The sequence below is a fragment of the Canis lupus genome, chromosome 3 (genome assembly GCF_011100685.1).
Source record: "Canis lupus familiaris isolate Mischka breed German Shepherd chromosome 3, alternate assembly UU_Cfam_GSD_1.0, whole genome shotgun sequence".
Lineage (NCBI taxonomy): Eukaryota > Metazoa > Chordata > Mammalia > Carnivora > Canidae > Canis > Canis lupus.
This window is the reverse complement of record NC_049224.1, coordinates 9,972,979-10,045,067: the sequence shown is the minus strand read 5'-3', so window position 1 is coordinate 10,045,067 and position 72,089 is coordinate 9,972,979. Positions and strand designations below refer to the sequence as shown.

Here is a 72,089-nt window from a genome sequence, read left to right as displayed (position 1 = left end):
CGTGGCATCCACAAAATAGTTTTTAGCTCTTTGAGGACTTATGAATTCCTCTTTGATGTTTGCCTGAAAAGTTTTCTATATGCTTCAAGACGGAACACTGAATTAAGTTAGCCTCAAGGTGAACCTACACTCTAGGCTGAGAATTCACAGTCTGTTCTTTATTCAGTCTTAATTAGGCTAGTAGGAGTGATGTAGTCTAGAATGACAATAAGGTGTATGGCTTACCATTGTATAGAGAGGGTTTTATAAATGTAACCTTGCTTAAGTTTGCCTCTTTAAACAGAATTTTTAATAAGACATACATTTTTCAACGTAATATCAGGTATGCCAATGTATGCAATTTTAGATTCACAATCAAGAAGAATTAGGAAGGCAACAAGTATTTTTGGGCTAAGCTTCATTGCTCAGAGTGACTACTTCCATGGAACAAATGTAGTTCAAACATCAGCCTGTCTCTTCTTCATTCATTTTAAGAGAGAGGCTCTTTTTTCCCCTTATTGATTTTTCTCTGCTCATTACGGATCATTTCATCTCCCTTTGATTTGTTTCTCTTACCGATTTGGTACTTCTGTAGGTGCTTCACTTCTCACTAATGGCAATTGCTGCCAATTGACCAAATATGACAGGACTACTGAATCGAAACTTTTTACATCATTATAGCTCAATACTGGTAAATGCAGTTTTATATGCTCCAAATTAGCAATTACAATACTATTAAAAAATGTAGAGGTCACCAAGGACAAAATCATAATAAAAATGTCCAACAATGAAATCAGTTTAGATTTATCCTGATACTGTAAGATAAAATAAGTTTGCCTATCTAGAATCAGGTAAAGAAGATTCCACAAACTCCCCTGTACTTACTGAATATCTATGTTCATTCACTGGGATTTTTATTCCATATGGTAACAGAACAGCAAAAATTAAATTATTCCTATATGGTAATTATTTGGCTGTTGAATGAATGAATGAATGAATAAATCACTGATTTTTTTTTCTTTTTTAGATGCTGCATTTGACAAATCCAACTTTCTCAAAGTCCATAATTGCTAACTTAGCCATCTTGTCAGTATGGAGTGATAGAAAACAGATGATTACACCCACTGTTTTCTAACCTGTTTCTATGGCTTATCAGAATTACTGACTCTTCACTTTTTCCCAAAGTTGCATTTGTAATGTAACATTCTACAGAATATGTGCCTGTAGCAGAAAATGGAAATACATTCCTTTGAGATACGTGCATGTTTTGGAAACACAGAGAGTCAGATATAGGAAGGATGAAGCATAAGAAATGGTAAGAGGGAAGAAACTAAAAAACTAAAAAATGAAATGGTATCGTGTGTTTTTTGCCATACTTATGAGGGCCCTAGAAATGACACATACATCTTTTAATAGGACACACTAATAGAAACTGAAGAAAATATAAGATGCAGAGCTGTGTGAGATTTTATTTGAACTCTTTTTTGAACACTGACCTTTTTCTTTTTCTACTTGAGCGTAAAAGTACATGATCATTTATATGAATGAGGTAAGTCAACACCTTCTTATTGACTTCTTTTCCCATTCTTCTCACTTATTTTGCTGTACTTTTCTACTCTCCTTGAATCCTTAGCCTGCTTCTTAATTGACACTCTCATGCTGGCTGCAATATGTTCAGTCCTTTCCATTCCTTCCAAAAAAATGGACAAAATTATCAATGTATTTCAGCTTCCACTTCTTTCTCTTTTTCTGACATAGGCTCTCAAGAGGGATCTACATCCACTTTTTTTTTTTTTTTTCATTCTTCTGCCTCTCAGTGAGGCTTGAATTCATTGCACTGTTTTTTTTTGTTTGTTTGTTTGTTTTTTGTTTGTTTGTTTGTTTGTTTGTTTTCCCTACCACTCCACTGAAACACCTGAAATTGACTCCTGGATTGTGAAATAGACTTCACTTTTCACCTGCTTTGTTTTCCTTTGTGATATCTATCTTCCTAGATATTCTCTCCTCTTTTAGCTTGACGGGCAGTACTATTTGATTTTCCTTTTTAACACTTAAAATTATTTATCTGGCTGGCTTAGCATTAGTTTTTCATCTGCTCTCTTGCTCATAGATGACCATTTTTGTTCCTGTTATGGTTTTATACAGTCCCTTCCATGATGTACACTATATAAAATTTTTTCTCCAGTATTAAACTTTCTCCTGAATACAAGGCTCATTTTAGTTGACCTACTAAACTCTGAACATCTATACAGTTCTCCAATAAAAATCTCAAGTATATTATGTACAAAAATAGTAATATTAGTATATTGTTATGATAGAAATAGTAATACATTTCATATACAATATCTGTTTTAATTTATATAATAATCCATTCAAAGTAATTACTCTACATCTTTTATCATGAACAAAACTAAGAATGATTAAGTAATGTACACAATGTCAAAAACCAGTAAAAGCAAGTGCAGTGATTTGAAATTCGCTATTTCATTAGAATTTGATCGCTAAATTCTACTGCATACCAAAATAATTTTATGTACATTGAAACCTGCTTGACCATCTTGTTTAAAGCTCAGTTAATAGCTGTATCATCCAACAATCATTCATATGTGAAATTTAATTTTTATTTATTTATGATAGTCACACAGAGAGAGAGAGAGAGAGAGAGAGAGAGAGGCAGAGACACAGGCAGAGGGAGAAGCAGGCTCCATGCACTGGGAGCCCAACGTGGGATTCGATCCCGGGTCTCCAAGATCGCACCCTGGGCCAAAGGCAGGCGCCAAACCGCTGCGCCACCCAGGGATCCCCCATATGTGAAATTTAAGAGATAATTCTGACCACTGTATCTCCAATAATACCCACATGCAATTTATATATGAATTTTGATAAACTGGTGCCAAAAATGTCTTTACATTAAGTTATCTTTTTCTTCCCTAACCTTGTTCACAGACTTTCTATCTCAGTTCTAAGTCATTTTCCACTCATTACCTGAATTATTCTTAAACTTAAGGCTTTTCATATCATTTCCTTGAACAAAAGCTTTCAATTATTCTAATTGCATACAGTTTAAAGTTCATACTCCCAACCCTCATATTCGTATATCCATTATCATTTTTAGTTAGATCCCATGCCACTCAGTCCCATGCCTTTTTGCATTTAGATTCACTCTATCATTGTTTAGTGGGTGAACATGCCAATCATTTCACAACTTCTTATTCTTTTGCTAAGTTCTTCCTTCTGTCCTTATTTTCTTCCCTGACACAAGTTCATCTCTATTCATTACTTATATATTTGGATTTGAATAAGTTGGTCATATATGTATCTTCCAAAATAAACTGACAAGTTTTCAGGGCAAGAGTCAGCTATTCATTTTCATAGATCCGTTCTTTTTCCTCTAGAGACTCCATTGTCTAGAATTTCTTGGACATAAAAGCTCAGACTGAAATCACTGTTTCACAGCTACAGTGGGATAATAAGAAAAAGTTTCAACATTCATATATGAAGTTTTGAGACCCTAGGAAGAATATAAAAGTGAGAATAATCATAACTTTTCAATAAATTACAATGTGACAATGATATATGCAAAAATCTCACCATTACATGGGAACATTTCAGAACAGTTATAACATGGAATTAATCTTTGAACATTTTTTAAATAGAAAAACAGATTATACATAATGGAGATAAGGGAAGCATCACAATTCTTGAAATCTATCTATCATCTATCTATCTATCTATCTATCTATCTATCTATCTATCTATCTATCTAATTTTTTTTTTGAGAGAGAGAGAGAGAGAAAAAAAAAAGCATGAGCAGGGGAAAGGTTAAAGGGAGAGGGAGAGAGAGAATATTAAGCAGGTTCCATGCTCAGTGCAGAACCATTGCAGGGCTCAATCTCAAGAGTCTGATGCCTAACTGACTGAGCTACCCAGGTGTTGCACTATAATTTTTTTTTTAAATTAAGGATACCCCCTACAAAAGTATAAATTTGACACAAAAACAGTCCAATCATGCAAGGAAAAAATGGAATGAATAAAAAAGTCTTAATTTTAGCAAAATTCATAAAAAAAACCCGTAAGAAACATAATAACAGAATATAAAATCAACTAAGATAAATAAGAGCTTAGTATAGTAGTTGTAAATTAAGATTAAAAACCTTTTACATATTATTAAAGAAAAAAGGAAAGTAAAATGCAAATATAGGTAGTTATACCCTAGAAAAACTAAAACGAAGCCAATAAATTATACATAGGTAAAATATAAAATAAAGGCAGATAAAAATATTTTAAGGTGGCCATTTTATATTAAATGACACAGTATTCAAGAAAAATGTCTTAAATTGTATTAATGGGACAAATGTCAATCTTGTACAATGAGAAAAGTTATAAAATTCTGAGCATTTATTTATTTAATATTTTAATTATTTATTTATGAGGGACAGAGAGAGAGAGAGAGAAAGAGAGAGAGAGAGGCAGAGACACAGGAAGAGGGAGAAACAGGCTCCATGCAGGGAGCCCAATGTAGTACTTGATCCTGGGACTCCAAGGTCACGCCCTGGGCCAAAGACAGGCGCTAAACCGCTGAGCCACCCAGGGATCCAATTCTGAGCATTTATAAACACACATTCCTTTAATGTAGAAACAAAATATATAAAGCAAGAGTAGTAGAAACAAAAATTGTCACCTCTCTCCCTTCTATAACAGATTAATGTTAGGAGACAATAACTTATTTACCTCAGAGTTCTATAGCTTTAGGAGTCAAAGAAATGATAGAAGAGTTATCAATCTTCTATCAACCAATATCAACCTAGATTTCCCTAGACTTTTATACCATAACCTGTATATTGTTTTTAATTTACAAATATTGCTTATAGAATCAGCTCTATCTTTTCCACAAAGAAAACGTCAGTAAATTTCCAAATAGTGACTATAAAGGCAACATTCTTTAACTTTAATGCAATCAAAACTATTTTTAAAGTTAATATAAAACAGGAAATTTAAAAAAAATCAATCTTTGAGTAATTTTTCCTAAAAGGAGAAACTATATTTAAAAATGTGCCTTAAATTAATACTGATGAAAAAAACATTACATTCATGGAATACCTGCAGGATTCAAAGCCATACACAGTAAAATGAAAATATGCATCTTAACATCTTTTATAAGAAAGAGACTATATGGAAAATAAATTATGTATTTAGTGTAGATAAAAAGTAGTAAAATATATCAAATGAATTTAGATAGATATTAAAGTGGATTTTTTTAAACTAACATCATTTGTTTTTGGTTTTATGCAAATTCAAGTTAGTTAACATGAAGCGCATTATTAATTTGGGGGTAGAATTTAATGTTTCATCAGTTGCAATATAACACTGAGTTCTTATTATATCAAGTGCCTTCCTTCTTCCCCATCCTCCATTAGGTCATCCCTTCACCAACCTCCCCTACAGCAACCCTCAGTGTGTTCTCTATAGTTAAGTGTCTCTTAGTGGTTTGTCTCCATCTCGTTTTTATCCTATTTTATTTTTCCTTCCCTTCTTAAAAGTAAAACCCTCAAAAAGTTATGTGGTCCCACTTGTTTATCTTCATTTTTGTTGCCTGTTCTTTTGATGCCATATCCACAAAACCACTGCCAAGATCAATGTCATGAAGGTTTCCCTTCTGTTTTCTTCTAGGAGTTTTACAATTTCATGTTTTATGTTCAAATATTTGACCTATTTTGAGTTGATTTTTGTGTATTGTCTACAATAAGGGTCCAATTTCATTGTTTTATATATGGATATTCAGTTTTCCCAGCACATTTGTTAAAGTGACTATCCTTTTTTCCTTGTGTATTTTTGGTGCCCCTGTCAAAGATCAAGTGATCTTATATGTGTGCATTTACTTCTAGGTCCCCTATTCTTTTGTATTAGTCTGTATGTCTGTCTTTATGTCAGTACTATACTGTTTTGATTAATGTAACTTGATAATATATTTTGAAATCAGGAAATATGATGCTTCTAGCTTTGTTCAAGATCAATTTAACTCTTTGAAATATTTTGTGGTTCCATATGAGTTGCAGAACTGTTTTTTTTTTAATTCTGTAAAAAAATTACTTTCAGATTTTAATTACATTGAACTTAAAAAACTTCTGCAAAGTAAATAATCAAGATTTGAAAGGTAACTATTGATTGGGAAAAATATTTTGAAATTACGTATCTGATAAGGGGTTAATATCCTAAATATATAAACTCCTACAATATACTAACCCAAAAGTAGTAACCTGAATAAAAAATGGGCTAAAGATTTGAATAGACATTTTTCTAAAGAAGATACACGAATGACTAAAAGGTTTATGAAAAACCGTTCATTGTCACTAATCAAAGAAATCCAAATCAAAACCCCATTGAGATATCACCTTACACCTGTCAAAATAGCTATTATAAAAAACAAACAAACAACAAAACAAAACAAAACAAAACAAAACAAAAAATAAAAGACAAAAGTTGGGCGAGGATGTGGAAACCTTGCACACTGTTGGTGGGAGTGCAAAAAGGTGCACCTACTATGGAAAAGAGTAGGAGGCTCCTTAAAAATTAAAAAAAAATAGAACTATCATATTATCTAGCAATATCATGTCTGGATACGTATCCAAAAGAAACTGAGGTCAAGAACTCAGAGAGGTATTAGCACGTCTATGTTCATTGCCGTACTACTCACAATAATAGCTAAGATGTGGAGATCTTAAATGTTCATGGATAGATGAATAACTAAAAAAATGTGGTAACTGCACAAGGGAATATTATTTGGCCTTAAAAAAAGACATTACTGTAATACATGACAATACACAAAAACCTAGAGGACATAAAGTTAATTGAAATGTCAGACCCAGAAAGATAAATGCTGTGTGATTCTACTTATGTGAGATATCTAAAACAGTAAGATGCATAAAATCAAAGACTAGAATGGTGGTTATCAGGACCTCAGGGGTATTAGGAAATGTGGAGCAATTAATCAAAAGGTATAGTTTCAGTTAAGATGAATAAACTCTAGAGATTTGCTGTAAAACAATGTATGATAATTTATATATACTTAAAATTTGTTAAGATTTATCATCTTAATATATATATCAGGTTAAGTATTTCTATCACATTAAGAAAAGTTAGCATGATTAATAAGACTAAGAGCTGGGATTTTATAATGACCAACAGAACAAACTTCTAGGAAGCCTGATTAAAAAAAAAATCAAAGAGAAATAAAAAATAAACATCAGAATACAAATATAATGACAAATAAAAGTTAGATTAAAAATGTAACAGAGCAAAAAGATAGTGTTAAATTTAAGGATACTTTTAGTCATTCATTTATTGTAGACATTTTTACAAGAAATATATGGTATCAGAAACTATCAGAGCTGATTCAAAATGTAAGAAACCCAAATAAACCAAATTCTATAAAATAAATGGAAAAGCAAGTCAATGATCTACTTTCTTATTGTTATTTAAAATATTTAAGAACATAGATTTTTAAAAACAAATTGCTTTCCAATTTATTTAGAAATCTAACTATACCCTGACACTTAACACTGACGAACAGCACAAAAACAGAAAATCATACTCATTTCATTTATAAATATGCAATAGATTTGTATTTTATGAGATAATTGGGTTCTGAAACCTAAGGTGAAACTTTAATATTTGAAAGTACTCCCTAAAAGTCCTTAAAATACTCATAACAACATAATATGTTGTTTTGTGTTTGCAAAACAAGGCAATACTACTCTGTATATACACCAGATTACAACAGATTAAATATTCACTGCATTTAAGAGCCCCATTGGTTTAAAAATACATACTTTTAAACACTAAACTAAAAAGTCATCTTACAAGTCTTCCACAATGAGAGGCAAACAGGAACTGTGTTTATCTGAATAGAGATTTCTGTCTTCCTACATCACCCTATTTCAGAGGATGTATGCATTGGGTAGAAGGGCAGAAAGAAAGTGCCCTTACTAGTTAAGATTTACTATCTAGCAATTTTGAATCTGAAGGAAGCATACTTAGCATGATAAAACTATACTCAGAAAACAAATGTACACTCTGTGTATTTACAAGTAAAACACTACAACCAATTCCATTTAAGAGAGAGGAGGAGGATAAGGATGTCCACTAACATCACTAGAATTCCAGAATTTGACATTGTATTAGAGGTCACAATTGGAGCAATGTATCAACTGAAATAAATGTTTAAAATTTCAAAATAATGAGGCAACTTTCCATTATTTCCAAGAATATAATACTTAATTAGAAAAGTAATATTAGGGACATCTGGGTGGCTCAGCAGTTGAGCACCTGCCTTTGGCCCAGGGCGTGATCCTGGAGTCCTGGGATAGAGTCCCACACTGGGCTCCCTATCAGGAGCCTCTCTCTCTCTCTCTCTCTCACTGGGCTCCCTACCAGGAGCCTCTCTCTCTCTCTCTCTCTCTCTCTCTCTCTCTCTCTCTCTGTGTCTCTGATGAATAAATAAATAAAATCTTTTTTTTTAAAGTAATATTGTATTAAGAAAAAAATACTATTAGATATTCTAGGAGAGTTTAGTGAAGTGCCAGGTGAATACTGATATACTGAAATTAATATCTTTCATATACTAAATCTTTTTGAAAGTGAAAAAATAATTCAAATTTACAATAATAGCAAAAACTATAAAATACATAAGCATAAACCAAACAAGAAATATGTAAACCTATAAAAAAACTGCAAATCTTTGCTTAAATAAATAAAAGATAGGGGAAATATATACTATACTTTTAGATGAAAAGATTCCATATCATAAAAACAAAATGATTCAGCAGTAAATGCCAAACTCAATAAAATTCTCAGAGGGTTCTTTGGGGGAGACGACAACAAATTTATTCTACAGTTTTTTTCTGCATGAGTAAATGTTAAAGAATATCCAGGAGAATTTTGAAAAGGAAGAAAATTAGAATAAGGCTGAAATATTTTTAAAATATGGTATTGATGCAATAATGGACAAAGAGGTCAAAAGAATCAAGTTGAGGAGTTAAGGAAAAAACACGAATATTTAAGGGAAAGTTGTATATGAAAACAAGAAAATTTCACTTTATTTTTTTTTAATATTTTACTTATTTATTCATGAGAGACATAGAGAGAGAGGCAGAGACACAAGCAGAGAGAGAAGCAGGCTCCATGCAGGGAGCCTGATGTGGGACTTGATCCCAGGACTTCGGGATCATGCCCTGGGCTGAAGGCAGCACTAAAAATACTGAGCCACCTGGGCTGCCCAGAAAATTTCACTTTAACAGGGAATAAATAAGACAGGGATAATCCCAGTCTTCTGCCATAATAAAAACAATAAACTCTAAATAACTAGGCAATTTAAATTTTTATATAAAACATATAGTATAAGAAAAAAAATGTTTTTTAATGTGCCTAAGACTTTTCTAATCATGATATGAACAAGATGCCACAGAAGACAGATTTTACATTAAAACTATAAACTTCTGTGTATTACCAGGCCTATTCACAAAACAAAAAGAAGTGACACAAGACAAAAATATTTTCAACATATGTAAGAGTTAATATCCATAATACATAAAAAGTTCCCACAAGTCATAGTAGAACAGGTTGTTTTAGAATCTAAAACCAACTTTCACACAGGGTGCAAAGATGAAAGTACAAGAATGCTTATTACTGCAGTGTTTCTAATGATAAAATATTAGAAACCCACCAAATGTTCATGAGTCAGAGAATTTAAATATATTTATCATAGTAAGAGTGTTTTATAGTTTAAATTTTATGAAAGATCAGTTTGTTTCATATCCTTTCCAAAACTTTTTAAAAGTCAGTCTCTTTAATTTTAGCTATTTGGGGGATATATAGGGTTACCTCATTATTGTTTCAACATGCATACCTTTTATAACTATGAGGGTGAGCACTTTTTCATATGCTTATTGGTCATATTGTATACTCTCTTTTGTCAAGAAGCTATTTAAATTCTGCTCATTTTCCCAGGTTATCTCTTCCTTACAGATTCTTAATTATTTTATTTATTTATTCATGAGAGATAGAGAGGCAGAGACATAGGCAGAGGGAGAAGCAGGCTCCTTGAGGGGAGCCTGATGTGGGACTCAATCCAGGGACCCCGGGATCACGACCTGAGCTGAAGGAAGACCCTCAACCACTGAACCACCCAGGCGTCCCTCTTCCTTACAGATTTATAGAAGCTGCCTCTATATATTTAGATACAAATTCCTTGATGAATGTATGCATTGAAATATTTTCTTTCATAGTATACCTTGCTTTTTCACTCTCTCAGTGGTGTCTTTTCCTAATAGAAGTTCTTAGATATAATGAATACCAACATCAACAAATATTAACACTAACATCAACAGAAATTAGTACATGTCCAGAATGATATGTACAAAAACAGTCATATTAGCTTTATTCATAATTGTCAAATTTAGAAACCATTCAAATGTCCATCAATATAACAATAAATTAAATTGTAAACAATAAAATGGTACATTGGGGCACCTGAGTGGCTCAGTGGTTGAGCATCTGCCTGTGGCTCAGTTCATGGTCCTGGGGTCATGGGATCGAGTCCTGGAACAGGCTCCCCACCAGGAGCCTGCTTCTCCCTCTGCCTATGTCTCGGCCTCTCTTTCTCTCTCATGAATAAAATAAAGTATTTAAAAAGATAAATAAAATGGTGCATCAATAAAAAAGGAAATATAGCTGCCTGCAATGACACAGCTCAATCTCACAACCATAGTCAAAACAGCATCTACTATAACAGCATAGATATGTAGGTCTATACTCAAGGAAGTGATGGATTGAACAAAGACAGGGAAAAAATGCATATCATCTAATTCCATGTATGTGAAATTCAACAATAGGCAAAATTAATCAGTGGTAAAAGAAGCCAGAATAGTGTTTACCAGTGGTTGTCAACTAAGAGTGTTTACATCCTCCCAGGGACATACGACAATGTCCCTACTGCCATCTAGGATTAATGGGCAAGGATGCTGTCTATTTAGATATTGTCTTTCATTTTCTTACTTTGTCTGCCTTGGATGGATACCTAAGAAGCAAGAGTGAATTATTAGTTTAATTTAATCCATTAATGTCTCCAAAACAAGCATCAAAATTGGGAATGGAAAGAAGAAAAAAAAAAACTCTAAAACAAGGCAGAACTAAAACTTTCATATTATTACGAGGGAATACAGGCATTGATAGGGAGACTAGAAGGAGGCCAGAGCCACTTAATTTTTTTAGACTTAGTACTTCTGCTTCATTTTTCATGATAATTTTTGTCCTAACCTTTAGGATACCAATCTTGTCTGTTTTCTGAGGATATTTATTACACTTAAATTATTGAAACATTTTATTAATTCTGTTTTGTGTAAGCTGTGATGTTTTCTTGCAGAGCTGTATTCTTCAGATTTCTGGTTATTTCTTTCTTTCCCTGTAAACTGTAGTAGTTGGAGAAAAAAAATTAGGGATGTATTAACTTTGGCCATTCAAGACCCCTTGAATGATATGGAAAACCCAAGACAGAGGGTGTTTATGGTATCTCTGTGTTCAGGCACCTCCATTTGCTATCCCATCAAAAAGTGGCCGTAATGGTTAGCAAATATCTTTATAGTTCTTACAGGGTGCTATCCTTCCAAGAGATCACTATGTAAATACAGTGGTTCTTAAAATGGACTGAACACTGTAATACCGGGGATGCTTTACTAAATATGCCTAAGTCCCAGAGAATCTCACTTACTTGGTATTTTTGTCCGTCACATCAGAATTTTTTAAAGTTCCCTACATGATTCTAACGATAGTCAAGATTGAAACTAATTTTACAATCAGAAGATTCAATTTACAAAGAAGAACTCATCATATCAATCTGTTTTAATCTTTTCCTAGTAGCCTATTGTAGCGGTTCTTAAACTATAGCATGTTTCCAGATTATGTAGTGGCTTGTAAAATTACAGATTGCTGGGCTCGGCCCAAAGTTCCTGATTCAATAGCTTAAACTGGCACCTGAGAACTTTCATTTCTAACAAGTCTCATAGCTGATGCTATGGTCTCCACTCTCTAAGAGAACAATTGTCCTACTGTTGATTATTTATACTTATCCCTAACTTATAAAAAAAAAGTACATTAATATGTTGCTAGCAATTACCTTATCACTTTCTAAACAAAATTATTCATGTAAGTACAACATGAACATTAAGTAAAAATAATTTTAAGTTTATTGAATTAAATTTTTTGTTTAAGAAAATGATTTGAAACTTTAGGGCACTCACGGAATTAAGTAGAAAAATCTCGGAATGTTGAAGAAGTCACATTGGAAGTTACTGTTCTGACCTGAAAATTTGGAAACTATAAATAAAATTATTAACCTTTGTAATGATCTAAAAGTTTTTCTATTTTTTTGTAACTTTAAACATGCTATAGTAATAGTAACAGACTAAACTATTAGATTTTGATCTACTGTCTTATTGAATAAATCAAACAAAATAATCACTTTGGAGAATGTTTTGTGAGGAGTCCATCTGAAACAACATACACTGAGAGTTTATTACACTATCTTGAAGATGTAGGATAATTATGTGTCCTGTTATAGCATAACTCTCTAATAATGCTAAGCCATAAATTGACTTAAGTACTTGGGAAGTTCAAATCATATAATATAGACACATGTGATGTCCTTTAACACTGTATATTGTTTTTCAGAGCTAAAAGCTAAAAAAAAATGCTAATGGTTATTAAATACTTTTTTAATTTGTTTAAGATTTTTATTTATTCATGAGAGACACGGAGAGAAGCAGAGACCTAAGCAGAGGAAGCAAGCTTCCTGTGGGGAGCCTGATGTGAGGCTTGATCCCAGGACCTCTGGATCAACACCTGAGTTGAAGGTAGATGCTTAATCATGGAGCCACTCAGGTACCTTGAATACTGAATATTTTAGATATGACTACTGTGTCCTCACCTAATGATTTATGTTTTTTTAAGCTTTGTAAGACAGAAGCTACAAAGATACAACCTATAAAATTTTCACTTTCCAAAGGGAATTCTGATGTAAGTCAACCTTACATGGAAGTCTAAGTAACTTCATGGCATTATGCAGCTGCTGATCCTGTCTTTCAAGGAGGCCGTCCAAAAATGGTAAGATTGAAGTGCTAACACAACCATTTTACTGAATCTATACTTAGTGGGCTAGCAACATGTGGTGGTTTTATTTTTTCCTGTTCTTTGCCTCCAACTAGCCTCTATCAACTCTCTTTTTCTTTATTTTTCTTCTTAAGAAGATCTTTGAATCCCTAGTAAGAGAAAAGGGATATTGTCCTTTAAACTATAAGGAGTGTCTGGTCGACATGTGTCCCCAGCTTTCCTTAAAACACATCTCTTTGTCCCCAGTTTTGGTTCCTAGTTACCAATTTCCAGGTACAGGAAAGACCAGTTCACCACCCTGTTATACCAGTTTTAGAAAACCAAGCATGTTAACCTCAGAGCATGAAATGTTAATACAATTCTTTTTTTCTTTCTTTCTCTTTCTTTCTTTCTTCTTTCTTTCTTTCTTTCTTTCTTTCTTTCTTTCTTTCTTTCTTTCTTTCTTTCTTTCTTTCTTTCTTTCTTTCTTTCTTTCTTTCTTTCAATGAATATCTATCCTTCAGATTCAATCAAATATTTTTCTGAACTACACCTATTTAAAGTTCAAAGTCAGTTGCTCTTAAATATATGAATTGATCAACCTGCACAATTAAAATATCATTTAGAAAAAAATATTATTTAAATCTACTAGATTGGAGGCATTAAAGAACTGCAGAATTAGGGCATTTAAATCTCCCACACATCCATCACAGTTATCAAGATTCTTTATCCTAAAAATCAATCAGAAAAAAAAAAAAAAGGAAAAATAAGGCAGTTTACCTTAAAATCGGATGCTTTCACCAAATCTTTGCTCTTCTGTAGAGCCATCTTAATGACAGAAACTTAAATAGTATATTTGACTTTAAACACTATATAATGAACTTTCAGAAGAGGTGTGAGGATGACCTAAATACACTAATACAGGACAAGGTAGTGTATGCTTCTATTTACATTCTGAAGAGTTAAAATAATAAAAGTTGAGCAAGTAATGTAAGTTGACTAAAGGCTAATCAGGGAAAATACACTAGAGAAAAAAATGCTTTAAATTAGATTCTGAGGGAGGAAGAGGTCCATGGAAAAAATTAAATATGGTGTGCTCTCTTTGGAGAGTACAAAAAAGGGAAGAGTATATGAGAATTGACACAGTAAATATTGCCTTAAAAGGAAGGTCTAGACATAAAATCTCTTAATTTCTCAGGTTGGCCACTAACAACTCATTTCCCTGGTGTCTCCTCCCAGTTTCAGTGGTATTACTTCTAAAATCAAATTATTTCTTTTCCTGAACATGTTGCGGGATGGAGGTTGGGGAGAATGAGAGTACCTTGAGTATGGAAGACTTATGGATGCAAAGGGGAAATGGGTTTGTTTGGGGCTCACTGGTAGTTCCCAAGCTCTTGAGACCCAAGAAGACTAATGTCCCAATGTCTGCTCTAGATTTTCTCTACACTTTAGTATGAAAAATGATTTTTTTTAGCTTATCAGAGAAATAGGAAACATCCATGCACTATGTATATTTCTTAAACTGCTTGTCCCTTAGTAACTCAGTTTTTAAATTAACATTTAAAAATGGAAATCAGTTAATACACATTTTCACCATTTCCCAAATCCTTTTGTGACAAGCAATTTTCATCATTGGCATTCTGATTTCAAGAGTGGTCCAACATCGAATTCTGAAATTCTCCTCATGTATCTACTAGACATACACCTTCACTTTTAATAAAAGACCACTCTCTAGTGACCAGAGATGAATGTCTAATACTCGCTTTAATTTGAACAAGCTAAGAACCTGCAGTTTGCAGACACTTATCTGCCATTTCAAAATATAAATCTGCAAAATTATATTCCAGAATGAGATTACATTTCCTAGACTTCACTACCACACTTCAATATAGTAGTCCTCAGAATGACTTTTCATCACTAGGGTATACAAATATCTTTCAACCCATTCTGTGCTACGAAAACAAAACAAAGCAACAACAAAAATCTTAGTAGTTTTTTCAGATTCAAGTATTTTGAAACCCAGCTTAACTTGAAGCTGCATTGAATCTCACAGGCATTCTTATATGAATCTTCTTTCAGTAGCTTCTCTTTCAATTTAAGACTCTTAAAAGCAGAGAATCTTAGAAACATTAAAATCTTGCTCATATAACACTGCCCCATTTTGGTAGAGCTGCTTTGTGAGGACAATAGTTTTGTGTAAAATGTCATAAAAAGTCCCTGATTTGTTATTGCATAATACATACAGATGACTCCTGCACAATTAGGCATTCTTGTTTTACTTGTTCGAGGGAATTTTTTTTAATCTCCCCCGAGGGAATTGTTTAAAGGATAAATTTATGTTAGATAGATGGAATCCAGAAAAAATCCAGAAAAAATCCAGAAAAATTAAGATCATGAATTCTTGCAGTAACTTACTATTTTTTATTTTTATAGCATTGGTGATTTTCTACCCTTACCATATGTAAACTCATCCATTGTTCTTACTTTTTTTTTTTTTTTTTTTTTTTTTAAAGCTTAATGGAGAAGTTAGATATCCCAATTTGGGTCCAATAAAAACCAGTGACGTAGTTGAGGTTAACTTGTGCAGATTATAACACACGGAATAGCTTTGTGTTATTTAGTTCTATGGATAAATAGATTAAAAATGCATTTTGCTTAAGGGGTAATCACTAATTTTATATTAATATTTGTAAAATTTTTACCCAATGTTATACAACAGCATCTATATTTCATTTGCCTGAAAATATCTTTATTTTCATATTTAATAGGCAATTCATTAATTAAATTAACAGCTTTTTTATTTCTTTTAGCATCTTGAAGATGCCATTGCATTGTCTTCTGGTCTCCATTGTTTCTATGGAAACGCATGCCTTCATTTCCATCTTTTTTTTTTTTTTTTTTTTTGTATGTAATGCATTTTTTTTTTTCTGTATCTCTTTTCAAGATTTTCTATTTTGGGGCACCTGGGTGGCTCAGTTGGTTAAGCATCTGCCTTCGGCTCAGGCCATGATCCTAGGATCCTGGGATCAAGTCCTGCATCAGGCTCCCTGCTCAGCGAGGAGTTTGCTTCTCCCTCTATGTTTCCCCCTGCTTGTGATCTCTTTCATGCTCTCAAATAAGTAAATAAATAAATAAATAAATAAATAAATAAATAAATAAATAAAATCTTTATTAAACAGATTTTCTATTTTGGACACTGCTATTTGTGACCATGTAACTGTGATACACCTAAATGTGGTTTTCTTTGAATTTACCTTGGTTATTGCTCTGATCTTCCTGGCACTGTAAGTTAAAGTTTTTCATCTTTCAAAAATATTTTACTGCCACACTATATTCTGATTTCACTTTTGGAGCTCCAACACATATACTAAACTGTAATATTGCCCCATGAGGTCATGAAGTTCTGTTTTTTTCTTGAATCTTTCTGCTTCTGAGACTATTTCTGGGTTCCAAGTTCCTCTAGACTGGAGAAGTTTAATCTCCAAACTGTCTCCTCTAAGACTTTTATTAGAGCTTGATTTTAAGCTTTGCTAAAGTGGGTTTAGAGGGGCCTTTCTCTGGGTGTGGCCTTTACCAAACAGCACTGGTTTGGCCTGATTTCCCTTGTTGCTAGGTGTTGAAGTGTTAAAGTCTGTCTATTCAGTATGTCTGGGTTAAAATTCTAAAGTCCCCAGCACTCTTTCATATTTTAACATCCTTGTTCTGCTCTCACCTCTGTAGAAGTTACTCTAAGACTTGAGTGGCCATGCCTATGGTTGTCCAGCCCAGTCATTGGTTAAGGACTTATAGGAAATTCCCATAGGAGTTGCAGGACTTCTATAGACTCCTTTTCTTCATATCCTGCCCCATAGTTTCCAATCACTTCAAATGTCCAGAACTCTCATCTCTGCCTCCTTAGATGAGAGATACTTCCATATTCTGAATGAATTTCAGGTCACTGCACTGGATCTAGGAAAATTTCCTTAAGCAGAGGTCCAGAGCAACTGTGGGCTCACCTCTTTCTTTCCTCTCAGGAACCATAGCCCATTTCTGCGGTCATCTTCTTTTAGATATTTAATTCTAACATTTGTTCATGTTCCTTTTTGGTTACACAGTGCCTACCCCAACAGCATTGTTCTCTTAAACTGTTGTTCTTTAGCTGACATTCCAGTTTTGCCTTCATATTCTAACTTTCACTACATTCTCTTGGCCTCCTGGTTACATAATTGGTTTATATTCCGTTTCTGGATTATTGAACTCTGCTTCCTTTTGGATTTCAGGATATAGGCAATCCCCTGATATGGAAGCTTCTGACCTTTAAAATATAAGATACTTTATCATATATGGCTATGAATTACTATTACAGTTGAACCACCCTCCTTCCTTGTCTCATCTTTAATGGACAAGTAAGAGGATTTTGACACCAGGGAACACTTATTGAGCCCTATTTGCTATTCAACTGAACTAAAAATAAAATGCCTATCAAATTCTCCTCTTTTTCTTTGCTAACAAGTACAATTTAGCTAGACTAGAATATGTCCATTTAAATATTAAAATTCCCAGATTCCTGAAAGCCAGAAGTGGCCAGAGAACACATTTCCCCCCAGTGAAACGCATGTCAAGGGCATCAGGTAGGATTTTGGGACAACCAGTTGTTTCGTTAAGAAAATAAAAAGAAAAGATACACATGAATCCCATTGCCTTTCTACTTACACACTCTGCTTTATGAAGTTCTGGTCTTAGACCTGAGAAGAACATCACCCAGAAAGCCATGAGATCCCAAAGAATGAGAAGCTCCTGTAGTAAAACTGAACCTAATCTGTGGCCTCGAACCCACTCTCTACAAAGCCAGCTTATATCAGTCAACCTCAGCTTTTCCAAAGTTGTGAGATGTAAATGCTTATTTTGCCATATGCCAGTGAGATCTTTTCGCTATTGGTTATGCAGCCCTGATTCTGGCAAAGCTGGCTGAGACAGTAAGTTAGACTCAAATACTGGAAACTCTTAATTAGGAGAAGATAAAAATGTAGGAGGAAGTAGCCCACCTCTCCTGCTAGACTGCCTGTGTTCACTGCCCAACTCTATTTTCAATCAGATTTTCACCCAATTGACTATCCTTGTGTCTCAGGTTCCTTAATTACAAAGCAGGAATAACAATGTTTTTTTGTGAGGATTAAAGAGTTAACGGTTTAACATTAGATAATATGAAATCTATTACACAAAATGATTAATAAGTACTCAGAATTATTAGTTAGTACCAGACTTAAAGGGTGAGATTTTACTCAGCCGGCCAGTGGTTTTTAACTCTATTTTCATGGAAGACTAGTTTGCCAGCTAAAGTGTTCCTTAATAAATCAGAATAATAGTGGCCTTTCCCGTGTGTACATTAAGTAAATTTATATAAATTCCTTGTTATAAGAATTTTTCTCCCCTAATTTTCCTCTTCTTTTGGTTGGCACGATTTGTTTGCAAGCCAAATGAAAACAAGTAAAGGAGTGCAAAGTATTAATAGAAATAATTCAGAAACATTAACCATACCTTAATTTGATAATGGGTTTTTTAAAAAGACATGTGTGGCCCAAATTGTGATTTCATATTATGCAGCAAAATACAGTATTTTCTCCTAGGAAACTTGTTCCAAGTTCCTGTGATGAAATTGGAATTTTTTTTCATTATAATTTGCAAATACAGTGTTCTTCCCAAAACAATAATTTGTAGGTGCTTTGCGTGCATAAGATCTGTTGTTGAGGACTCAAAATCTCTGGGGAAAAATCTACTTGGTGTTGTTTTTCTATTTTAAGAGAGAGCTGTACTTGAAGGTTTACCCTGACAGTAATATATAAAGTTTAATTGAAGGTAGAAAGGGCTGGGACCCAAGCTAAACGATAGCCACAGCAAGATTAAAAAAAAAAAAAAAAAAAAAAAATCCTTGTCAGGAGCATAGAACAGGAAAGAGTTAATTAATGAAAAAGATGCTAGGAAAGTGGATAATCTGACATCATCAGGTGCAGTGGCAAGGGAAAGGAAAGAGATCCTTAAACTTTAGCGCAAATGATAATCCCTCGGAGAGCTGTGTAAAAATGCAGAGATAGCCCTTGTCTCCATTCCCAAGAATTCTAGCTCAGAATTTCTGGAATAGTGACCTAGAACCTACAGTTTAAACACATTCCATTTCTGATTCTGATTCAGGTAGCTGAGCGTCACATTTGGAGAAAAGTCAGAACATGATATACTTAATCATTTGGAAGCATTAGATGGACTCTGCTAATTCAATTATTCAGCACTTTGCACGTCAGTTACCCGCAAGGACTGATGCAGATGGTAGACCAACGGTAAAGGAGGACTCCAAGATTCTATGCTTATGCATCTGACAGAATAATGCCATCAACGAAGATGAAGTACATACTGGTAAAATGATATATTGTAAGGAAGGAAAGATGATTCTTTTTTTTTTTTTTCTTTTTTATGTGTTGTATCCTGGATTTTTTTTTTCAAAAGGTAGAGGGGAGCATTAAATACCCACCCTCTTCCATAGACGGTTCTGAAGAAACTTGTGAGTAAGGGAGATAGAGAATCCACACAGCCATTTTATTACTGATAAAGGCCAGGCTGGAAGCTAGAGTTCGGGTGTGTCACTCACGCTCTTCCTTACACTGCAACCCAGCATGACGATGCCGCCTCCCTTCAATTTTACCAGGCAGAAGCAACACAGCATTACTGTTACTTCCAAGCAGCGAAAAGATATTATCTGAACTACAGTAGCCCTTTATCAAAGCTTTACTGGGGGCCCTGTACTAGTCATTTATGACACACACTTCAGAATCCAGGACGAAGGCAGCCCGGATGGCTCAATGGTTAAGCACCTGCCTTCGGCTCAGGGTGTGATTCTGGAGTCCCAGGATCGAGTCCCACGTCCGGCTCCCTGCATGGAGCCTGCTTCTCCCTCTGCCTGCGTCTCTGCCTCTGTCTCCAATAAGTAAAAATAAATAAATAAAATCTTAAAAAAAAAAAAATCCAGAACGGGTGCAACCCCTCACTGTGTTATCTCTATTCGCACCTAAGTGCCATAAAAGCGAGGACCACATCTTATTTGCCTACCGTCTCATACTCCTCATTTTCGCACACTGCTAAGCAAGGGGTAGAAATTCTAATCAACTTGTTGAATGGATAATTTAAAGGAAAAAAAAAAGAAAAAAAAAAAGAACAAATGTTAACTTCGGCTGCCAACCGGACGTTTTCCGTTACAAGTTCCGTGTTAGTGACGTCAGAGTCAAGGAGGTGAGCAAGGTTTTACTCGAGATTATCTCAATCGAGGAGAGGCCGCAACTCTCTTCCAGCGCCAAGTCCTGGTAAATAGCTGGAGATGATACAAACTGGGGTGGGGGTGGGGAGTAACACCACTGACCACCCATATTTACTGACTGACCTTCCCCAAAGGGAATACTCCATGCACCCCCCCCCCCAACATGTGTGACACAAGGTAGTGGGCCGCCCGGGGGGCCCAGCGGTTTAGCACCACCTTTGGCCCAGGGCGAGACCCCAGAGACCTGGATCCAGTCCCGCGTCGGGCTCTCTGCATGGAGCCTGCTTCTCCCTCTGCCTGTGTCTCTGCCTCTCTCTCTCTGTCTTTCATGAATAAATAAAATCTTTAAAAAAAAAATAATTGATTTGGGGGGCAGCCCGAGTGGCTCAGCGGTTGTGCGCCTGCCTTCGGCCCAGGGCGTGATCCTGGAGACCAGGAATCGAGTCCCACTGCAGGGAGCCTGCTTCTCCCTCTGCCTGTGTCTCTGCCTCTCTCTCTCTCTGTCTCAAATAAATAAATAAATAAATAAATAAATATATATATATATATATATATATATATATATATAAAATCTTAAAAAAAGAATCCAGAACGCGTGCAAACCCTCACTGTGTTATCTCTATTCGCACCAAGTGCCATAAGAGCCAGGACCACATCTTATTTGCCTACCGTCTCATACTCCTCATTTTCGCACCCTGCTAAGCAAGGGGTAGAAATTCTAATCAACCTGTTGAATGTATAATTTAAAGGAAAAAAAAAAAAGAACAAATGTTAACTTCGGCTGCCGATCGGACGTTTTCCAAGTTCCGTGTTAGTGACGTCAGAGTCAAGGAGGTGAGCAAGGTTTTACTCGAGATTATCTCAATCGAGGAGACAGGCCGCGACTCTCTTCAGCGCCAAGTCCTGGGAAACAGCTGGAGATGATACAGGCTGGGGTGGGGGTGGGGGGTAACACCACTGACCACCTGTATTTACTGACTGGCCTTCCCCGAAGGGATACTCCGCGCCCCCCCCCCCCACGTGTGACAGAAGGTAGTGGGCCGCCGGGGGAGCCCAGCGATTTGGCACCACCTTCGGCCCGGGGCGTGACCCCGGGGTCACGGGATCGAGTCCCGCGTCCGGCTCCCTGCGTGGAGCCTGCTTCTCCCTCTGCCTGGGTGTCTGCCTCTCTCTCTCTCTCTGTGTCTCTCTCATGAATAAGTAAATGAAATAAAAAAAAAATGCTTAAAAAAAAAAAAAGGTAGTCTCACAACTTGGCCCAGGGGCCGGCCTGCGTCGGGCTCTCCCCCCTTCCGCAGAGACGGCGGCACGGCCGGGTAGCCGCCTTCTTCGAGGACGTTCCCCCAAAGGCGTTCCTTTCAAGAGGCCGCCCCTGGTTGCAGAACTGCCACGAACTTCTCAGGGGCCTCGCATCTCAGGAACCCACAATCGTCCGGTGCGTGAGGCAGATGCTCCCAGGAGAGAGAGCCCCGGGTCCCGGGGGCGGCCAAGAGCACGCCCGTCAGGTGAGCTGTCCCTGAGCTGAGGGGAAAGTGTAGCTCGTCTGGACCGACGCTTAGCCGTGCCGCCGCAGCTCTGCTCCCAGGGGACTCCACGAGGAGCTTCCAGGCGCTCCCGGCTCGCTTTCTCCCTTCGGGCCGAGACGGGCAGAGAGCATGCGCACTCGGCGGAGCGCGCCTGACGTCATCGAAGGCGCCTGCCGCTCCTCGTTAGCAACCGAAAGCGTCCGTAGTACCGCGGGCGGCGGAGATGTACGGACTTCCGGTTCTCGGGGCAGCTGCCGCGGCCGCCGCCGCTGCCCCTGCCACCTGCCCCCGCCGGGCCGCGGTCCAGGGGTGGGTCGCCGCTTCTGCGTTCGCCGCGGCGCCCATGGTCCCTCGTGGAGCCAGGGCGGCGGGCCCGGCGGCTCCCGCGCGCTGAGAGGGCGCTCCGGGGACGATGAAGGGCTCGCGCTGCGGCCGCGGCGTCAGCCCGCTCTTGGCCGCCGCCCTGCTGCTGCTGCTGCTGCTGCCGCCGCCGCCGCCGGGCCCGGGGGGCGCTTGGGCCTCGCTGCTGCGGGCGGCCGCGCCGGGCCCCGCGGCCCCGGGGACCTCGCCGCCCCTGCGTCCCGGCCCCACCGCCGCCGGGTCGCCGGGCCGGGCGCCCGCAGACGCCGCGGGGCCGCGGGGCGCGGAGGGCGGCAACGGCAGCAGCCCCCGGGCGGGGCTGGCCGCGGACGACTCCGGCGGGAAGGCCCGGGAGGAAGACTCGGCGGGCGGGAGCCTGGCCGTGAGCCCCAACCCCGGCGACAAGCCGATGACCCAGCGGGCCCTGACCGTGCTGATGGTGGTGAGCGGCGCGGTGCTGGTGTACTTCGTCGTCAGGACCGTCAGGTGAGGCGGGGCCTCGGCGAGGTGGGCTGCCGGGTGACCTTGCTTGCAGCCGGGCAGCGACCTGGCGTTGCACCTGCTGGCCCCGGTTACCCACCACCTGCCTGCGCGGGTGGCCATGGCGACGCGCGGGGGCACCGCTGCGAGACCTGAGGCCCCCAAGCACTTACCCTCTTCCGTTCATGAATCATACATTGCTACGTGCTCGAAGGGCGCACTCTCCTTGAAGAGCAAGGAGTCTTTTATCTATTTTGTTTTGTTTTATTTTATTTAAGATTTTATTGACTTATTCATGAGAGGCACAGAGAGAGAGAGAGAGGCAGAGACACAGGCAGAGGGAGGAGCAGGCTCTCTGCACGGAGCCCGACGTGGGACCCCATCCCGGGACCCCGGGGTCACGCCCTGGGCCCAAGGTAGATGCTCAACCGCTGAGCCAGCCGGGGATCCCCGGAAATCTTTTACTGACCGCACTAAGACTCCTCTCTATGTGTTGTCGTGTACTCTCTCGTTTTGCCTATTCGGGTGTAGACTTCTAGCAGGGCCAGGATTCCGGAATAGTAGTAGCACCTGTGAGCTCTGGAGTTCTTTGCACAACGCCGTCCCTTACTAGGAAATTGTTAGTATTATTGGATTCATACTAGTGCAGAAAGACCTTGTGAGTATTTTATTTTATAAAATATATTTCTTTAAAAAAAAAATTTATTTATTTATTTATGATACACTTAGAGAGAGGCAGAGACACAGGCAGAGGGAGAAGCAGGCTCCATGCAGGGAGCCCGACGTGGGACTCGATCCCAGGACCCCAGGATCATGCCCTGGGCTGAAGGCAGGCGCTAAACCGCTGAGCCACCCGGGCTGCCCTATTTTATAAAATTTAAAAGGAAAGTTACTGCTTGCCAGCATGTTCTCATATTGGTGTTTAATCTGCCACTTAATTCATTAGATTATACTATATGAAGTTTCCTACATTCCTCTTGTTTTTGGCCAGGAAAAGCAACAGTTTTGTACGGTCCAGTCTATGCCATGTGCCTCATTAATCAGAAGTGTTTAGCACTCACTTGACATGGCACAAGGTATCTCAGTGCAAAGTGTTACCAATTGGCATGATAGAAAACCTATGCAGCCAAAGGAAAAAGAATGTCCAACATACTCAGGTTTTAATATTAGAGCAAATATTTAATACTTAATAAAACTAAATCTGACTTCGAATTTATTGAATTTTGAATTCGTGAATGGATACATTTGATACTTCACCTTCCAAAACAGCCTTTCTAAAATGAATTCGTCTGTGAATAATCTAAGTCATTCAAAAGTTTAAATTTACAAAATAAATAATCTTGTGTCCATTCTTACTGCAGAATGCTAGATTATGGAATTCTTTAAATTCCAGCTTTGGAACATATATGATGACTTAAATGGCACCTTTCCCCCCCTTAACTGTGATTTATCTGGTGTCTCATGGGGTTTAAGTAATCTATAATTGTAAATTCCACTGTTTGTTTGAATTTTTTCCCCTTAGCGAGATGTCTAGGTGGATTTAGTAGACCAGGTCATTATGTTGTTTAAGTACCAGATTATGAATACAAGTAGATGATTGGGGATCCCTGGGTGGTGCAGTGGTTTAGCCCCTGCCTTTGGCCCAGGGCGCGATCCTGGAGACCCGGGATCGAATCCCACGTCGGGCTCCCGGTGCATGGAGCCTGCTTCTCCCTCTGCCTATGTCTCTGCCTCTCTCTCTCTCTCTCTCTCTCTGTGTGACTATCATTAAAAAAAAAAAAAAAAAAGTAGATGATTGATTGTCACTTATTATTCTACTTAATCCCTTATAAAGTAGAAAAGGAATTATGTAATTAAATTGGTGACATTATTATCAGTCACCTTCGTTTGATACATCTGTTTATTGCTGAAGTTAAATTGTTTAATGGCATCAATTGTGATATTTAAATATACCATATAACAAGATTGACTTGGAAGAAATCTATAATAAGAGTATAAGATGGAAAAATCTAAAGGTTATTATTTCAGTGGCTTAGTTGGCGACTATCTGAAGAGCTGACATATAGAGTTAAGATGTCACTTTCTGAAGGATTCAGCCAAGAAAAGAGCCGAAGGAACACCATCTAACTAGTTTTTACGTCCTGTGGAGTTTTGGTGTAGTATTAAAGAAAAAGAAACACTAGTATTAAAAAAAAGAGAAGTCAGTTACCTTGCTCCTCCCTTTTCCAAGTTCATACATATGTGGGAACCTGGATTTTCTTTCTTTATTTCAACCAAACACACATTGCAAATGATTGAATGCAGGAGAAAATCTCAAAACCTGGCTGTTTTTTTTTTTTTTTTCTATCTAGTTCTATTTGTTTAAGCCAGACATTAAAGGGATTTGAGAAAATCTGTATCAGTGCCGTTTTTCATTAGTTTTCTTCTTGACGATTACATTTTTCATAAAAAAAGATATGTCAACATGTAATGGATTTATTATTTTAAATAATAAAGCTTTATATTTATTTTAAATGATAAATATAAAACTTATTAGGTTTAATATATTAAGTATTGATATGTGTAATCCACATAAACATAAATTCTTTGGAGTACCGAATAATCTTTAAGAATGTAAAGGAATCCCAAGACCAAAACATTTGAGAACCACTGTTGTAAACAGCATTATCTGAGCAAGATATTGCTATTGATAAAGCCAGCAAATCCAGGTCCACTTTTCTGTTGAGGGAAAAGTGAGAACATGTTCATGAGGTGTTAAAGACATAGGACCACCAAACTCGGGGCAGCCCGCGTGGTTCAGCGGTTTAGCACAGCCTTAAGCTCAGGGCGTGATCCTGGAGACTTGGGATCGAGTCCCGCGTTGGGCTCCCTGCATGGAGCTTGCTTGTGTCTCTGCCTGTGTCTCTGCCTCTCTCTCTCCCTCTCTCTCTCTCTCTGTGTGTCTTTCATGAATAAATGAATACAATCTTTAATTTAAAAAAAAAAAAAGATCTTCTCATGTAAAGTGGGGAAAGAAAGCTATTTTATAAGGTGCAGATGAACCTGAAATTTCATGTACCAGCTCATTCAGGGTAGTCAGTATTTATTCAGCTGCTCAGAACTGGGCACTGAGGTTCCAGTGTGAGTGAAATAGGCATTTCTTCCCCCAAGCACTTAGAGACTAGAGGAGCAGAGAGACACTAATCAAACAGTCATACAGATAATAAAGAATATATAGGATGCTCTGGAAAAGTAAAAAAGGCAGGTCTTACTAATACTTAGTGCCTAGTAAATACACAATATTAATTTAATTTTAATGGTTCATATACCTATAAGGTAAGGCACTAAATTAGTTTTCTTTAAAAGTCTTTACTTTGTAACTGAAACCTTATTTTTGAAATTTTATTTATCATCCTGACATCTAACATTTGTTAGTTATTTATGTACCAGATACAATGCCACACACTTCATAGGCATTTTCCATTTTAGTACCTGCAAATACCTTCAAACTAAATAACCACTATTCTTGTACAGGTAAAGAAATTGAGGTTAAATAACTTGCCTAAGGGACACATATATAGACTATAGCAGAACTGCATTGAAACCCAGGCCTGTCTGAACTTTTCCAACATACGTAGCTACCATACTGCTTCCTGTGATTACTTAAAGTAACCAATTTAAAGTGATTTTGCAAATATGAACGGCTGGCTTATCTTAGGACAAATGTTTAAACGAGTATTGTATGCACAGTACTTTTCTATTTAAAAATAATAGCTTTTGTGAATATTAAAAACCCTAAATTTTATTTTTAAAAAGTTGCGTTGACCTTAGCATTTATTGATTATTATATCTGTGCCAACCTGAAATAATTTGGTATTGTACCTCAGCCACCTACTATTCTTTCCTCCGCCAAAGGTTTTTTGATTTGCTAGACACAGGGAGTAGTGATATTTTACAGCAATTTCTATTATTAATCTGATCGTACATAATTCTACCTCAATTCCCTCTGGAGCTATTCATTATTGAATTATAAATGTGGGATTGATAAAGGTATCTTTCCCATCTGGTTACTCAACAGGAATCTGACTTATAGAATTTATTTTCTTATACTCCCAGAGGACATATGGTTTCAGCACTACATATAAAATCATAAGATATCAATAGATATCACTCACTTTAGGCAGAAATAGGGAATACTTCGACTATTTAACATTTATGTGTTTATTCACTGTCATTTATTCAGTAAATACTCTTGAGCACTGACAGTGTGACAGTGGTAGGCCCTGTAGTGAGAATCAGCAGTGCTCAAGATAAGAAAAGCCCCTGTCTTAAATTCCATGTATTGATACATTCTGGGAAAGTGGAGTTTTCTCAACAAGTATAAATTCTCCTGGTTTGTCATCATTTGTTCAACTAGGTAGGATATATTGAATGTTATAGAGACTCAAAGCTTAGAAATATATTTAACAAGTATACGTTCCTAAAGAATTGATATTCTCTGCAGCGATGAAACTTCTTTTCCCAAAACGTTTAGTCATAGTCTTAAAATACTGTAAAATGCTAATGTGGCTTTGTGGTCAAATACCAAAATGTCAAGGTGATTATGTATCAGTTGTACAGCAGTCTGATACGTCCAGAGTCACTGTGAAATGAGAAGACTCAGAAACCGGATGAGAACAGAAGCCATTTATTTCTTCTTCTACTTTTTTTAATCCAGGAGTAAATGCAGTGTTTGCACCCATATATCTAGTAAGTGAAGTAGGTGGCCAGACAGAAAAAAGAAATATTTAGGTAGGGAAAGTAGTTTACTAGATTTTTCAAAAGAAATAAGAACCCCTCTTACATCTCTTGTATACTTTTTATTTCCTGCTTACTTCTAATAGTAAAGGATTACGTTACTGCTTGTATCACTCACTATTTTGGTTAAACACATTAAACAGTCCTGGCTAACTTAAACTAAAGGGGATTTTTTTAAATTTCAGGAAGTCAAAGACTAACCGAAGAATCGTGTTTTGATAACAGGTAGGAATTAAAGCAGTTTAGGAGGTAAGAAACCAAAACAGAAGTTTCTTTCCACTAGATAGATATGAAGTGGTTTTCAGTCTCTTTGTCCCTCAGCTCAGGAATTGACTCTTATGGAAGAGGAAATAAATTTGCCCCACCTCTTGGCAGGGATGGTTACAATCCTAATTATTACCTCATCAGACTATGTTTATTGTGGTAGAGTTACTACCAATAAAGGAATGTCCCTGCAAACAGAAAAAGGATATAGTCACCACAAGCAAGAGATGTTTATCTCCCTACTCCACCTTTGCTCCAGGTTTCAAGGAGGAATATAAATTATTCATACCCATCTTGCCAGATATTTTTTTATAATCCAGCCATTTAAAATACAAGTTCCAGGCAACCCCGGGTGGCTCAGTGGTTTAGCGCCGCCTTCAGCCCAGGGCCTGATCCTGGAGAACTAGGATCGAGTCCCATGTCACCCATGTCACGCTCCCTGCATGGAGCCTGCTTCTCCCTCTGCCTGTGTCTCTGCCTCTCTCTGTGTGTCTCTCATGAATAAATAAATAAAAACCTTTTAAATAAATAAAATAATAAAATAAAATAATAAATAAAATAAAATAAATAAAATAAAACAAAATACAAGTTCCTATGACCAGTTTAAACAGTGTACTGCAATTTGACCACCAGTCTGTAATCACCTTCAAATTACCAAGTGTTCTTGATTCTACCAGAAGACTCATGATTCTGAATGTTGCTTATCATTTAATACTTGAGTTATTTTTCTTGCCTTGACCCCTGTTTCATTAAGCTGTCCTGATCTCATTTCAGTGTAGTCTGATGAGAAGTCAGATTTTTTGAGTTCTAATCATAGCTTTTCAGGAGAGTATAATTGTTGTATGTATCCTTGGGTTAAATGGCAGATCTATGGTTCAGCTCAGGTTTTGTAAAATAGAGAAAATGATAGGATTTACCAGAAAGGATTGTTTCAAGAACCTATATAAAATACTTAGCACAGTTCCTGGCACATAATTGTTCAGTGAATTTTAGTAGTAATAATGACGGTTATTTTTCTTCTTTCATTACTCTTTTCTGATCTCTTCCACTGGTCTTATCTCTTTTCTCCTGTAGTTATCTTGGTGGAGTCCTGTTAAAGCTATCTCTTCACTCTGTTTTTCTACATATGATAATAGGATTCTCTCTACTTAAGTAGTTTTCCATCAGGTGGGCAGTCCTGGGAGATAGAAGTAATGAGGTTAATTTATTAGGCCCAGGGCACACTTCCCAACCTTTTCCATGTCATCCCACACTTAGAAATTGATATCCATGTGGGATGAATGCTTGAGTCTATTTACTCTGATCTCTGTCTACCTTGGGCCCTGTTAGCAACTCAAAAGCTGAGGGGATTTTTGTTTTGGCATATCAGTAAACCATTCGCAATTATGGCGCAGTGGTTGGAGAATGTTTGTAAAATGGTGCTGAATGTGAACTATGCAAAGAAGTCGTTGGGGAATTTATTGTGTTGACTACTTTAAATTCAGTCCAAACATTTCATGATAAGTTTGAGTGACTTGTGTTACTTAATAAACTGTTCTGGGTATTGCATAAGTTTGAGTGACATAACAGTCTGGTTATAGTAACTTAGAAGGATAATTAATATGTCATATTTTTCCTCAAGGAGCTTAACAGCTAGTGAAAGAGTATCACTGCTTTTTGTGATAATGGATTGAACTTTGAGGAATACAGTAGCAAGAGATTAAGCTAGTTGGGGGAGGCTGCTTAGGAGATAGACAAGGCTATTTGGACAGTTAATACAGCAAAAACTATTAAATTTGTATCAAAGGCTGGAATCTCTATTTCTTATCAACATGAATGATCTAATAACTTTTCCTATAACTGAAGTCTACTTTTCAGTTGGCCTTTTCTCCTCGGATATGTTTTGGTCACTCTTAACAATCTTGGCTATTTTGTCAGGGAGAAGTATTGAATGGGGAGGAGGTGTTCATTTAAGAATATAATATTGGAGTATATTCAAATGTTAGTAGTAGGAAAAGAGCCAATAGACAAAGAAATATTGAAGTTAAAGGAAAGGAAGGTCCTTGAGAAGACATGGAAAGAGAGATTCTAAATAAAGCCCATGTGGTGGCAATAGCATGGATGACAGGGGAGAGATGTCCTCCACTGAAATACTCCCTATTTCCATACCTTCCATTTGCTCCTCTGGTTGTTGTAGTCTGCTCTCTACTTCTACTGTTCTAAAAGTGCCCTTGCAGGAGATAATTAATAACTTTATCCCATCAATTTCATGGACACTTTCCTGTCTTTCCTGTAGCAATCAATATTTTATTTATTTCGACTTCAGATTTTCTTAACTCTTTCATTATTTATTCTCCAGGTTATTCATGAACTTCTTTCCCTCATGGACTACTCTTCCTACTACTAGAATTCTTTTATACCTCTAACCTCCTAGAGAAGAGAATCTGCATTGTATTCATCTTTGGTCCCTGCCACATTCCTAGAAGACAACGCCTTCATTAAATGTTTGTGGAGGGGAATGACTTTTACCTCTTCTGTATTTGGATATTCTATGGGTCCTTTCCTTAACTCTGCAGTTTGACTGTCCATATATTCTGAGTGAGCCATCCAAAATTCACTTCTTTGATTACCATCTCTAAGCTATTGATTGCCTTCTGAGTTTCCATTATGTATTGCCAGCCAACTTTTATGGATATATGATTCAAACTCATGAAACTCAACCTTGAAACCATCATTTTTGTTTCCAAACCTTCCTTGCGCTCTTCTGTAAAGGTAAATGGTATCACCTTGTACACGGTTTCTTGAATGGAAACCTGAGCCACCCCAAGTGTCCCTTTTGTTTACCATCTATATCCATTCATACAGTTTCATTTCATAAATAGCTCTTGACTACATTACCACTTGGCCAGCTCCTTTGATATCACATTCCTTTAGGCTCACATCATTTGGCTACTGTGTTACCATTCAAATTTGTTTCTTCACTTCCAAGTGTGTCCCTCTTTCAGCCTACCTTCCTCACTAAACAGCTATTGTTCCTTCTAAAATTTAAATCTGATCATTTTCTGTACTTACAGTTGTGCTTTATGGCTGTACAATATGGTAGCCAACTAGCTACATGTAGCTTTTTAAAAACTGCAGTAAGTTAAAATTAAATTCAGCTTCTTACGTGCACTAGCCACATTTCAATAGCTCAGTAATCACTTGAGTCTACTGGTCGGCTGCCAATATTGGACCGCACAGTATAGACTATTTCCATTCTGGCAGAAGATTCGTTGGGCAGTGTTATTCTAAGGCATTTGGTGGGATAAGGTTCATATTCCTTAGCTTAACATTTAAGGTCCTCCTTAATCTAACTTTTTTTCATCATTTCCCATATTTATCTTATGTTCAAGCGTGCCATATATTTATGGAAGAGCATTTTTCAAGCAGAGGGATTACACGCATTTTTTTTTTTTAAATCAAACTCCAGTTGTCTTTGAAGATGAAAATAAAAAATCAGCTGTATCAAAAAACCTCTGTGATCCCAGACCACCTTGTTGTCTTGGTTCATTTAGGGTGCTATAACAAAAGTACTGCAGACTAACTAGTTGATTTATAAACAATATAAATTTACTTCTCACAGTTCTTGAGACTGGCGAGTCCAACGTTATGATACTGGCAGATTTGGTGTCTGGTGAGAGCTTACTTTTTGATTCATAAATAGTGTCTCCTAGCTGTAACCTCACATGGTGGATGGGTAGGGGGGATTGATTACTGGGGCTCCTTTTATAAGGGCACTAATTCTATTTATGAAGGCTCCACTCTCATGACTGGTTCACCTCCCAAAGACCTGACTTCCTAATGCCATCACCTTGGTGGTTAGATTTCAACATGAATGTCGGAGGGACACAAACATTCAGGCACAGCATCAGTATAATGGCAGTATTTCCAGTCAATAATAGTTGTAATGATAGTTCACTTGTCTGCCTTCTCTATACTATTTATTCCTTAGAACTTTTTCTAAAATAGATATTCAGATGTTTTCTAAATAAATAGCAGAAGGACATAGGAAGAATGTATGGGAAAAACTAAAGCAAAGTGTAGAAATGATTAGAAATGTGAGGTAGTTGTGCAACAGGTGTTAACATTAACTAATAATCGAGTCATTTTAACTTACTTCACGTGCTTTCTATACTTGAAGAGCTATGGACTCATGTTCTGTGGCTGTGCAGAAAAGTCAACTGGGACTGTTTAAAATATATAAATTATTTGCAGATATTTATCCAAGATAACATACATTATGGTTATCTAAAATAACTGCAGTAATCGGGATGAATTGTAATAAGTATAACTGGGAGATGCGTTTGCTGGTGACTAAAAAGGTTAGATTTGGGACAGATAGGATAAACTGGAATGAGATGCATCTGGTTAGTTATTACCGAGTTTTCCTGAAAATAAAATAATCAACAAATGTGAATTATGAGATTTTAGTACTAATACTCAGATGGTATATACCAGTACACTGTACCAGTACACTTGGGCCAGTTGTTTCAGCTAGCATCTGTCTTGATCAGTTGATTCTTACATCTTACGGTTTGTTAATTAGCTGAATATCTTGAATATGATCTCTGCTTATCCTACTCTTCAAAGTTTGAGTTGTTTTGTCATGGTCTCCGTTGCCCATGTTGCTATTTATCTTTTATATTAAAAAAATTGGCCTTTAATTTTATTTTTGGTAAAGAAACTCAAATCTATATTTTTAAAATTACTTAAGCTCTGTCTTTTCTCAAATATGAAAAACAGAAAGTTAAAATTGGATGGAAAAGTACATTTTGATAAGTTGCATTGCTTAGTATAATATAAAGTGGCATGAAAAATACTAAATCATAAATTTGGAATCAAAGTCATTTTCTTAAGAAATCATTTAGGCTTTTCCTAATTATTTTTCAGAGATCTTTACTGTTATTTTAATACTGGCTTTTTTTCTATAATAAGAAATAGGCAGGAGCTTGACAGTTCTCAGAATAACATGAAGATACTGAATCTTCTTAGATTTTGGTTAGCACGTGATGTTATTCCTTCTATTTAGCCAAACTTATATTTTTCTAAAGTAAAAATATCAAAATATACTGTAACTTGTCTCTATATTGTAATTTTTTTTCTATATTGTAATTTTATTTGTTCTCTTTTTTTTCTTGCATTTGAGTTTTCTCAGTATTATGACTAAAGATTGAAAGGATAAAAATAAACTTTTTGTACTAGTTGATTTACATGCAGATGTGTACGTGTTATACTATTCCGTGTAGACTTCTTTTCCTCCAGTTGACATAATAGTTTTAGTTTTAATTTTCTTTTATTATGCAGGTCTATGAATGTCACTACATGTTAGCAACATATTATATTTTGAATAATTATAACCTTATGGTATCATTTATATATCTTTCTTTTCACTAGGTATATTAGACAACCTTTAATTTATATAGATTTATATAGAACTTTTATAAAGTTTTTTTTTTAAGATTTTATTTATTTGTGAGAGACACTACTTTTTTTTTTTCTTGCATTTGACTAGCTTACTTGTTCACTGTGTATATCTTTTTCTATTTCATAGGTTCTGGCTCCTGCTTGTACTTTTTACTCTCTTAATAAAAATTAAGTAATTTTTTCTTGCAGGGAACCAGATATGGGACTCGATCCCAGGACCCTGGGATCAAGCCCTGAGCTGAAGGCAGATGCTCAATGACTGAGCCTCCCAGGCACCCCTATAAGCTTTTTTTTTTTTTTTCTTTAACATTATGTTACTTTATTCTCATCTATGAGGTAAATGATTTTATAGTTATTGGGATGGATGTGAGTGTCTGAGGTAATAAACTCAATCTCAATGGCTTAATGCAGTAAAGTTTATTTCTCCTTTATGAAAATTCAGCTGCAGGCTTGGATTGTCCTCTAGGACAGTTGCCCCAGGACGGCAACTCAGCAGTTTGGCTGACCTTGATCTTAGGATTTTGACATTTCAACCTAAGCCCTCCACAGTTGTCAGAGCTTGGTAGAAGAGACGAAAGGATGTTATAGGGGCTTTTGACTGCTTCAGCCTAAAAAGGAGACTAATTGTATGAAAAGCTGGGAAGTGAGAGAGAGAATTCTACATTAGGTGAGCACTAGTAATGTCTGCTATAAAAAGAGATACATCAAAGGTCATATAGCTGGAAAATGTCCAAGCCCCTGCAGAACCCAGAGTTTAAATTTGACTCATATTTCTTTGATATTGTTCAGTGAGTTCTCAAAGTGATTGATCATATTTTTACTTTTTCATTTGGATGAATTTACATTTTACAGAATAATAAAACAAATTCTTAATGATACTAAAAATAATAAGCAAATAATGCTTTTGCAGTTACCTTAGTCTGTACTGTGTCTTACAAACTACTCATTATAATGGAGGCACATTGATACCCATTGGAAAACTGTCCTACTCTTGAAAAAAATTATATGGCTATATAAAATTAACAGAATTTATCTACACTTTAATTACCTTCTCTCTTTTTTTTTCTTGCATTTGACTAGCTTACTCATTTACTGTGTTTATCTATGCTTTAATTATCTTCTCTTTTTTTTCTTGCATTTAACTAGCTTAGTCATTCACTGTGTATATCTTTTTCTACTTCATAGGTTCTAGCTCCTGCTCGTACTTTTTACTTTCTTAATAAAAATTAAGTAATTTAGTAAGTTAGGGCTACTGTGACCCATTATTTCCTTTATTCCATGTGCCTTGCAGTCTCTCCATGAGTTTGTTAATCTCCAACACAGCCTCAGATTGCCTCATGTTCTTATTTGCACCTATGTGCATGTGTTTTCTTCTGTATTGACTTCCTAAGGTAGATATTCTGATTGGCTTATTTTTATAGACGAGGCCACATCATCGGTCACCATCCAGTCTAGAGATTGACAACCCTTAGAAAAAGTGCCCATTGGAGGGTGATATTAGTTGTGGCTTAGAATAGGGGATTTTGCACAGTCGATTACTTCATTAACTGCCTTTACCCATTCAAAAGAGCTTATAGGCATAGTAATTTCCTAGAGAGGATAGAGCCAGTAGACCTGACAGGTCCCATGATAGCAGGCCTTGTGCATTGTTCTAATGTTAGAGTTCCATCTTTTTTAGTGATAGAGACTGGCTACCTTTCCACTGAAATGTAGGACTCTGAGGAGTCCAGTTTAAAAACAGTTGTGTCCATAAATTTGGGGTACTGAATCTGAGGAGAGAAAAAAAATGGAAAGGTTATGATCTAGATGGAGGTGAGACTACTGAGTCACTGAAAAAGCAAGTGTGGGATCAAACTGAAAAGTTTTAGTGGACTTTTCTGTGGCACTGCATTTTTTATTGAAAAATGCTAAGAAAAATAAAGTGATTATTTAGAATGGAGGGATTGGTAATACCAACCTGCCTAAGAGGTTCTTAAAAAAATTAGAACAAATGCACATCTGAGTGATGGAAGATTGGCAACCTAACTCAAAGAAGCTGATAAGTCCCCTCTTCAGTTGGGAAGTTTACCTATAAGTAGTACAGTATCCAATTAAAAGTGACTTTAACATAAGGGCATATTTTGTTGTTGTTGTTACTTACTTATCACGAATATGGGCAGGCTCCGACTTGGTTCAGCAATTTAGTGAGGTTACCAAGAATTGATTTTTTCCATCCTTGTCCCTCCATAAGATGGCTACCTCAGCTTTAAGGATTCGGTTCTCACAAAGTAGTGTCTCAAACAGGAAAGAGGGCCTGAAGAGAGGCCTCTCTTCCTATATTCTTTATCAGGGAGAAAAGTCTTTCCCAAAAACTGCACTGCTGGAGTTATCCCATTCTACCTCATTTGTCTGAACTGCTTTATCTGCTCAGCCTTAGACCATGACTGGCAAAAGGAAAATTATATTTTCATGATTGGTTTACACCAATTATTATGATCATTATCTATCTCTTAGGGCTGGGTCCAATTGCTCTCTAAACAAAATCATGATACTGTTAAAGCAGAATAAGGTTTCCTTTTGGATATACAAGAAGCAGATTCTTGTATACTACTGTGATCAAAACTAAGAGATGGCTTAATTAGAACATAAATATACTTGTTAATGCAAGTAGCTACCAGGTTACTACTTTTTACTATGAAAGGGTGAACCAGAAAACATAGTTCATAGAATATTATATTCATTTTGGTATAATGTAAGATTGTTGTATTGGGGATCAAAATACTGTTTTGGTAGCTGATTTTGTGACCTTGATTAAAATTACTTCGATTCATTGGGAAGACAGTCTCGCTTGATGTTTAAGATCCCAGACTCAGGAGTCAAGTACTTGTGTTTGAATCCTAGCTCTACCATATACTGTCTCAAGTTTATTTTTTTTTCCAACCTTGCCTTTCTATGTGTAAAATTGTGATTGTTGTGAGGATTATATTATATAATGCTTGTAAGCTGATTGGTTCAGTGCCTGACATATGTGCACACTAGGTAAATATTAACATTATTAGTAATTTTGTATGTCTAGAGTTGCATTTGTAATATATTTTGGGGGTTTTACTGAATTTTTTGATGCCTCCTCACACCTAACTCTGTGTATGTAGTATTGGACTTCTGAAAATGGTTGTAATCAGTGAGACAGTAGGTTTGACAAGGTTAGATACAGGGTGAGAGCTGGGGAGATTGTAAGAGAAATCTGTCGGGGGGATTGGTCATAGATTAAGAAGTGAGGTAGAATGAACTTTGGAAATTTGTAAACAGGACTTTAAAGTTGGTTGGAAAATAATTCCATGCTGAACTCATTTAGAAATGTAGATCAGAGAGTTTTCAAGCCTTACATCTCAAGCTTTAGTGCCTGAAAAAGAACAGTAGGAAATCCATGTAAAAACCAAGAGAGAGGTGAACAAAGGAGTTGTATGCAGGACACTTCCTAGCTAAGCTAAGTAATATTTATTTAGGATTTACTTTACCTGGGGTTGTCTACCAGTATACTATCAAATAGATAAGTTTAAACACAGGAACTCATTGTATGTATTAAATTACAGGGAGTAGGTGAGAAAAGGGCTATATCAGAAAACAACATTACAGTATTAAATATAGATGAACATACATTTGATTTTTTTTTTTTTTTTGACTTTTGAGTGTTAGCAGTGAACATTTTACTGGAGATAAACAGTGACAGGATACTTTATTGGGGGAGTCTTCTAGTTAGTATTGCACTTGGTCAAGGTCATGATCGTGACAGAGCTTGGTCGCTGAAGGCCAGTAGAGAGGACCCAAGAATAATTATGAAGAGAAGTCAAAGGAATTTTTAGAAAGCACAGTAGTCTGAAAACTTCAACATGGGGTCAACAGTTCCCAAGAGCATTATTGTTTTACATCAAAGTGGAATAACAATAATAATCTTGAGACGTCAAAAAGAGTAGAATTAGGTGCCTGGGTGGCTCAGTCTCTTAAGTGTCTGTCTTTAGCTCAGGTCATGATCCTGGAGTCCTGGGATCCAGCCCCCTGCCCATTGGGCTCCCTGCTCAGCGGGAAGTCTGTTTCCCCCTCTGCCCCTCACCTTGTTCCCCTGCTCATGCTCTCTCTCTTTCTCTCTCTCTAATAAATAAATAAATAAAATCTCAATAGCAAAATAAATAAAAATTTAAAAGTAGAATTAACTCATTTACCCGTCTAGTAAAGCAGGGATATCTTTAGCATTGGATATAGTTCCATATAGAATGCTGAGAATTTAAAAGGTTAAAAAAAAAAAAGTCACTTTGGCTTTTGAACAGATAAACTTCAATTATTTAGAGTGTAAATGAAGTGTATATATGTTACAATATGGTAATTGTACATTTCCAAAAAGAGTTTAGAGTGCAAGCTGAATATTGGTGGTTCTAATTTGAGAAGTGTATGAGAATCACCTGGGCTTGACCTAAAATATACTAAATGAGTAAGAAGTCCTGGGGTGAGTGCATGTTTAATATGTTTATTCTAGTCTTTTTTTTTTTTTTTTTGTCCCAAGAGAAGATAGTTATCCATATTATGATTTAAAAATTGGTTAGCTTCGGTTAAGTTTTGCTGTGGTATATTTTTGGAAATGATATTCTCTTATCCCAGAGGTGCTGATTAACATATAGAATTGTAGGTTTCATTGTTATACATAGAAAATGCAATATAGTCACTCCATATATTTTAGTTTATTTAACAGATAGTAGGTGTTACTAGGGTTATAGTGCTGAGCAAAAACAGATATACTTCCTGCCCCTATGAAACTAAGTCTAGTGGGGGAAGACAAATAGCTTACACAAAAAAGTATACAAGAGTGTCATTAATATGTACTTTAAAGGAGATGTACAGAGGTGCTGTGGGAGCCAATACTAGGTGTTTATTTGTAACCTAGCTAGGTAGATTAGGGGAAGCTTCTCTAAGGAAGCTAGAGCTGAAAGATGAGCTAGAGCTGAAGGATGAATAGGCATTAACACAGCAGTACTGTGGTATGTGGGGAAAAGTGTGAGGCCAATGACAGAGACCACATGGCCATTTTAAGGAAATATGAGTTACAAGGTTTTTTGACTAGAGCATAGAAGGTGAAGCAGAATGTAGAGTAAACAGCAAAGTGAGGCTAGCAAGGTAAGTATGAGCTATCCTAAGTTGAACTTTTTAGGCCGTATTATATAATTGTTACTCCTGACCAATAGGAAACCATTGGAGATTTTAGAGGATGGAGGGGAGGTTAGTGGATGACCAGAGCAGATAGAGGTACACAGGTATTTAAACTATATTAATAGTCAAGGCAATTAGATAGCAGTGGTGAACACTATAACTGAATTTCATGATTCTCAGGAAGTACAATCAATAGGACTTTGTGATTGTTATAGCCACGGAGGTAGGTACACTGATTAGACTTCCCTTTAAGAGACCCTGCAGCAGGAAACATAGTTGACTGTCAGTCTCCTGATGCCACAGCTTTGGATCTATCATTGCCTCCAGGCCAGGGCCATAACTCTTGGGTCTTTTCCATCCGATGACCAAGTGTGGCCAAACCTGGCCATCCTGATTAACAGAGGACTCCCTCTTCTAATAGGCAACCTTAGCTTAAGGATATCCTGTTGGCCTAGTCAAAACTTACTCAGAACTGCATTGGGGTCTGTGGCTCTTCCTACCCAACCATCCTTCCTTTCTACTCTTTTTCACAGGTCTTAGGCCTGCATTAACCTTTGTAGGATCTCTTCTCCTTTTCCCTCCCTTTGTCGTTTGGAGGCCTCCTCTCTAATACAGACCCTATGATCTATAGTTCGCCAGGGCTGCCTGCTTTAACAAAGTATTGCAAACTGAGTGACTTAAACAACAAAAAATTTTCACTTCACAATTTTAGAGGCTAGACAATGGAAATCGAGATATTGGCAAACTTGGTTCCTTCTGAAGGCTATGAGGGAGTGTTCTAGAATGAATGTTTAGGTTCCCTCCCAAATTTGTATGTGACTATATTTGAAGATAGGACTTGTAAGAAATGATAAGTGTCAAATGAGGTCTTAAGGGCAATGTCCTCATCTAATAGGGCTGGAGCATCCTATTAAAAAAAAAGAGATCAGAGCTCTTTCCCTGCACACACCAAGAAGAGGTCATATGAGCAAACAGTGAAGTGGTGGCTGCTTACAAACCAAGAGAAGCCTCAGAATGAAACCTGGTCCCTTGATCTTGGACTTTCTAGCCTCCAGAATAGTAACAAATACATTTCCATTTTTTTAGCAGCCAGTTTTATGGTATTTTGTTATGGCAACGAGCAGACTAATACTTGGAAGGTTCTGTTCCAGATGTCTCTCCTTGGCTTGAAGATAGTGATCTTCTCACTTGGTATTCTTCCTGTATGTGTGTCTATCTGCAAATTTTCTTTTTTTGACTTCATACTGGATTAGGGCCCATTTTAATGATTTTATATTAACTTGATTATGTTAAGACTCAGCTTCAAATAAGATCACAGTCTGAGGAGCTTGAAGATAGGACTTCAACATATGAATTTGAGGGAGACACAATTCAACCCATAACATAATCTTATTTCTTTATTGGTGTCTGCTTCTTCAAGGACTTGAAGTGATAACTGATGATTTGGGTTTTGGCAATGGGGAATGAAGATGAGAGAGATGTCAGATAAAAGTATTTTATATGTGTGTATTTAGTTGAGTTGGATCTCTTGTTAAATCGTAGTCAACTAAAATTGTGGCTCACTAATTTTTATTTGTATTATGTTATAATGGCAAAATGATTAGTTTCAAAATCATTCTCGGTCACTATTTTGCTTTTTGCTAAAAATAACCAAGACAAAAAAATTTGTATCAATAGTTGTACATTGAATTATTAAGAATTATCTGCTTTATCATTTTGTCTTTCAGAGGAGTGTGTATAAAATACTATATTTCTCACGTATTTTTGAATATATCGTAGAAGAAATTAAGGAATATTACTTACATCTTTCCATACTTATTAATACCCTACAGACTTTCATTTAAAAGAAAACAAAAGAATAAAACCAGATGGATACAGCAAGTTACATTGATCAGTTTTCTCTTTCATAGAGTAGTAAAATGCAATTTTATTCTCTTGTGTTTATTTTATGTGGCCTCATACATTTTTACATAAAATTTTATCAAGCTTACTTTAGTAGTTCAGTTTTATTTTTATACTGTAGTTTTTACATGCTATTTAAACAGAAATAATTCTTACCAACCTGAGTATAAATGGAACATTGAGGAATCTACAATTATATTAGACAGCTGTTTGAATGATAACTTCATTGCCTGGAATGGATATGATCAAGATCATTTACCTGTGCATGCCATGTGATGAATGAGTATCATTCAATATAATCAACCATATAGCTATTGTCTTTTGCCTTTTTAATCTTCCATGTTTTCCTATACACATTTATAAAGTCCCTATTTGTTAAAAGCCAACAAAATTTTTCATACTGCAATATGCATTTTCTTTGTCTAATAGAAAAGTGTCATATCTGTAATTATATTGTGTACTTATCAACACACAGACAAGATTGGATGTCATGAACTTAATGAAAGCATTCATTTGAAAAAAAAAACTACAGCTGTTAAAATTACATGAGTTTTAAAGTCCTTTTACATTTTTGTTTAAGGCACACAGCATATTAAATGATAAAAGTAGCCTTTTTACTTAAAATTTCAATAAACTTTTATTATGTGTATTTATGTTTTATGTTTAATATTTATTATTATTTTAAGTAGATGGCTCATTGAATAAGCTCAATAACTTTCAAGCTTTAGAGTTGTTTTTGACCTTCCCTGAGGAAAATCACTACATATGGATATGTTTAATGTCTGTACCCATGTTGCTGTCACAACTATGTAGCCATCAGTGCCCAGATCTTTGGATTTAAGGAATACTTTTTTTTTTCTTTTGAGAAATTGCATTTCAACTTTAAATTCTGTTTAAAAATATGCAGGTTTTTTGTTTTTGTTTTTTTTGCTTATTCTTGTTTTAATTAGTAACATTTACTAATGCTAACATTTACTAAAATGCTAACTTCATTTAAATTGAACTGCATTCCCCCATTTATTTGATGCCTAACAATGTACTTCCTGCATATATGAACTAGGTTCTTGTTTTGAAAGAGCTTGAATTCATGTTTGGAAGATAACATTTATATAAATGATGAAAAGACACTGCAAGCTAGAATAAATAACAAAGTGCTCACACTAATGAAGTCAAACATTTACATTCTACAAAGATAGAGAAAATAGCATTGTTACTAGATTAATTTAGCCACTCATTGAAAGATTGGGGATTCATTCAACAGATGATAAAGACCTTGGGAGTGGAGAAGAGTGTCAGCTGAGATAAAATTTCAAAAGTCCTTAAGGTCTCTGTATCCTTCCCTTTTTTAAAGACTTGCCAGGGTATCCTGTGACTGGCAATGATAAAGTTATTGATGTATTGAATATTTGTTATGTAATATACGACCTGGAAGGATCGTGTTTGTTTCCAAAATCATTCACATGACATTAATTTCTTCTTTGTTTACTGAAAATGCCAGAATGTTTGAAAAGCCATATATGGTGTAGAAACTTGAGCAAAAGCCTGGCAAAGGGGAAGAGGAGAAATTCTAACTCTGAATATTCTTAACTTACACTGCCAAGTAGCTTCACTTAGTCTTGTGTATTCACTTTTTTTAAACCAAAGGAATGCATGAAAATGTTATTCACATATGTGGTTCAAAAAGTCCAATGATAAACTATAATTCCCATTGGACTGTTCTATTCCTACTTCAAGAGTCAGTATTTTTATGCTCTTAGTTTTTCTGTGTTTTCATAAGTCTAAATCACACTTGGTACACTGTGGCCCATCAGCCAGATCTGGTTCCTGACCTACTTTTTTAAGACCTACGAACCAAGAATTTTTTTCTTTTTCTTTTTTTTTTTTTTTTTTTTTACATTTTTAAAGGGTTGTAAAAAATCAAACAAAAAATTAAGATGGATATATGATAAAAGACCATATGTGGTCTATAGAGTTTATAATATTTACTATTTGATCCTTTACCGAAAAATTTAGATCTCTGATCTACATAGGGTGTATGTGTGAATGTGCATGCATACACATACATACATACAAACACGTACACATATATGTACTTGTTAACAACCTACACATTTACGATAAACTGGCTTATACCTCTTATCATTTTTTTTTTTTTTAGTCTTAACATTAGTATTCTCTTATATTGGTTACACTTTTTTAAAAGATTTTATTTATTTATTTATGAGAGACAAAGAGGAGAGAGGCAGAGACAGAGGCAGAGGGAGAAGCAGGCTCCATGCAGGGACCCCAATGTGGGACTCGATCTTGGGACTCTGGGATCATGCCCTGAGCTGAAGGCAGACAGTCAACCGCTGAGCCACCCAGGGGTCCCACATTGGTTACATTTGTAAAATACCATACTTAAAATACTTGTTTCTTGTTCCAGCACCTTTGGGTAGGCATATAGATAGATCTGTAGTCAGTGACTAGTGGAAACTTTCTTGATATTTATCCAGGCTTAGTATTATTTTCTAAATTTTCATGACTGAGACCAGGCACTTTACACTCAGAAGCTAGCATAATGCCCGATGCTTAATGAAACTCAAATGTTTCTTGAATATGTATTTGTATGTATGTGTGTATTATATGTATGTGTGTGTAAGACAGTTTATCTCCCGGGGGATCCCCACAGTCGGGTTTGCAGAAGCTTGTATAGTTCCTCACAGTTGGCCCTGTAGTCTTGGTATTTATTTTCACACTTGTCACTTTAAATAAAGTGACTCAGAAACTTATACACTTAAGTAAACTTTTAGGTTGTTACTGAAATATCTTCTATTTTGTTCTTCATTCCCCATCACTAGTGTAAAACGTTTTCTTGTGTGTGGATTTGAGGTTATTGTATTGGAGGTGACTTAGGCATTAATTGTAGGGTCAGATTTATTTATTTTTTTTAGGGTCAGATTTAGATCCCTGAACTAGAATATTATATCATTCAGACCCTGAATAAATGTTTAAAGAGCATCTTAATCAGACCCTTAGTTAAAGAGACTTTCATATGTATTCAAATAATGATAAATGTTTAGCACCCTAGAATATTTTCAGTCCTCTAGAGCAGTGGTTCTGAGACTTTAGCATGCATCATACTGACAAGAAGTGTTTGTTAAAATACCGGTTTCTGGGCCCCAAGTTCAAGGTTTCTTGCTTACTAGGTCTGAGAAGGCATGAGAATTTGCATTTCTAATAAATTCCTAGATGATTGTGATTCCTGTGATCCAGGAAACCATACTTTGAGAACCCCTGACCCAAGATAGTGGTTTTCAGCACACTGGAATAACTTGTAGAACTTTAACAAAATCTTGATGGTTTGTGCCTTCTTCTTGGAAATTTTGACATAATTATGTGGAGATAAGGACTAAGTATGAAGCTTTTAAAAATACCCAGAGTGGTTCTGATGTACAGCTACTTAGGTGTAGAATTTGAATATGTATATACATAACGGTTCTTAGTCGGGCAGAAAGTACCTAATCCTGCACAATGGTAAGAAGGCATGGGGAAGGTAGGGAAAAGGCCAAAATAGAAGGCTTCAGTAAACCTATGGTACCTGAAGGTTTATCTGTCTATATCATAAGCTCATAGAGAAGAGAGTAGGTTGGACAGAAGAAATGGTATGCAACATGTAGGATAGATTTTTGTTTCATAAATAATCCTAGGTAGTAAATTGTTTACATTTCTGAAATGTAGCCATTCTGATACTGAGTGCTTCCAATGCCAGCAACAGAGGGATAATTTTTTTTAGTTTACAAATAGATATAAAGTAAGCGTCGTTTATGCCATATTCAAATAACTTTTATTTATTAATATGTTCTGTTTAATAGGATGAGAAGAAGAAACCGAAAGACTAGGAGATACGGAGTTTTGGACACTAACATAGAAAACATGGAGTTGACACCTTTAGAACAAGATGATGAGGATGATGATAACACTTTGTTTGATGCCAATCATCCTCGAAGGTAAGTGTTGGGCAGTTTCATTCCATGAATTAGGGAGGCAAGCCCTTGTTAAGTAAATTGAAAAAATAAAGTAGAAAAAATACAGTATTTAATTTAGCGGTTTTTATGATAACAGATTTTATTTGGTTATATTTGATGAAGTTCTTTTTTTTTAAGATTTTATTTATTTATTCATGAGAGAAAGAGAGAGAGAGAGAGAGAGAGAGAGGCAGAGACCCACGCAGAGGGAGAAGCAGGCTCCAAGCAGGGAGCCCGACGTGGGACTCAATTCTGGGTCTCCAGGATCACGCCCTGGGCTGAGGGCAGCACTAAACCGCTGAGCCACTCGGGCTGCCCTGATGAAGTTCTTTATACTACCCCACAATAGCTCACATGCACATGGCTTTGCTAAAATAGGTAGAAATAATACCATTCCAAAAAAAAAATCTATATTATATATCTCCTTCCAGAGCTTTGTCCTTTGAACTGCTACATACTGATAAGTAATATGTAGTAAGTCTGTGTGTGTTTGTGTGTATGAGAGAGAGGCAGAAAGATAAATATTAGTAAACTTGATTTTTCTTTTTGCATTCTGAAGATATTTTGATTTTGGTCTGTGCTCTTCTATTTGTAAATCATGCTTTCACTCAAAATTGTGGGACTAATGGTCTACTAGTGTAGCTGCAACATTTATTCTTACAGATCTGTTCTTGCTGAGTGTTAAGACCTTTCCTAAGAGATTTGTATAAGCAAAATTACATGGTTATAAACTTAGTTCCCAAGCAAATGGAATGGTGAAAGGAGGTAGTAAAGATTCCATTCAGTAGGGAAAGACATGTTGAAATACAGGGGAGATTATTTGGCCAAAGGAAAACTAGAGTCCACAATTAGGTACAAATACCATGAGTACAGAAATCTTGTTTTTTTTTTTTTTTGTTTTTTTTTTTTTAAGATTTTATTTATTTATTCATGAGAGACACAGAACGAGAAGCAGAGACATAGGCAGAGGGAGAAGCAGGCTCTCTGCAAGGAACCCGATACAAGACTCCATCCCAGGACCCCGAGATCATGCCCTGAGATGAAGGCAGATCCTCAACCACTGAGCCACCCAGGTGTCTCAATCTTGGATTTTTATACAGGCAAAGTTGGGAGGACCAACTTTGGCAGGACATAGGGATGTGCCACAGGTTGTTTTTGTTTTTGTTTTGTTTCCTTTTTTGTTTTGAGAGAAATAGGTAGAGTTTTAGAATCTGCTAAAGAATTTGGTACTATCCTGCTGTTATTGCAAAACTATTGGTCTTGTTTGTGTGGAGTGTATATATTCATATAATCAGATTTGTGTTGTGAAGTAATACCTTTTGTAGTGATGGGGAAGGTGGCTTAGAAGAGACGAAGGATGGAGAAGGACAGAGGACAGACCAGGGTACATAGAAGGCACATAAAGAAGAGAATGGTTTCCATGAGATATAATTACCTCTAGTTATCTTTTATTTTATGGCCTGCCTCATCACAGATCTTTCTCCAATATTTATCCCTCTTTTGCCCCACTTTTCATGAATTTTGCATTCTAATAGGGAGCTAGACATTAATCAGAGCTACATAAACAGATTAAGTACAGGGTGATATGTGAACTTGTAGTGAGAGCATAGAACAAATAACCAAAAACTAATGGTCCAGAAAAGCCTCCTGGACAAGAAACATTAATGGAGACCTGAAAAAATGAGTAGAAGTTAGACTAAAATGAAAAGTGGTTACAGGGGTAAGGATTGGAGAGAAAACAGCAGGCACAAAGCACCAGAGGCAAAAGAGAATGTAGAGTATCCAAGGAAGTAAAAGAAGCTAAATAGATGCTATATTAATATGTATGAGAATAAATGAAGGAGTGAATAAATAATCTTTGAGCTTTGAATGCAAAAGTAAGAGTGATGGATAAGACAGAACAAAGAATCAAAAGGCAGATCATGATCCATGGCAATCAGTGAGAAGTTACTCTACAGGTTATAAAAAAGCCACTTGGGAAATTTAAGATGGGGGAAAATATAATCAAAGTTGTGTTTTGAAAATTACATAGATTGTAGAGAAGCAAGGTAAGAAGTAAGGCAACCAGGAAGACCAGTTAGATAGTACAAGTACATGAGGTGGCCGGTACCAGAATGATAGCAAGAGAAACAGAAAGGGGTAAATTATTCAAGAAACTTTAAAAGGTATTATGAGCAAAATTTAGGAAATGTGTTTGGAGAGTAAAGGAGAGAGAAATTATTATAATAATGGAAAAGCATGTTTCAGGGGTAATGATAATTGTCAATGATAATTGATAATGGCATCATCTTCAGATTTTTAGTAGTATGTCCCCATATATTTGAAAAAAAGACTTAGAAAAAACTTTTGTATAGATATGTTTAAAGTAAGGAGAACAGCAAATAAACAGTGCTTACCTGTTCATTCGCAGATTCATTCATTCATCCAAAAAATGAATGATGGAGCAGCTATATATACATATATATAGGTGCTGTTTAATGCCTGGGACTGATCTGGCCACTTGGGACTGACAGTAATAAAGCTGACAGTTTCAGAATCACTTTGCCTATGGCCCTAAAATAAACAAAGCTTCTAAGAAGGTTTAGGATTTGTTAGTTTTCTCTTCACAACCCCATCTTGCCCAAGACTGAGAGTATATAGTTAGATATGTGATTTGTCATAGTTTTTTCCTCCTCCCCTCTTCACTGTGTTTATCATAATCGCTTGAAATATAATTGAACTCATTTGAACTTGTGTTCAAATTTAGATTCCCTCTTCCCATTTTCATTGTCATTTTTAATATGAAAAATACTAACATGCTTCCAAAAATAAAAACTACACACATTTTTTGAAGAATACACACAAAGAAGTATCACAATTATTTTGTAATTATAAATTATACTACAGTTAATAACGTTGTACATATGTATTTTTGTGTTGTTGCAGGTGCATTTTCAGGGTAAATTTCTAGAACTGGAATTAAAGTTCAAAGGGTATGAAATCAATTTTAACCATGAAAATTAGAAGGGACTATGAAATATCCCCATGGACATAGCAAATTACATGAATTCATTTTTTTTCTATTAAAAGCAGTGATAAACTGCCTATTATTTGTCCCCAGTTACTCTACTAAGCTATGGGAATATGGTAGTGAACAAAATTGGACAAATTTCCCATCCTCGTTTTAGTTAACAATCTAGTAGATGTACATAAGCTAGAAATACACAACAAAGATGTCTTGGCTAGACTTGAGATTTTCCTTTACTGGTTTTTGACATTGCCAAAATCAGGGTAATGGTCTTCTCTAAAGCAGACCTACTTTTGCCTCTTTTAAAATGATCATTGAGATGGATATTTCACTGCACCAAGAAGCGAAGAGCAAACAGTTTTTCTGTGTTCTCCATTTTTATTTTTCAAACAATATTAAACATCAATTAAATAACATCTGCACTGATTCTAGGCCTCTGCTTTGATTTTTTTTTCATACTCTGTGTGGTTACAGACCCCCTTTTCTGTCTCTCACTTAGGGGAAAGTAGACACTTTTCTTTTCTACTACAGTTTTGTAGTAAGAAACAATAGTTTTCTGTGGCTGACAAGTTTTGTAGAGGTGTGTTTATATTCCTATTACCTTCTGTAGCTTAGAGATTATTGTCTGCGATGTGATGTACTGTTCAAACTCTGCTACTTCATTTGAAGCTGATTCACTGGGTAAGACTCTCTCTGATCTTCTAATGTTAATATTAAAAATTAAACATATTATGCTATCAATTTAGTAAACAATTCAAATTTATCTTGTGGGAAAGATATATATATATATAGATCTTAATTGTGACTGACTTAAGTAACATTATCAGGGTTAACGCTGTTTGTTTCTCCCGTTAGTAATGGGGGGAAATCAATACTTAGATGGAGATTATATTGTGAGGTACTTTTAGGGCCTGAAAGAGGACTTTTACCTAAGACTTCCCAGTGGTCCTACCATATAAATGGTAGAAGAAGCCAAGGGAATGGATGATAATATTGGTAGAGATGTCTTTACAGGGATAAGATCAGGGATCTTATCACTGAGCCCAATGGGGCACCCTGGGCAGAGCAGTAACAGAACTACAATAGGAGCAATTATAATAGTCACTTGTTAGGTATCTACTTGGGTGCAGGATATACAGACACTGTACTAAGCTCTTTACATATATTATGGAACCATCAAGACAATCTTGTAAAATAGTTCCTTTTGGTCTTATTTTATTTTATTTTTTTTTTTTTATTTTTTTTTTTTTTATTTTTTTATTTTTTTATTATTATTTTTTTTTTTTTTATTGGTGTTCAATTTACTAACATACAGAATAACACCCAGTGCCCGTCACCCATTCACTCCCACCCCCCGCCCTCCTCCCCTTCTACCACCCCTAGTTCGTTTCCCAGAGTTAGCAGTCTTTATGTTCTGTCTCCCTTTCTGATATTTCCCACACATTTCTTCTCCCTTCCCTTATTTTCCCTTTCACTATTATTTATATTCCCCAAATGAATGAGAACATATAATGTTTGTCCTTCTCCGACTGACTTACTTCACTCAGCATAATACCCTCCAGTTCCATCCACGTTGAAGCAAATGGTGGGTATTTGTCATTTCTAATAGCTGAGTAATATTCCATTGTATACATAAACCACATCTTCTTTATCCATTCATCTTTCGTTGGACACCGAGGCTCCTTCCACAGTTTGGCTATCGTGGCCATTGCTGTTAGAAACATCGGGGTGCAGGTGTCCCGGCGTTTCATTGCATTTGTATCTTTGGGGTAAATCCCCAACAGTGCAATTGCTGGGTCGTAGGGCAGGTATATTTTTAACTGTTTGAGGAACCTCCACACAGTTTTCCAGAGTGGCTGCACCAGTTCACATTCCCACCAACAGTGTAAGAGGGTTCCCTTTTCTCCACATCCTCTCCAACATTTGTTGTTTCCTGCCTTGTTAATTTTTCCCATTCTCACTGGTGTGAGGTGGTATCTCATTGTGGTTTTGATTTGTATTTCCCTGATGGCAAGTGATGCAGAGCATTTTCTCATGTGCATGTTGGCCATGTCTATGTCTTCTTCTGTGAGATTTCTGTTCATCTCTTTTGCCCATTTCATGATTGGATTGTTTGTTTCTTTGGTGTTGAGTTTAAGAAGTTCTTTATAGATCTTGGAAACTAGCCCTTTATCTGATATGTCATTTGCAAATATCTTCTCCCATTCTGTAGGTTGTCTTTGAGTTTTGTTGACTGTATCCTTTGCTGTGCAAAAGCTTCTTATCTTGATGAAGTCCCAATAGTTCATTTTTGCTTTTGTTTCTTTTGCCTTCGTGGATGTATCTTGCAAGAAGTTACTATGGCCGAGTTCAAAAAGGGTGTTGCCTGTGTTCTTCTCTAGGATTTTGATGGAATCTTGTCTCACATTTAGATCTTTCATCCATTTTGAGTTTATCTTTGTGTATGGTGAAAGAGAGTGGTCTAGTTTCATTCTTCTGCATGTGGATGTCCAATTTTCCCAGCACCATTTATTGAAGAGACTGTCTTTCTTCCAATGGATAGTCTTTCCTCCTTTATCGAATATTAGTTGCCCATAAAGTTCAGGGTCCACTTCTGGATTCTCTGTTCTGTTCCACTGATCTATGTGTCTGTTTTTGTGCCAGTACCACACTGTCTTGATGACCACAGCTTTGTAGTACAACCTGAAATCTGGCATTGTGATGCCCCCAGCTATGGTTTTCTTTTTTAAAATTCCCCTGGCTATTCGGGGTCTTTTCTGATTCCACACAAATCTTAAAATAATTTGTTCTAACTCTCTGAAGAAAGTCCATGGTATTTTGATAGGGATTGCATTAAACGTGTATATTGCCCTGGGTAACATTGACATTTTCACAATATTAATTCTGCCAATCCATGAGCATGGAATATTTTTCCATCTCTTTGTGTCTTCCTCAATTTCTTTCAGAAGTGTTCTATAGTTTTGAGGGTATAGATCCTTTACATCTTTGGTGAGGTTTATTCCTAGGTATCTTATGCTTTTGGGTGCAATTGTAAATGGGATTGACTCCTTAATTTCTCTTTCTTCAGTCTCATTGTTAGTGTATAGAAATGCCACTGACTTCTGGGCATTGATTTTGTATCCTGCCACGCTACCGAATTGCTGTATGAGTTCTAGCAATCTTGGGGTGGAGACTTTTGGGTTTTATATGTAGAGTATCATGTCATCGGCGAAGAGGGAGAGTTTGACTTCTTCTTTGCCAATTTGAATGCCTTTAATGTCTTTTTGTTGTCTGATTGCTGAGGCTAGGACTTCCAGTACTATGTTGAATAGCAGTGGTGAGAGTGGACATCCCTGTCTTGTTCCTGATCTTAGGGGAAAGGCTCCCAGTGCTTCCCCATTGAGAATGATATTTGCTGTGGGCTTTTCATAGATGGCTTTTAAGATGTCGAGGAATGTTCCCTCTATCCCTACACTCTGAAGAGTTTTGATCAGGAATGGATGCTGTATTTTGTCGAATGCTTTCTCTGCATCCAATGAGAGGATCATATGGTTCTTGGTTTTTCTCTTGCTGATATGATGAATCACATTGATTGTTTTACGGGTGTTGAACCAGCCTTGTGTCCCAGGGATAAATCCTACTTGGTCATGGTGAATAATTTTCTTAATGTACTGTTGGATCCTATTGGCCAGTATCTTGTTGAGAATTTTTGCATCCATGTTCATCAGGGATATTGGTCTGTAATTCTCCTTTTTGGCGGGGTCTTTGTCTGGCTTTGGAATTAAGGTGATGCTGGCTTCATAGAACGAATTTGGAAGTACTCCATCTCTTTCTATCTTTCCAAACAGCTTTAGGAGAATAGGTATGATTTCTTCTTTAAATGTTTGATAAAATTCTCCTGGGAAGCCATCTGGCCCTGGACTCTTGTGTCTTGGGAGGTTTTTGATGACTGCTTCAATTTCCTCCCTGGTTATTGGCCTGTTCAGGTTTTCTATTTCTTCCTGTTCCAGTTTTGGTAGTTTGTGGCTTTCCAGGAATGCGTCCATTTCTTCTAGATTGCCTAATTTATTGGCGTATAGCTGTTCATAATAGGTTTTTAAAATCGTTTGTATTTCCTTGGTGTTGGTAGTGATCTCTCCTTTCTCATTCATGATTTTATTAATTTGAGTCTTCTCTCTCTTCTTTTTAATAAGGCTGGCTAATGGTTTATCTATCTTATTAATTCTTTCAAAGAACCAACTCCTGGTTCTGTTGATCTGTTCCACAGTTCTTCTGGTCTCGATTTCGTTGAGTTCTGCTCGAATCTTTATTAGCTCCCTTCTTCTCTTGGGTGTAGGATCTATTTGCTGTTTTTTCTCTAGCTCCTTTATGTGTAAGGTTAGCTTTTGTATTTGAGTTCTTTCCAGTTTTTGAATGGATGCTTGTATTGCGATGTATTTCCCCCTTAGGACTGCTTTTGCTGCATCCCAAAGATTTTGAACGGTTGTATCTTCATTCTCATTAGTTTCCATGAATCTTTTTAATTCTTCCTTAATTTCCTGGTTGACCCTTTTATCTTTTAGCAGGATGGTCCTTAACCTCCATGTGTTTGAGGTCCTTCCAAACTTCTTGTTGTGATTTAGTTCTAATTTCAAGGCATTATGGTCCGAGAATATGCAGGGGACAATCCCAATCTTTTGGTATCGGTTCAGACCCGATTTGTGACCCAATATGTGGTCTATTCTGGAGAAAGTTCCATGTGCGCTTGAGAAGAATGTGTATTCAGTTGAGTTTGGATGTAAAGTTCTGTAGATATCTGTGAAATCCATCTGGTCCAGTGTATCATTTAAAGCTCTCGTTTCTTTGGAGATGTTTTGCTTAGAAGACCTATCGAGTATAGAAAGAGCTAGATTGAAGTCACCAAGTATAAGTGTATTATTATCTAAGTATTTCTTCACTTTGGTTAATAATTGATTTATATATTTGGCAGCTCCCACATTTGGAGCATATATATTGAGGATTGTTAAGTCCTCTTGTTGAATAGATCCTTTAAGTATGATATAGTGTCCCTCTTCATCTCTCACTACAGTCTTTGGGGTAAATTTTAGTTTATCTGATATAAGGATGGCTACCCCTGCTTTCTTTTGAGGACCATTCGAATGGTAAATGGTTCTCCAACCTTTTATTTTCAGGCTGTAGGTGTCCTTCTGTCTAAAATGAGTCTCTTGTAGACAGCAAATAGATGGGTCCTGCTTTTTTATCCAGTCTGAAACCCTGCGCCTTTTGATGGGGTCATTAAGCCCGTTCACATTCAGAGTTACTATTGAGAGATATGAGTTTAGTGTCATCATGATATCTATTCAGTCTTTGTTTTTGTGGACTGTTCCACTGAACTTCTTCTTAAAGGGGAATTTTAAGAGGCCCCCTTAAAATTTCTTGCAGAGCTGGTTTGGAGGTCACATATTCTTTTAGTTGCTGCCTGTCTTGGAAGCTCTTTATCTCTCCTTCCATTTTGAATGAGAGCCTTGCTGGATAAAGTATTCTTGGTTGCATGTTCTTTTCATTTAGGACCCTGAATATATCCTGCCAGCCCTTTCTGGCCTGCCAGGTCTCTGTGGAGAGGTCTGCTGTTACCCTAATACTCCTCCCCATAAAAGTCAGGGATTTCTTGTCTCTTGCTGCTTTAAGGATCTTCTCTTTATCTTTGGAATTTGCAAGCTTCACAATTAAATGTCGAGGTGTTGAACGGTTTTTATTGATTTTAGGGGGGGATCTCTCTATTTCCTGGATCTGAATGCCTGTTTCCCTTCCCAGATTAGGAAAGTTTTCAGCTAGAATTTGTTCAAATACATATTCTGGCCCTCTGTCCCTTTCGGCGCCCTCGGGAACCCCAATTAAACGTAGGTTTTTCTTCCTCAGGCTGTCGTTTATTTCCCTTAATCTATCTTCATGGTCTTTTAATTGTTTGTCTCTTTTTTCCTCAGTTTCCCTCTTTGCTGTCAACTTGTCTTCTAGGTCACTCACTCGTTCTTCCACCTCGTTAACCCTCGTCGTTAGGACTTCTAGTTTGGATTGCATCTCATTCAATTGGTTTTTAATTTCTGCCTGATTAGCTCTAAATTCTGCAGTCATGAAGTCTCTTGAGTCCTTTATACTTTTTTCTAGAGCCACCAGTAGCTGTATAATAGTGCTTCTGAATTGGCTTTCTGACATTGAATTGTAATCCAGATTTTGTAACTCTGTGGGAGAGAGGACTGTTTCTGATTCTTTCTTTTGAGGTGAGGTTTTCCTTCTAGTCATTTTGCTCAGTGCAGAGTGGCCAAAAGCAAGTTGTATTGGGAAAAAGAGAAAAAGAGAGGAGAGAAAGAAGGAAAGAAAAGAGAAAGAGAAAAAAAAAGGGAAGAAAAAGAAAAAAAAAAAACGAAAAAAAAAAAAAAAAGAAGAAAAAGAGAAAGAAAAAGAAAGGAGAAAAAAAGGGGGTGGGGGAAGGAAACAAATCAAAAAGCAAAACAAAACAAAAACAAACAAACAAAAAAAGAACCACCGGGGAGTATCTTCTGATTCTGTGTTCTTTAAGTCCCTTGGCTTCTCCTGGAAGTTGTCCGTCTAGCTGGTGTTCTGGGGGAGGGGCCTGTTGTGATTTTCAGGTGTTAGCAGTTGGGGGAGCTGCTGTGCCCCTGCCTGGTGCAGGGCTCGGTGGGGGTTGTTTACCCCGTGAGGCCGCAGGAGGAACAGCCCCAGTGGCGGGGCAGCTCTGGAAACCTGGATTCAGCTCCGGCAGGAACTCCGTCTGCAGGGCCTGGAGGCTCCGGGGCGGGGCCGCTGATCTGCTCAGCTGGGGCAGGAGCGTCCTCGCTGTCCTGGGCCCTCCCGGCCTCTGCCTGTCCCGGGGGAGGCGGGATCCTGGGCTGTGTCCCGGCGCCCTGTGCTCCGGAGCCTGCGCTGGTGGATTCGCGCTCCCGGGCCGCGCAGCCCCCTCCGCGGAGCCGCCGCCCAAGCCCCTCCGAGCTGCTCCTGGAACCGCGCAGCCCCCTCCGCACGGAGCCTCTTCCTCTGCCCGAGCCCCTCCGAGCTGCTCCCGGGGCCGCGCAGCCCCCTCCGCGGAGCCGCCGCCCGAGCCCCTTCAGCTGCTCTGGGTCCCGCCGGGTCCCGCCGTGCGCGCTGCAGCCCTTAGGGAGCTCGGCGCACTCTCCTGGGCGCGCAGGTGTCTGTTACTGTCCCAGGGAACCCGAGGGCATCCCCGCCCTCCTGGGTCCTGCTCCAACTCCCCGCGAGCCCCTTTCCCCCGGGAAGGTCGGTGCAGCTCCTGCTCCTCCGGGACGGGGCTCTCCTGTCCTGGGGACACTCGCCCCGGCCTCAGCCCGGCTCCTCGCGGGGCCCCTCCCCCTCGGAGGCCTTTGTTCCTTTATTTCTTTTTCCCCGTCTTCCTACCTTGATAGAAGCGCGAACTCTCCTCACTGTTGCATTCCAGCTGGTCTCTCTTTAAATCTCAGGCCGAATTCATAGATTTTCAGGATAATTTGAAGGTTTTCTAGGTAGTTTGGTGGAGACAGGTGATTTGGAGACCCTGCTCTTCCGCCATCTTGCTCCTCCCCCCCCCGGTCTTATTTTAAAGATAAAAAATCCGAGGCTCAGAGTTTAATTTAGGCTTCTCTTCCTACTGTAACTTAATCCCATTTTTAAAATACGTATTTGATTTATACCTTTATAAAGAGAATAATTGTTAGTTCTCTTCATTCTGTCTTCTATATCAACACTTGCTTTTACTTTTTATTTTGCAAATGAGGACCCTAAAAATGAAGAATGTAAATATTATGATGTGCCTACCTTGCCAACTGCAATGCAGAATCCTATTAGTCTACAGTATAACTGCTGGTAATTCTTGTGGGATCAGCCTTACTGATGCTGCCTTCATTGTTTAAGTGCTTTCTAAAATTAGTTCCTCTTTATTTTCCAGATCCTATCCACAGAATAACAGGAAGCAAGTTATTTCCAGAGAGACAAATGAATTTCCTTGCTTATAATTTTATCACGGCATAAAACTATCCTTTTGTAGCCAGCTCTTTCTGAGAGGAGTTTTTATTGTGGTTTTTAATATATCAGAATTTTAATGATTGCTGTTGGTAGTTAGAATTTGGGGTAATTATTTTCACTGTTTCTTTGTATTAGATGAAACCATATGAAACTGCCAAAATGTGGTTTAATATAACTTTCCTCAAGGAAATTTATTACTTCCTATAATAGTATATCACACATAGGGCAGACTCCAAATACAGTGCATCATGGCTCTGGCTCCTTTTCTTTGCCGTCTCTTGGTTCTGTTGGATCTGCACATCTTCATGTGTTGGCCTCATTTTTAGGTGCATCCCAGCATTTCCTATAATCATACCTAGAGTGGTAACTTTCAGTGGAATTTAGGGACTTGCTTTCTTCTGTCTCTTCCTCAGGAATGAGGAAAGTTTCCCCCAAAACTCTAAACAGATCTGTTTTTTTGTTTTGTTTTGTTTTGTTTTGTTTTTGCTTTCTATATTATTGGTTGTGTGGCCATTTCTAAACTAAACCCCAGGAAGAAAAGTGGAAGTACTGTGATTAGCTCAGAATTATCATTTTTATTTGAACGGATATTGAGATGTTAACCACCATTACCACTATACCTAGAACTTTTAACTGTTGAAGTTAATACAAATTGGGAAATTGTAGGAATGTGAAAAAAAAAATAATTTGAGCAACTTGGTTAATCTAATTTCTTTTTTAATTTTCTAATTTCTTTTGAAGTGCTTATTGATACTCTAATTTGGTTTATTAGAAGTAATATTTTTATGTTTAGTTACTTGAAACATTTTACACAAAGATATTAGAAAACTAAAACGCAAATGTCAATTCTATAATTGTAAGATGTGTCAGCCCACTTGGATAGAAAAACTGTTGAGGAATTAGGTAGCTTATACTGACTAAAAATTACCTTCATTTTTCTCAAAGAAAAATATTGGAAACAAATACTCATAAACAGTCCCCCAAAAAAGTTTAAAATACTGCTTTACTACACAACAAATGAAAACAGTACTTTCTTACCTTGTGTTTGATTTCTACTGAACATTAAAATTATTAGTATTTTATGATGACATACATACACTACAAGACCTTTTTACCATTCTTGGTAGCAGCTTCTAAAAGCTGGCACTTACATCACTTCAAGGCTATTTCAGTAGTTTTTGTCAAGTATGTAATTTTTAAAACCCTAAATTTGCTTTTTAGCTACTTCTGTTTTGCTTCAATAAATTTAATATTGTATGGCTTCATTACATTTGCGCTCAATGGTATTGACCACAAAATATTTTCTGGTTATTAACATTAGCATATCAGAATTAGAAAGCAGATTTGATATAAGTATTTAACCAGAAACACTCATTAAGAAGATCTTATTCAGTTACCAGTTTGAAAATGGTTCTGATTTCTAAAACACTACTTTCAATGAAAAACATATTATCAGAATAAACACTAAGATAATTAAAAGTAAATAGAATAGAGGAATGTGTCAATTACTAATATTTATGTTAGATAAAAATTGGTATTTTAGGATCTTTAGTGGTATGACTAGTAGGATCATCTGTACTTTCTGCACTTAATGGGTTCTATGCTGTCTTTGCCATTACTTAAATAAGATTAATAAGTAATAAAAGGTAATAAGAGAACCCTCATGTTCTTCTTCTTTCAGTATGTTTTACTTTCCTGTGGACACTGAGCCTTAGAAGAAAATTTGCCTTATCCCATTAATAATTAGACATCACAGTGTGCTTATTGGTTAAAAACATGAATCATTTGTATATTATTTTAACAAATGTTACATCAGATTTTATTTGGTAATGCTGTTTTCTCATATCATTGCATGGTCTAGAATTGTCCTGTATAATTTGATAGCCATTAGCCACATGTGGCTCTTGAGGATATGAAATGTGACTAGTGTGATTGAGGAACTGAAATTTTAATTTTATTAAAATTTACTATAAATTGCCAGATGTGGCTAGTAGCTCTTGTGTTAGAACAGACCTAGAGCAAAAGTATTTGACTGATTTGGTTTAAATTAATACTATTAAATGAAAACTTATACAACAGTTAAATGACAAATTTCTATTTATATAGCAGGTGATCCATTTAATGAAATGTTTACAGCTTTTGTTCAGGATTTAAATTCTCCTCTGATTATTTGAATTGCAGTCTGTCTAAGGTGAGATAGATGAATATGCATAACTACCATGAAGCTGATATGCATGAATGGTGTTAAAGGCAATACAGGGACAAAGATCTCAAGTTTATGAAAAATTAAAACACAAGTTATTAAAACCTTTCCCAGTGTTCTCAGTTAGTAGTCATTCTTTAGAAGCCACAGATACTGTATCTTTAAAAGAACTTGAGAGAGAGAGAAAAAAAAAAAAAACTCCAGGAATCTAATATTTGCAAATATATTTAAGTGAATAAAGAGTAACAATACTCTGGACTCCATTAGGACAGTTTTGTTTTGTTTTGTTTCTGAACCTGATGTAGATTTGTAACTGTTGAGATAGTTTAAGATTTTCAGTTAGCTTTTAGGTTGTCCTTGAAAATAGTGTCTTTTCTTTTAATCATTGTTTCATTATATAATATGAAAAGACAGGACATTCTTGAAGTTTGAAAAGTACTCAAACTGAGGTTTCCATAAGATTTATTAACATTCTCTTTATCTCATAGAAAACCATGATGATTTTTCTTTATTGGGTTAAGAATACTTAACAATGCTGTAGAACAAATTTCTAGAACTTACTCATCTTGCATAACTCAAACTTTATAACCATTGAGTAGCAACTCCCCATTTCACTCTCCTCTCAATCCCCAGAAACCACTTTTGTACTCTCTATTTCTCTAAGATTGGCTGCTTTATTTCCATATTTACTTTTGTCTATTTTAATAAAGAACATAGAATTACAGAAGTTTTTTTCTGAATTCAGGAGTTTTTCTCATGTCATAAGAAGTCTGTAGTAATTGAATCCTGGTATCAATTCAGTAGCTGTTCGATCATAATGTTTACATTTATTCAGTTTTCTCCATCCTTTCCTCATGCTTATTTTATCCAGCTTCTATGGCTGCTATTATTTTAGCCATCGCGTCTGTTTCAGGCAACAAAAGGGTAAGAAGCAAGAACCCACCTCAAATCAGTCTCTTTATCAGGAAATCAAAATTTCTCAGAACTATCCTCTTCTTTCTAACAGTCTTCTACTCCTCTTTGCTAGCAAAACCAAAAACATAAAGAAAGTCAATATTTTTATTAGCAAACCAAAAGAGATAGTTAAGTGTTGAATAGATAGCTTATAATATTTCACCCTGACTGTTCAGAATGTTTTCTAAAGGTTAAATTTGGCAACTGGTAAGAGAAATATTTGCCTTTGGTGGTCACTGAATAAAGGTATGAGTTCTAGGGAATTATTGTTCATGAGTAGCAGTTTTGCAGAGCAGTAATAGGAATTTAACATCATAAACAGATTAGCTTTTTTTTTTTTTTAATACAGCTGTAAATGGTAGAACAATAGAGCATTTGACATTGCATCTAATCTTTAGACTTAAGTGACTAAATACTCATGACTGAGAAGTGCTGTGGTAAAATTAGGAGCACCAGAAGGTGATTATGTAGACTCAAGTGCTTCTTGAGCTTCTGTCATTGATAACTGAATATCCTTACTTCAGTCTCCTGAATCTTGTTTCTATTTCCTTACCAAGTCACCTGACAAGTAGTGTGACTGGACTGCATCTCTAAATGTTATTCCAGCTCTTGGGCTTTGTAATGGTTTCTGTTTTCATCCAGAAGAGTTCCATAAAAAGACATCCTTAATCACTTGGAAACTGTTTTATCCCATTCTTACAAAGAATAACTTATCCAGTAAATAATGGACCAAGATGCCAATAGAATTCAGGCTTACTTTCTAGGCTGAGGTTGTTTTTTGTCCTCTAAGTAATTTCCATGCTGTATTTGTGAGTCTGTAATAAGAGAGAATTATGTTAATTCTTCTTTTTTTTTTTTTTTTTCTTTTTTTGTCATCACCATCTTCCCAGTATCAAGCAATTTTCCTGGCAGATGATAGTTCAGTGTATGTTTGGTGATTAAATGAATGTCATTTTAGAAAAAAAAAAATGTATGTATTAAATTTAGTAGCACACACAAACCAATAGGTTGCATACCCTATTTTAAATAAATCAAGGCATTAGGTATTGTGGTTACTGATACCTGTCTTCACATGAGACTATATTTGAAATAAATTTGTCTGTACTTGTTCTACATGTCACTGCCATAGAATGTGGTTTAGCAAGGATATAATGTTCTTAGGGTTTTTTAGATCTTAAATTCTAACTTAAATTTGTTAATTTCAGTAGTTATTTACAGCTTAAAAATTGTCAATTCAAAATTTAAACGGTATTAATTGAAGAATCTCTATACCTCCCTTCATGCTAAGGTAACATAAGTTTTATGGAGATTTTTACCATTATTCATTTAATCTAGACATTATTAATTTTAAGCTGTAACACTAAGAAAGAAGTCAATTTAATTATGAAATAATATGATATTTTTGTGTAATAGTGGAATTGTGCACACCAGCTTCTTAATACTTTTGCATTCTTCCTCCCTTCTAAAGAATTCGGCAATTGCTCTTGCCTTCGGGTGTATTTCTTGGTTTGTAATAGTTTTTCAGAACAGAAATTAGCAAAGGTTCGTCTACTTGGGATATTGGGACATCTTCCCATTTTTAAAGTCACGGTTGTTTCTTGGCAAAAATATGGAATTCTCACCATTATTTCGGTAGTAAACATTTGCTTCCCCAATAATAAACTATAGTTTACTACTTTCATTTGTTATACACATACAGTAACTTTTGCTTCAGTAATAATTCATGATATTATCTTTTTAAAGGCATTCAAGACATTAAACTCATTCTCTATAATACCAACAATGCATGTAATTCTATTGAAGTGACAAAGAACAAAGAGCCGGATCAGCTTTGTGCACATATAGGCAGTGGCAACTACATAGTAACCACCACCTGTCTGATCACATTTCTAAGATGCTTTCCATCAGCTGGAAGATGCATCTCAGGGTCAGAGATGTTAAAATATGAAAAATGTGTTTTAGAAACTGTGAAATCTAGTCATCCCTGCGAGAAGGTAGCCTTACTGTTCTGCTTGGTTTTGGGGCTTGAACCTCTAGTCCTGCCACTTTCTGGCCAAAAGAACATGTTGTTAACAAGTCCACACAGATTATATTATGTATTCCTCATTCTGTGTCTAAGCTTGAACCTTCAGTCTGCCTTGTACAACTTTGCCTCACCAGATACTGGAAACTCTTGGTTATTTTCCTGATGCCATACATACTAAGGCTTCACATTTTTAAATTGCTGTGAGATCTCTGAGAAACTGCGTTTGGGGTGGAAAATAGGAGAGTTCACTGAGGAGGTGATAAATTTAAGTTGCAGCTATTTTCGAAACTAGTAAGTTATTCTAATAAGAGCCTTATGAAAAAAGAAAGTTGCTTTTCAACTGAAAGCATGTGTCAAGGGATGCCGTGTATGAGAGTGTGTGCATTTGGCATGTTGTGAGCCCCTTTAACATAGGATATATCCTAGGATCATGGAAAATCAGTCAGATTTGGGGCCAGATCAAGAAGGCCATGTTAAATATACATAACTAAATATATATTAAGGATTTCGATTTTACTATTTGTGAAAGTGGTCATAAATCATTAACTGCTTTGGTGTGGAGTGATACTATGAGATACATGTTCTAGGAAAAGGATCTTGGTGACCTTATTAAAAAAAAAATGAGTTGGAAAGAAACTAAGGTCTAATTTTTTGAAGCTATTTCAGTTATTCAGTTGAGAAGTATAAAAAACAGAAGCAAAAGCTAGTTTAGGAGATGAAGGAAATGAAAACATTTGACAAGGCAGTAATACTCAATAGGATGTAGGGCATGAGTAGTAGTCAGAGGGCCTTGGTGCCCCCACTGGTGGAATGGTGACTAGATAGGTTGTGTTACCATTGTATGTGTTAAGAGGGTGAGAGGAAGGCCAGGTTTAAGGCTAGAAGATGACAGGTTTGATTCTTAATAGGTTAAAAATATTTCCTATGGGGCATGTAGAAAAAACATCTTCATTATTATTTGGTCTTTAGTGTAGTCGTGCCAGAGAAACTAGAGAATAGTGGTTCTACATAGCACATTGTAAGTGCTAGACAGGATGAAACATCTGGAATGGAATTCTGAGGCAATCCCAATTCAAGGAATGCAATGAGAAAACAGGTTGTACAGTCTGGAAAATAAAAAGATAAGATAAATAAGATAAATCTTATCTTCTGGAAAATAAAAAGATAAGATCAGAAGATAAATCTTCTCTTCAATAAGATTTGGATATATGCAAAATAATAGGTATGCATGTTCACATATGTTTTGGGATTGATTATGAATCTTAAAATGCATTTCTGAAACTGTACAATAAGAGATTCTTCGTGTACTAGGTACTTCTTGATCCCAAAACATCTTACAGTGTCATCATTAAATGTTGCTTAGATTCTGATAAGTAGCCTGAGTTCAAAAGGCTATTTAATGCTACAGTTGGGAATTAGGTACTTGTCATCTTATGTTTTTACTCTGCTAAATGGAACTGCAAGATTTATTCATCTGATTTTTTTCATAGTCCACAAATTCATTATCAAAACGATCAAGAGTTTCAGGCATGCAAAGGATAAGAGTTGTGTAAAAATGAGGACTAGGTTACATTGTTTTTTAATAGCCTTCAGTATCTTTGTTAAAAAGCTTAAATTTATCCTCAAATTAAAATATATTAAAAGTTCATTAGCTTTAGATTGTTTACTGAAGATTCAGATAAAATAATAAATTGGAAGAGAGTATAGTCATTCATATTTCCAATGAATTTTTAAATGTTGCTGGTGATTGTAAAGAAAGACTTATTAAGTTAGTAAGATCTGCACACCCTTGGCTGTTCTTTTACTCCAAATACTTTTTGGTTGTAATGGTCTTACCCGCAGAAATTTCTTGAAAGCAGTGGGTTTAGATTAATAGTACATCCTGGTGTAGAATTAGAGTTAAGGCCTAAAAAAGATGTATGTGATAAAAATGTAAACTCATACTACCAAAACTAGTCAGTAAAATAAGAAAATAGGCAACCTTATGGAAAAGTTCTATATGGATACACTTTGTAACTGAATTATAAATATTAAAAACATTTTTTGAGTGGCATCTGGGTGGCTCAGTAGGTTTGGCATCTGACTCTTGATTTCAGCTCAGATCATAATCTCTGGGGTCATGAGATCAAGCCCTGGGTTGAGACTTCATGCAGAGTCTGCTTGGGATTCTTTCTCCCTCTCCCCCTGCCCCTCCTACTGGTGCTTCCATACACACACACTCTCTTTCAAGTAAATAAAACAAACACATTTTTTTTGTTTCAGAGTATACTTAGGCATGTAGCTTCAGTTATATCCTCATTTCTGAAGGTTTAGAAGTAAAGAATTGTATTTACAGAAACTATAGAAACAAATAACTTTGGGAATATTTTGAAATGTTTTTGAATTGTTCCAGGATGAGCATTTAAAGTTTTGTTTTTTGTTTTTCTTGCAGATAAGAATGTGCCTTTTAATGAGAGGACTTCATCTTTCTACAATGAAGAGCAGAATTTCTATGTTTAAGGAATAAGAAGCCACTTTATCACTGGGGGAGGGGGGTATTTAAGTTACATATATTATGACAAATTTTAATTTGTTGCAATAAATACTGTATCGTTTTGTTATGTCTTTGTATGTATAGAAGTGCTCTTAATGGGCTCAGAGTTGTTGGGAGGGAACTGCACTATAATAGAAATCTGTATGAAAATTACTTTAAGCAAGGTGTTTTCTGATCAGTTACTATTGCTTACCATATTGTAAAAAGTTTTATATATTAATCAGTTAATGTTATTTTGTTTGGGGGTTTTATTTTATTATTGTTATTATTATTATTTTTTTTTTGGTGATTGCCCATTAGTTGCTTTTCCCCCCCATTAATTGTTTTTTGCTAAAACTATAAATCCCAGCAACAAACTGGTGTGTAAAAATAATTTAAGATTTCTTTACAGAGATGTATTCCCCATTTTTGTGGGAAAAAAGCCAAGTTTACTTTGCATTTGATTTTTTTAAATATTAATAAATGAGTTGTATGCAAAAAAATAAATATGATTTAAAAATTATTTTAAAGTGGTACAGAAAGAATATTTACAAAATAAACCCAAATATAGAATTATATAACATAAGTATTTTATATGATTTCTAGAAAAATCTTTCAAAAAATGTAACCATTCATATTTAGCAATTTGTTAAATTAAGATAGCTACTTTGATTAGATAATTTAGAAAACAATACATTTCAAAGCCATTTTATTTATTTACAGCATCGTGAGAGAAGTAATGGCAAAACATTCCAGTCATATATTAAGATGCAGGAGAGTAAGAAAGTAAGTGTGTAGACTTTGGCAGAGACTTAATAGCTCTGAACAAATTATGTAACTCTGTTGAGCTTCAATTTTTCACATTCTAAAATTAGGAGGGAATTTACGGGAAAAGCATGGGTCACAAGTTTCGTTGCTCATAGGGACCAGGGAGGAAATGTAAATATGTGGTGTCTGTCAGGATAGTCTAAGTCAGATAGTAGTAACAGATGGTCCCCAAATCACATGGGTTATAACAAAGATTTATTTCTCACTCATGCCACCCATTTGTTATGGACTGTGATTCTGCTCTCCGTTGTCTTTTCTTCAGGGTCAAGGCTGATGGAAAAACTTCTGCTTGGGATATTGCCTCATAGCTAGATGTCCAGACGTGTGAACTGCATGCTAGTTCATAAGCTTCTGCCCTAAAGTGATACATTTTATTTCCATCTACATTTTATTGGCCAAAACAAACTCTAAGGCTACTCCAGAGTCCAACAAGGCAAGGATAGGTAATCTGCTAGCAATGAGGTAAGTTGAAGTATTTGGCCACCCAAAATGCCAACTTAGTTTTACCAAGTATGCTAACTGGCTTAACCACAATGAGTCAGGTTCCCCTAATGTCATTGTATTTTTGTATGTTGTGTAATCAGGGACTTAAAGTTAAAATACATTTCCTACAAAAAATAAATAAATAAATAAAATAAATTTCTTCTTCTAAAAGGGTCAACTTCTGTTTCGCTCCCACAAATAGTTACTCTGAGGAACACTTGCCCAGTGCTACTAAGTCATGATATTGTTTTCCAAGGAAAACTAAGACTCCAGATTTCTTGTATAAAGTTTTCTCATTTTGAAATATTATTAGAACACTTTTCTGGATTTAAGTTTAGCCCCATACCTACCATTTTGTGATATTTGAAAATCCTATACAGTAGTATCTTAGAAATAATGGTAATTAATTTACTGACTGCTGTTATTTATAGACCGACTTTTACACTGAAACTAAATGGAGGTAAGAATCAAATCCACCCTAGAATAAGAATTCTGTTTAAGATAAAGTAATGATAATTTTAATAAATGATCTCCAAGTTAGTTTTTTTTTTTTTTTTCCAAGTTAGGTTTAAAGATGTTACCAAAATGCCTTAAGTAGCAGCAATAACTTTATTAGAAATACACAATTTCTCTAGGTGACTATTTTAAAGAGATATCCTTAACTGAATATGGAAACTCTGGCATGTTTGTTAAAAATGCTCTTATTTCATTACATTTATTTTTTATTTTTATTTTTTTTAAGATTTTATTTACTTATTCATGAGAGACACAGAGAGAGAGAGAGAGAGAGAGAGAGAGGCAGAGGCAGAGACACAGGCAGAGGGAGAAGCAGGCTCCATCAGGGAGCCTGATGTGGGACTCGATCCCAGGACTCCAGGATCACGCCCTGGGCTGAAGGCAGGCACTAAACTGCTGAGGCACCCAGGGATCCCCTCATTACATTATATAGTCATTCCTGAACTGCACATCTACTGATAAATAATCATCATAATAAGCCACACTCTGATTAACTTGCCAGATAGTATGCCAAAGTTTAGCTTCATTAGATATGTAACAAGCATGCTGATAAAATTGTTAGTATTTTCATCTCAAAGCTGTACATTATAAAATAGCTGGGGATACTTAGATGTTGTGAAAACCTGTTACTATTCTTCTTTCCCATTTTATACTTCTTTGTGGCTATTTTGTTGATGAGAACCTAACCTAGGAATTAGAGATCAATAGAGTGTAATATAATTGTGGTCGTAGCTTAGAATTAGAGTAAATTAGAGAAAGGATAAGTTTGGAGTAATTTATAGATGTTGTACACTTGAACTGACCAACTACTACATGAAGCTAGAAAATTAAGTAGCTTCTTTCTGCCTAATTTCTTGTAATTATTAGGTAGATAACCACTTCAGTCCAGTGAAAAGAAGCCCCTGGGCTTGGACTCAAACTGCACCCAGTCAGCTTCTAGGCGATTACTGACTTTAGTTGCCTTACTGAAGGTATAATCTATTACCTTGTATCACTTATGCTTTTCTCTTTTCTTTTTTTTTTTTAACTACTTTAGTTTTAATTTTATTCATTTTTTTCTTATATAATATAGTTTTACCTCATTTATACCTCTAAGTGAAACAATAAAGGAAAGATAGTTTGTTTTTCTCATGTTGGGAGGTAAAAAGAACTTAAAAAAAGATTGAAGGGATGACTCTAGCCAAATAATCAAATGATCTGTTCCATAAACATTTAGAATACTTCCCTGAATATTCCCCTGGCTACCCCACCAAGGCTACCCAAGTCAAAAATGACTTCCATAAACACCATCAGCGACCTGTTAGAATCAAGCAAAAATTACTCAATATCAAAATTATTGATATTTTCTCTCATTTGCACTATTAGTCCTATATCAGAAGTTGAGCATTTTAAATCTACAGACTCCAATATATTTTATCTGCCCCTTCTGCCCCCTGGCAATAGTATGTTACAAAGCAAGAAATAAAGATAGAAGGGAAGAAATTAGAGGTCGAGGAGTGGGTCTTCCTCATAACTTTCATGAGAAGCTGCTTGAGAAACCCTGAATGCTGTGTATTCATTCTATCATAAGATTCTAAAATAGAGCCACAGTGTAGGATGTATGGGCAGGTGTCTGACTTTGTTTTTGCGTATGTTTCTAAGTTTGTGCGTTTTTATTTGGATTTCTCTTTATTCTTATTATACAGGTTCCTTTAGTACTCATGCCATATCATTCAGGGATAAGGCAAAATTACTCAGTCCATTTTTGTCAAATAGGCTTTTGAACCAAAGTGAGGCAAACGTCTCTGATAGTTATTTCTGTTAACCTGCCATGGTCCTTTTTGGAACAACTTGGATCCCCACCTACTGTCATTACCTAAGAAGGATTAGGAATTCATTTCATCCTTTGACTCTACTCATCCCCTTGCCTGAAGAAAGTTCTTGAAATAGAGTGTAGCTTGGGCTATGTTTGTTTGTTTGTATCTCCAAAACTAGAAGGGTAGTAAACTTCAGACTTTAACTTTTCTCCCCTTATTTTATGTATTTTTTTCCACTGAATCTGTCGTTACTCGTCATCTATTCATTGTCTAATCTCCTTTTCTAAAATTCTTATTTTACTCGGGAAGTTTTGCATGCGCTATTAGCTTCTTCTGGGTAAATCATCTAAATTTTAGGTATACTAGTACCAGGGAAGTGAGGGAGAGTCAGAAAGCCTGCACATTAACTTGCTTCCAATCAAAAGGTATGTGACCTTTGAGTAGTTGCTGTTGATTTGTCCAATATGCAATACACCATACCCAAAGCTATGGGTTTAACAAATCCTAAAATATTAGGCAAAATCAATGGGTATGGTCTTTCAGAAAAGACAAATTCTATATCATTTCTGCTGATGATTATTTCTTTCTTGAAATATGGCAAGGTAGGCTCCAAAAGTAATCATCTCAATTCTTCGGCTTATCCTTTTAATGAATTTCAATATGTTGTTTTCAGGATATAAATAAATGAATTTTATTTCACAATATTCCATTGTTTGGGGTCTTTTTTTCTTCTCTTTGATTTTCTGTGATAAAGTAGACTTTGACAGATAGGAGTAGGTTAATCAAACTTATTTCTTATGCCCATAGGGGTCCATTGCTTATTGCTTCTGATTTAGTTGTCTGTCAAGGTATTCAACATTATTCCCATCAAAATCACCTACTCGGGGTATCTGCTCACAGTTTTATTTACTTTTAACTTCTTTACGTTGTACATGCTTTAAAAAACAATTATATCTGGGGACCTGAAAGCCAAAACTTTTAGTAGGAACAATGGGCCTTTTCATAGAAGTATTGAAGAACATAATTTCTTTTCTACAGGAAGTGTGATGGTTCCTGGCCTTTGGCAGGGGAATGGTTGGTGGGGGGTGGTGGGGGGTGGTTGGGGGGAGGGGCATATTTAAATACACATATGCTGATTCCACACTCAAAAATTCATGTTATACTGGCATAGGTAGTGGCTTAAACATCTGTACAATTAGAAAGCTACATAAGCAATTATTTTGTAAAGTCAGATTGAGATCCTTTTCTAAAGATTAACTGCATTATGATTGAGAGCAGAGCTTCAGAGTCTAACAGACCTGTACTGATTACTGGCTTCATCATTTTCCTCTTAGTATTTTCAATATTTCTTTTTTCGCAGGCTCCTACTCTCCACATATAACGAATAGTTCAGACTAACTGAACACTAGAGTGTTAAATGCGTTGGATTTGTTCATTCATTCAATCCTCACACTAACACTTTGAGAGAGAGAGATTATTATCCTCACTTTGCAGATAAGGATACTGAGGCTCAGAAAGATTGGAGAATCTGTTTCAGGCCCAATAGCTAGAAAGAAGCTAGAATTCAATGGCCTATTGAATATGAGTTGAGGAAATTTGTTTTTACTAATGGAAGTCTCACTTTGTTTCCAAATTAAGGATAAGATTGTTTATAAATGTACATACAGCAAAAAGATACAGTTTGTGGAGGTGAGGAAATTGAGGCACAGGAAAAGAAAGAACAAGTAGGAAAATAAAGTCATAATGTGATTTTATTTTATGCTATGAAATTCCCTACATTTGCTATATGCATGCCATAAGTGTTACTGAAGAGACCAGCAAAGCTATTCAGTTATTGCTGGTACAGGGATGAGAGGGAAATTTTTCCTGGGTTCTCAAGTAGTAATGTAATGAAGGCCCTCTGGGATACAGTGATGAACTCTTTCCTCAACATCTTTACAGTAAACTCACAAAATATATCATGTACATCTTTTAAAATGTCTTTTAATATATACTATGAGCATCACACTCCAATATAATTCAGTAAAATTAATTTAACATGAAAGCAAAATAATCCTGTTCGTGTACAATCACCTACTGATTTTTGTTAACTGAAGGGTAAGTCTCAATGGTATCTAAGGCAGCCTTTCCCAAAATATTCTAAAAAAAATATATGAAAAGGAATCACTTCTTCACTATTCTGTTATCTTCTTTATTTATTTGATCATTTGCTTTTCCTCCTCTCTTTCTCATTTTGTCTTTACCTTTAGGTCTCTCCCAGATCCTGTCCTCTTCACACTTTGATCTGTCCTTAGGCCTATCTACTCATGACTTCAGTTATTGTACAGACAGTGTCAAATCAAAAACCACACAGGGACAGGAAAACTTTATTTAAGGCTCTTAAAATAGTGGACCAAATAGAGGCCAAAATAAAATCTAAATTTCACTGAAACGGAGATCAGACAGGCTCTTAAGCCCTAAAGTACTGGAAGGTGTTGGAGAAGTTAAAGGCCATATATGTTTGCTAATTGCTCTATCCAAAGGGAAAAGAAACTTCTCACATTTTTATGATGAGAGTTTTACAACTTGGCCCCACCAAAATTAGGCTTCTACTTTCCCACAAAAACTGGGAGATAGGAGTACTATCTCCCCTGATGTTTACTTACACTTCCAACAGATGGCTCCCAGGTCCCTAAGAAAGACATTCTGGGTTGTGAAGCCATCAGATGTTTTTGGTTTTGTTGTTGCTGTTGTTTAAAAAAAAAAAAAAAAAATTGCATCTCAAAGAGGCAGAAAGAATTTACGATTATGTTTTCTAAAATAAATAGTCAAAAAAGATAAGTAAGCAATCCTGAGTTGGGAAGAAATCTATCATGTTAGTCAAGCTAAGGGGAATGAAATGTTAAGGCCATTTTAGTCAGCAGGTTATTCACAAATGTGTATTTTCTTAAATTTCTCTGACATTTAAGTCCCATATATTTCAACTCTTATGTATACTTCCCATCCCCCATGTGGATGGCCCATAGGATCCTCAAATTCATGATTGTCCTCACACAGACTGGGCTTTCTTCTTTCCCTTTTCTCACTAAAGGATATCAACAGTCATTCAAGTATGCAAGCCAGAAGTCACAGAATCTCTCAGCTCCCATATTCAAACAGCATGTTCACATATACATACAATCAAAGAGAGCATTTGGCAGTACAATTTAATTTTTTTCCAAGTTAAATTTACAGAGTATAAAAAAAAATTATGGGGCATATACTATATGGGCTAGGTTATTAGCATCACAGTTTTCCATTTTTGTTGTAAAATGAACAGAAACATTCTGTGAGAAAATCCTTACTCCGTTACTGGCTACTATCTCAGACAGTGTGTACACTGAATTATAGTTTTCCACCCAGGCACATATCCTAATTAGGCTCTTCAGTTTCCTTAAGAGAATGCTAATTTGAGTCTGGAGCATTACAGTGGAAGATTTTATCAGATCGATCAAAAGCTTACTAGCAAGAAGTTTTTATGAAGATTGGTAGTAGAAATCATTGGCCACCAATTCCTCAATGTTTGAATTTTATTATTGGATTTATTCAGATTGCCAGTAGCTGTAAAACTGCAGTTCATTGTTCTTCATTTTGTAGAATCTCTTTGGACTAACTGGCATTATGCCTTTGTTGAAGAGAGATGTTATAAAATATTTAACTCTGAAGGATAAGGCTATATTTAACTTGTTAACAATGAGTAAGTCACATATGACATCACATCATATCTTTTTTTTTTAACAAGGATATGAGAGATATTTCCTTCAATTCATTATCAGAAATGTTTGGGTTCTCATTGAGCAGCTAGTTTTATATTTATTTGCTTTATGTACTCTTGGCAATTTTGCAATTGTATGACTGACTCTTTGCCCATAAAACTTGAAGCTGAACCATCAGCCCTTGTTTAGCAAAGTAGCTAACGACATTGTTTTGTGTATTTGTTTATTCCTGAGTATCAACTTATTTACATGGCTACATGTGACCAAAAACCCAAGTAGGAGATTCTTTTTTTCTTTTTTTCTTTTTTTTTTTTTTTTTCTATTATCTTGAAGTCAGGAAGTTTGTGGTTGCTAGTGCTTCTTTTATAGCCCAAGGAATTCAGGGTCAAGGTCTCTAAAAATGTCTTGGTATTTCCTTCAGGGTTTCAAGATGATTTTTACAGCTGTACTGTAGGATTCATGCCTTTGATTGCAAAAGGAAAGAAGAAAGGACCAGAAGAAAAATTGTTGGTCCTGATAATGGGTGATTCTTGTTTTCTTTTATTCACATCATTACCTTCTCAAAACTTAGTAGCTTAAAATAATTTAATATCATCACACACGGTTCTGTGTAATGACTAGGCTCAATTAGCTGTTCTTACTTGGGATCTCTCATGTTTGCAGTCAAATTGTGGTTGGGTCTGGAGGCACATTATACTTAACTGAGCTGAATTTCCAAGGTGACACTCATGTGGCTGAGTTGAGGCTGGCTGAAATGCCTAGATGTGACTGTCTTCATAGCACGGCAGCTACATTCTGAGAAAGTGTCTCAAGAGTAAGTGTTAAAAATCAAGACAGTAAGGCTTTTCATGGTCTGGTCTTTGATGTTTGAGAGTATTGCTTCTAGGCACAGTTGGTTAGTCAAGAACATAAGGTGTACTCAGAACAAGGAAAGGAAATTCGAGCCTAGTTTGTCATGTGAGAAGCAGCATAGGCATGACGACAGGGAGTCGATGGTAGCCAGTTTGGGAGACTATTTAGCATAATCTGCTCTTTGGCTACTGATATTCATCTCCCTTCTATATGCAGAGTAGGTTAATATCCCCCAAGTTATGGCCTTATGGTATTGGTGTGAAGTCCAGGATTGATCATTTAAATCAGATTCAATGGGAGATAAGTGTCCCACTTTCTCAGATGCAGTTTCTCAAGCATGATTTCTCTATAATGAAACGTTTTGAACCTTAAAGGAGGCAATTTATCTGCCCAATAAGCTCAGTTATCTGTTCAATAAAGCCAGTATTACACTGGTGATACACATGTATGAAATTTGCAAAAACAAAACAAAACAAAAAACGTATTTTAAAAAGAGATGAGGTCTCACAGGAAACAGATAATACTTGCTCACCCACAGGAAGTCTGAAGTCAGCCTGAGCACACTTCCTTGTGTGGAGCCAAGTCCTGCTCCCTGAGGAGTGAGGCTTTGTGCCAGTTGGTCGGCCCTCTAGGTTTTTGGAGCTGCACTCTAAAACTTCCCCTCTTTTCCTTTAGAATTGGCCTGTGTTTGCTGCCGAGGAGCTCTCAGCCTGCTTTCTGCCTTTAAAGCCTCCCCCCCGCCCCCAGGGGCTCTTTTTTGTTTTGAATTTACCTCTATCACTTTTAGTCCAGTTTTATTAGGGTTCAGTCCAGTAGGGGAAAAAAAAAATCCCACTTTTTTTTTTTTTTT

At 36.4% G+C, this 72,089-nt stretch overlaps 1 protein-coding gene across 4 annotated transcripts; it reads left to right on the top strand.

Moving 5' to 3' along the window:
• The first annotated feature begins 21,718 nt into the window (after positions 1-21,718).
• On the top strand, positions 21,719-63,553 carry FAM174A (family with sequence similarity 174 member A). Of its 4 annotated transcripts, none has more exons than XM_038532246.1 (3): positions 21,719-22,773; positions 27,729-27,768; positions 33,692-33,897. In XM_038532246.1, the coding sequence occupies exons 1-2, from the start codon at positions 22,057-22,059 to the stop codon at positions 27,741-27,743; spliced, it is 732 nt and encodes a 243-aa protein (XP_038388174.1). In that variant the 5' UTR covers positions 21,719-22,056; the 3' UTR covers positions 27,744-27,768; positions 33,692-33,897. The 4 variants fall into 4 exon arrangements, with proteins under 4 accessions (XP_038388174.1, XP_038388173.1, XP_038388175.1 ...); XM_038532245.1 differs by lacking the exon at positions 33,692-33,897 and adding an exon at positions 44,184-44,315 and having other exon boundaries at positions 21,721-22,773; XM_038532247.1 differs by lacking the exons at positions 27,729-27,768; positions 33,692-33,897 and adding exons at positions 44,184-44,318; positions 62,950-63,553 and having other exon boundaries at positions 22,325-22,773.
• Positions 63,554-72,089: the final 8,536 nt, after the last annotated feature.

What these genes read in the sequence shown, in the direction of transcription:
- FAM174A (XM_038532245.1), top strand. Translation starts at nt 22,057, where the DNA reads ATGCGCACTCGGCGGAGCGCGCCTGACGTCATCGAAGGCGCCTGCCGC.